Source organism: Amaranthus tricolor, chromosome 7, assembly GCF_026212465.1.
Source record: "Amaranthus tricolor cultivar Red isolate AtriRed21 chromosome 7, ASM2621246v1, whole genome shotgun sequence".
In the NCBI taxonomy this organism is placed as follows: domain Eukaryota; kingdom Viridiplantae; phylum Streptophyta; class Magnoliopsida; order Caryophyllales; family Amaranthaceae; genus Amaranthus; species Amaranthus tricolor.
Window position 1 is genome coordinate 19,361,401 of NC_080053.1, and position 72,089 is coordinate 19,433,489.

Genomic DNA, 72,089 nt, shown 5'->3' on the forward strand with positions numbered 1-72,089 from the left:
GCGGTGACATCTTAAGTACAAACTCACTCTAGAACGCCCTTCTTTTTTTTTTATATGAAGCACGTGTAAATTGAAAACCAATTGTTAGTGCTATCTCATTAGCCCAAGCATGTAAATCAACTACAGAATCAAATTCTCTATCGGTAACAAATCTATCAGAATAATCTACATTATCTCTTAAATTTTCAAAATCGTGCAAATAATAATTATAATAACATTATCATAATATATCAAAATAATAATAACTTCAAAAATAATTATAATAAAATACCATTATTATAGCACAACAATACATTAAAATAAAATAATTTAATTAAACAAAATAAATTTTATAATTCGAAGTTAAAAAAAATAAAAAAAAAATTTTAATAGCAGTCGCACAAAACGTGCGATTCAGCCTAGGTAGAGTCGCACATTTTGTGCGACTGCTATTAATTTTTTTTTAAAAAAAATTTTTGAAATTCAAAAACAACAAAAAAAAAAATTGGAAGCAGTCGCACAAATCAGTCGCACAAAACGTGCGACTCAGCCTAGGTCCAGTCGCACGTTTTGTGCGACTGGTTTGTGCGACTTCATTCCGTTTTTTTTTTGTTGCAAAAATCGAACCGATTAATTACATACCGAATCGTTATCATGCTCGTCTTGGTTTGCCATTGATGCTCGATGTACAGTTCTAGCTTGTTTAACTTTACGTTGTGTTTTTAGAGAGTTTTTAGAGAGAAGGTATCGTGTTTGAATTCGAATATACTACAATAACGCCTCTAAAAATTCAATATATATATAGTCCGATAATAATGTTATTAAGCGATAACAGTGTTATTAAGTGCCATTTACATTTCTTAAACATTTTCTAAGTTAAGTGGCATTTTTGTAATTTTTTAAGTTCAGGGGTAATGTGGTAATTTCATTAGAGGGGGTTGGCGAAAAAATGAAAAAGGTGGCGAAAAATAATAATTCCCTTGTCAAAATTCTTAAAATTCAAAAATTGCACCAACTAGTCAAAAAAATAAAAATAAAAGTTGCTAAACACCCAAATATACAGAAATTGTGTCACATTTGCAACAGAAGCAGCAATTGCAAAAATTCCCTAAAATTCAAATCTTATGCCACTGTTGTGATTGATGTAACAACACAAATTAAATGCATTGAAATATGGATTTTCTATCCTTTTTAATGGTATCACATTTGTTCCCTCTTATCATCTTGTGCTATATATATGTGCAAGTTATTGTAATACTGAGACACAATAATGAAATAGAAGATAAACTGATATAAGTTTATCTCTTATACTACTTTTCTCCTTATATTCTCTTTACCTTTTAACACGTTATCAAAACCATTTTTTCGCTCTCAAAAACCCAAGAAGGTAATATTTTTTTCAAAATATTATAACATTTTTTTTAGCCACAATATGGACCAACAATCAAACGTATCAATATTACTATTCAAGGTGTTACTCACACCGTTTTGTACTTTATCCTTGAAAAAAATTGTATATCTGTTACTACTAACCCAGCTAATAGTGATGCAAACCAACTGCGAAGACATAATCCAAATAATACACATATAAATGAAAACTCAATGCCAAGTCCCAATAATGCATCTAATCCACCAGCACGACCACCTACTAATCAGCCACCACAATCTACTGATAACTCACCAGTCCAACCTACTAATGATCCTACAGTCCCACAAGAAAGTAATAAAGAAAAAATGACGAAGGCGAAGAAACTAGTAGTAAACGTTTTCAAACTTTTAACCTATAAATAATTTACTTTAATAATGTCGTTTAATCTTTGTGTTCTTTTTTACTTTTTCAGCCGCCTATATGGACTGGCTAATATTATTTTGTAATGACCGCCTTTATGGACTGGCTAATTTAGCATTGTTATCGCCTTTATGGACGGTTTTATCTCTATTTATCTGATCATGTCATCATATTATGTGCATATGCATTTGGTTACTTTAGTCTATAAAATTATATAATCACTTAATAAACTCATAAAATTTAATTTCACCTTCAAATAATAATAAACAACGATTTTATTTGATTCCATTTTGTTTAACATTATAATAATAAATTGTCTTAATTTACCTATAACACAGATTTTTAGCACACATGACTACATTATTTCTACACAACATAAAATTCTTTTCTAATTGTAAAAATATCACTCTGGGATGAATGCCAGAGTGGTCCGAAAATTATAATTTAAGAAAATTGTCAAGGGTTCGATTCTGAAAAAAATAAATAATAATAACAATAAAAATAAAATTTTTTGGAGATCATGGTCTTTTTACCTCCTATAAATAGGGACTTCTACCCATCACAAACACACACACACCAGTCACATCTTATCCCAAACACAATAAATAAATAAATAAATTTTTTTTTCTTCATCTTCTTCTTCCTTCAACCATCCATGGCAAACAATACATCTACAAACACCCACATCAATCCAATTGCCGACAATATAAGTAAAATACTAGAAACATTCCTTATCATTATGGGTTTAATTGTATTACTCGTAGCGCTAATGCTCTACCTGATTATCCAAAAATAAATTATAAATCTTGCATTTGTTTCGAAATTTGTACTTTTGTTTTATCATCTATTAATACTATCTACTTTATTTTTATTTATGATTATATTGTGCTTATTATATTTGAGATATTAAATCAGGGGGAGATAATACTAATATGCTTTAATATCTCTAATGATACACAAAATCATTAAATAACCTTGTCATTTTCTCAATTGCAGAAAATAATGTCTGATCTCAAAAAGAGAGAGTTCAGATGTCAAATTATATCTAAAAGGAAAAAGTTTATTATACACAATAATTAAACTTAATCCCGCCGATAAAAGAAAGGGTATTGAAAGAGATCCCATAAAAATTGAGGAAGATAAGGCAAAAGCTTCATCAATTTTGAGACATCATTTAACCGACAGTCTCAAACACGAATACACCAATTATGAGGACCCAAAATTACTTTGGAAAGAGCTAAATGAAAGATTTGGCCATAACAAAAGTGTACTCCCAAAGGCCATCGATGAATGGCGAGAGTTAAGAATTCAAGATTTCAAATCAATTAGTGATTATAATTCAGCCCTTCATCTGATAAAATCAAAATTAGTCTATTGTGGACAAATAATAACAGATGAACAAATGATAGAAAAAACATTATCAACCTTTCACGTAAATAACATTTTGTTACAGCAACAATATCGTGAAAGGCATTTCAAGAAATATCATGAATTGCTGAAAACACTTCTTATTACGAAATAAAATAATAAACTATTATTGAAAAATCACAACAGCCACAATTTAAACAGAAAAATGAAATAACCAACACACATCCTTTTATAAGGGAACATTTCATTGCATTTATTTATCAACCAACTAAATTCATTTATTACTCAAAACATGGTAAAAACAAAATAATTAGACAACTACTCCAGAAAACAAATCATTCATGAGCTGTTAATTATTGTCTTTGTTTTAAAAAGCGTGCCTAGGTACAGAGCACACCAAGATGCAAGCCAAAATGCTTCATAGACTCTGGGTGCAGCGCATACAAGGAGGCGAGGCAAAAGATGCGCCTTATCTACACCTCGAGCGCCTTGCGCCTCAGGCGCCTTTTGACCCTAAAGCTCTGTAGTTGACTCATGTTGCTTTTTCAAATAAACCTTTAATAGATATAAAAAAACCCATGCCGTCTTGTACGAGACCGTTTTACAGTGAAACAATCTCAAAATAAGAAACCTATAAACTAGAAGTGTCTATTTTTGGGCTATTTAAAAGGGAGTTACTAAATTTCGTCACCCCTTTTCATTTTATCGCCACCCCCTCCCCTTCGAAATTACGTATTTGCCCCTGAAGTTTAAAAAATTATAAAATTGCCACTGGACTTAAAACTTAATTAATAATGTAAATCACACTTAATAACACTATTAACACTTTAATCCGAAAGATTTGTCTATATATATCGAACTCTCAGACGCGTATGAAGTACGAATTCAAATATGGTACTATCTCTCTAAAAACTCTTAAAAAAGTTGTTACCTGTAATCGGTTAACTATGGCTAACGAAAGCGACTATGAATCAGATGCGGTACGTAAATTTTTCGATTTGAATCGTTGGAAATTTAAAAAAAAAAAATTAAATCGCACAAAATTGAGCGACTGAACCATGGTTCAGTCGCCCAGTTTTGTGCGATTTAATTTTATTATTATTATTGTTGTTGTTGTTGTTGTTGTTGTCGTCGTCGTCGTCATCTTATATTTTTTTTTTCGTAATTTTTTTATTATTATTCTTCTTCTTCTTCTTCTTCTTATTATTATTATTATTATTATTATTATTGTTGTTGTTGTTGTTGTTGTCGTCATTATTATTATTATTATTATTATTGTTGTTGTCATTATTATTATTATTATTATTATTATTATTATTATTATTATTATTATTATTATTATTATTATTAATTCTTTTTTTAGTATTAGTATTTTTATTAATTTTTTTTATAATTATTATTTAAATTTTCGTCATTAATGTAATTAATTTATATTATTTTTATTTCAAATTTGTAGGAGTTTGAAAACTTTGGAGACAACGTAGACTACTCTGGTAGCTTTGTTACGGATAGGGAATTTATTTCCGTAGATGAGTTACATAGTTGGGCCGATGCGATAGCAATAACAATTAGTTTTCAATTTACACTTGTTTCTTATAAAAAGAAAAAAGGACGTTCTAGAGTTAGAGTCTATTTAAGATGTCACCGCTATGGTATTAGGGGTGATGCACATAATCTAGATAATACTGTTCGACTTGGTTCTAAAAGTAGAAGTTGCGGGTGTAAATTTTTGATTGTAGGAAGTAGTCGTAAACCAGGAGAAAGACCTTGGACGGTAAGGGTGTGTCCTGGTGAAAAAGGAAAACATAACCACCCGTTCTTAGTGTACAGAGATGGTCATGTAAGGGCGAATAGGATCTATGTAGATATTCGGGAGCACATACGACAGCTTAGTGCAACCAGAATGCAATCGGCCTTTATTATGAATTCGATTAGAGATAATTTTCCTGGTTTTTATGCTAGTATGAACCAGATATATAATATTAGGCAATCAATAAGAAGGGAAGAGATAGAGGGTAGGACTCCCCTTCAACACTGTCTTCATATGGCCACAGAACTTAATTACGTGGTCTGGACAGACTTGGATAGCGAAGGGCAATTGAACAGACTATTAATTGCAAATCCAACCTCTATCCAAATGACACGTATGTGGCCGTATGTTGTGCTGATAGATACAACGTACAAAACGAACAAACAAAAGTGGCCACTATGTGAAGTGATCGGAATGACGCCAACCAATCACAACTTCTTGGTTGCGTTTTGTTTGATGCGAGATGAGGCGGCTGTGTCATATTCGTGGGTGTTGCAGGGATTGAGAGATATTTTCGGCACTGCTCAGACTCCTAGCGTCATTGTAACCGATCGAGACAAAGGTTTATCTGCAGCTATTCGTGACGTCTTCCCATGTAAATAAGGTTTTGTTGATTAATTAATGTCGTTCTATCTATTGAATATGTATTAATTACGTTCAATATTTTGTTTAATGTAGATGTGCGACATTTGTTATGCATCTGGCATATTGCCAACGACGTTGAAAACATGGTGGACAAGTTGTGTGGCGGGAAAAAAAATCAACAAGGCTAAATATTCAGACAGGGCAGATGGAACCCCTTGGTTGAAAGTTCTACAATCGGGGAATTTGAACAGAGATGGCAAGCGAGTTAGGAACAAAAAGGTCGTTCGGTATCTGGCTGGAACATGGATTCCACTTAGAGAGAAATTTGTGCGTGCGTGGACGAATGATTGTTCCACTTGCGTAACCAGACTACCAGCAGAGTTGAAAGTCAACACTCGTCTTTCAAGTATTACCTTGGTAGCGGTAATAGCTCATTCGATATCCTTTTTAAAAGAGCACACGCACAGATCATAAATCAGCAAGCTAGGATCCGACAAGCGCTACAGGAATCCATGAATTTTGTAGCAAGGTCGTTGCGACAGCATTTCTTTAGACCTTTATATCGCCACGTATCTATCTGAACGAATGAATTTTGTAGCAAGGTCTCATGCCAATTCTGGTCTTATCCGCCAGCAAGGTAGAGCCGACGATAGCCATGTAGTACGCTGTCGTCTGGGTATCCATGGCCTGGGACCTATGACACAGCTGCATCAGTTCAGCAACGTTCACGTAGCTGCAGGTGAATGCACCTCTACGCCGAAGCTCAGACATAGGCTCGCTGAACAGATTGGTGATACCGACTTGCCACTCCGCCTCAAAATGCTCAGCCGGCAGAGAACCTTCAATAGAAATGCCCAGTATGCATTGCACGTCGTGCAACATAATCGTCATTTCCCCCATGGCATGTGGAAGGTGTTCGTATCCGGCTGCCACCTCTCCACGAACGCCGATATCAAAGCACAGTTGATGTGCTGGTGCATAATGTCCGGTAGTCGGCCGAGGGAAGTGGCAGGTAGAACATCGTTTAGCGCATCAGACATATCCCTCAGTCGGATGATGGACTCCACCGGCCTCTTCCTAATACGGTAATCCAGAATCAGAGGCGTACGCTCGGAGCCGTCGAAAACAAGTTTAGCTATGTGCCCGCCATAGCTAGGGATCAGTCGCGTATCTGTCGGCCCCCCCGGGTTCGGGTGATGTGACTAACCAGTCCGTGTTAGCGGACTGTGAGGGCCTGCTCTCTCGTGGCGGCTCATTATCGACAAAACTACGTCCAGCGCGCTCAGATGCGGCAGAAGAAATAGGGCCGTTATGTGCGAATCTCCCGTCGGGCCCCGAAACAACAGTCCAGTCTAATGGGCGAGAATCAGGAGCTTCGTATTGAACATCATCAGCATCATTATCATCATCACTAGAAACACCCCAACTACTCTGGATGCTGCTAGACTGGTCGTCAAGAGGGGTTCGGACTAGGTCTAGCGCACTCGACCTTTGGGCAATACTGTGTCTGGCAGCCTCTTCCTGCCTAGCCCTCCTAGCAGAACCCGTTACCCCCCTCTCATGCGGGTCTCCTCTGAGTAAGGTAGGCCTAGAACTATTACCTCTCAACAATTGTCTAAAAAAACCTTTTCCTTTTCCTTGATTACTAGCCATTTACTACAATTTTTGACAATTTCATTAAATATTAATAATAAATGAACATAATCAAACATTACATTATATTAACCACATGAACAAAAAACAATATTAATTTTCTAAATTGACAATAATCATAAAAATAATAACATTAACAAAAATAATAACATTAATAATAATCATAACAATAATAACACAAATAATAACAACAATCATAACACTAATAACAAAAAAAATAATTATAAATAAAATTAAAGGATAATATAATAACTATAATAATAATAACAACCACTATAATAATAATATAATAGTAATAATAATAATAATAATAATAATAATAATAATAATAATAATAATAATAATAATAATAATAATAATAAAAATAATAAAAATAATAATTATTATTCTAAAAAACAAAAATTGGAAAAAAAAAGAAAAAAAAACCAAACAACACCAATAATAAAAATAATTTTCAAGACAACATAAAAAGTTTATTACTAATAATAGTATTAATTATAATAAACATATTTAAAATAATAAATTAATAATTAAAAGAAAAATAATAATTTAATAACAAAAATAATAACAATCACAAAAATAATAAAAAAATTAATAATAATAACAGTAATAATAATAATAATACCAAAAATAATAAAATTAAAAATAATAATAATAATAATTATAAAAAAGAAACGAAAGAAAATAAATAAAATGAATAGCCCAGATCTGGGCGATTGGACCCCGGTTCAATCGCCACTTTTTTGGCGATTGAATCGGGGTCTAATTGCCCAGATCTGAGCGATTCATTTTAATTTTTTTTATATTTAAATAATTTACATTCGAAAAAACCAACAATAATAACAATAATAATAAAAATAATATAAAAAATTATTAAAAATAAAAGTATTAATAATAATTATAACAAACATATTTACATTAATAAATTAAAAATCAAAACATAAATATATATTTAATAATAAAAATAATAACAATCACAATAATAATAAAAATATTAATAAAATTATTAATAATAACAATAATAAAAAAAATAATAATAAGAATAATATAATTAAAATTATAATAATTATTCAAAAACAAACGAAAAAAAAAATTCAAATTGAATCGCCTAGATCTGGGCGGTTCAATTTAATATATTTTTTTTTACGTTTGTAAATTTAAATTAATTACATTCGAAAAAAATTATTTCGATTAATTGTTTGCGGATTGAACTTAGTTTTTTCTCCAACAATTTGTTTTTGTAAGTTGGTTTTTAAGTGTGGTAAGAAAAATTTTAGTGAGATTGTGATATATGTAGGAAATTTTAAGTTTAATGGCAAAATCGTAATTTTTTAAAAATTCAGGGGCAAATACGTAATTTTTCAGGGGTGGCGATAAAATGAAAAGGGTGATAAAATTTAAGGATTGAGATTTAAAATATGAGATATGTGTTATAGTCTCATACAAGAATTTGTGTAATTAAAAATGATACGGAAGAAAAAACCCTAAATTTTGCCCTAGAAAGATTTCAGAATTCAGGGAAAAGTTTTCAGAAGAAAAAAGCCCTACACTTTGCTGCTTCATCTTCTCTCTGATCGACATTCGACTCCATTGCTGCTTTAAGCCGATTCGCCAGCTGCTCGGCTGCTCCAGGTATATTCTTCTTTCTCTTTTCTTTCTTCTCCTTTTTCCATCTTCGCCTGCTTCTCTTTTCTCCTTTGGATTTTTTTCTTTCTTCTTTTTTCTCCATCTTCGTTTGCTGCAGGCCCTGCTGCTCGATTATTTATTTGCTGATTTTTATCTCAATTTTATTTTATCAGTTTATTTATAATCTAAGGCAGGGTTGTTCATCATTTTAGTATTATTTTTTTTAAATGTTATCTTTTAATGTTATTTTTATAAGTTTATTTCTTGAAGTTCGAATGCTAGTTGTTAAAAATTGTTTGTTGATTCATGATTGATGATTATACCATACCCCAAACCACATTTGTTAAGCAATCTAGGTTTTTGGCTTAATTGGTGGTAAATTTATAAATTTAGGGTTTCATATTTAATTTTACAATTGATTTAGGTAATTTGTTTGAATTTCTTGAAATAAGTGTTCAGATAATTGATTCAGTGTTTTTGGCAAGAGAAGATTTTGCTGATCTAAGTTTCTGAATTTTTGACAGAACTTAGGGTTTGAAATTTGAAGGAAATTCCTAGAGAGATACAGTTTCGTCTGCCATTGCCATATCCATGAAATCCATCAGACACTGAGGTATGGTTGTGGATACTTTTGATTGTTTATGCGTTTAATTTGATTTTGGTACTGCTATTGTGTTGATCTTGTATTGTTTTGGGCTTTTGGCTTTGATGATTTGTTGAAACAGGTTCTTGATCTAGCTGGGTAGTTTTGAGATAATGCATTTTTCTCCAAGGATTGATTTTGATATTGATTTTGGAGTCTGCCGAATTCCACTGCTTACCAAGTTTTTTTTGTTCTTCCTTCCCAAAATAAAACTATTTCTGTTCAATTGTTCTAAATTTGTTTGATTGCTTTGGCTTATGTTAAACATTGTTTGTTGTTTCTACAATTGTCCATCAAACCTTTTTTAATTAAGTTAGGGTTTTTGCCTGGTACAATTTCATATTGTTCATCCCCAACACCTATATTGACTACTCCGAGAGTAACATGCCACTATCTACGCCTGATGTGGGGGGCTATGGCAAAGCCTGTGTCATCCTTAAGGCTTGGGGGCCGGGCAACCCTTGGCCATGAGTCCCGTTAAAATGGAAATTTTTTGTCCATTCATTCTCCCCATCATAGTCATCTAGGAAAAAGTATGTGACACCTTTCGATAAGGAAACCACTATAGTTACACATTGACAAAGTTGCTCTCTATGTTTATCCATTGCAAATTATCATCCCCTTGTTCATTGCAAAAGGTGTATGTGGTAGAGTTGAATGTTTGAATTACTGGGTGCAATTGTATTTGGTTGCAATCGAAAATAGGAAGCATTCAACTTTATCATAAATGATAATTATATATTTGCTTAAGTTTGGAATAAAAGAGTCCTATTACAAATCGAAACAAATATAAGGATTCTAATTTTTATCGATTAAAGCTTATTTTTACCGATGAAAGATTGATATATACTTTAATTAGTACTAAACTTCATTGATTAAAACTGGTTTTTTATTAGATGAACTAACATTTTTGTGATATGTTGATCGGAAATTTGTACTCACTCAGTCTCATTGAGAATGCAACATTTGAATTTCCAATGCGTGAATTTTAAAAAATTTGTTGCAATCAGTGGGACAATGGAATTATCTTAGAGTTGGGATTAAAAATATTGGGTTTAAATAAAATTTGGGCCACGCGGGGACCTATTGACATTTGACATCCTTATTACTTATCTTTTTAGCCCCCTTTTCTTTAATCGAAGCTCCCTAGCTCTTCACCTTTCGCCATAAAAAGCTTCTTTTTCTTTCTACTCATCTCAATCTCAAATTTCATCATTAACAATTTTTATTATCTGATGAGAAGAGAATAACAAGATTACCTAGTAATTTATTGTTAAATTTACTTTTTATTTGTTGTAATTATGTGTTAGCGGCAATTTGTTTTTTTCCAAAAACAAGATCAAATTCTTGAAGTTGAGAATCATTCATCTGCTTTTTTGTATTACAGTGATTTTAGGGCGGAATAGTTTACATTGGTAACCAATCAAAGATGAAAATGGGTGGAAAGAAAGGAGGTGGGAAAGGAGGAGGCGGAGGATATAGTTCTTCCAAGAGTGGTTTGGAATTAAATGGCATTCCTTTGGATTACCGCTCAATCATGAAAGAAGTTGAACATCTTGGTAATTTTCCGATTTTTGTATTTGTTGATTTTTGATAATTTCTCTGTCCTTTTCGCTTATATGGTAAATTTGCATTGAATTAGATTACTTTTTGATGAACTGTTATGCTTGATTTGTAATCAAGTTATTAGAGTTGATATCCTCAACTGAGTATTTCAATTGGTTGATGATATTTGCAAACTTTCAATGCTAACATTGATTTGTAGGAGTATGGTAGTTTATGTTTTGAGTTTTTTCTTGGTGATGTTTATTTTTTGGGGTGGAAACTTGAAAGTGAGTTTAAGGGTAGATTGTGAAATTGTGTATGGTATAGGTGTTCTATTCATTGCGCATTGAAGGAGCTACCTTTGTTTAGAAAATGGATAGTTGTTTTATTGACCTTTTGTTGGTAGATGGATAACTCAAAAATGAGGCTTTTTTGGGATAGCATCACTTGGGAGTTTCGGCTTTGTAATAATATAGCGTGACTTGTACTATTGGGATGTGGGGTGAGAAGGCTTTTAATTGACATTGATTCATTAGGTGGAAAGAGATCCGGAAAGAAGCAAAATATTCCAATTGCGCTATAGTGATATCATGGCGAATCTGAGTAAGAAGTTTTGTGAGTTGTGAGTGTAACATTGTGCACCCGAGTGGAGAGAGGAAAACCTGAATACGTGAGTAGTTTTAGAGAAAAACATGACAAGTGTTTTATCACTTACATGAAAATATGAGTTTCAAGCTTTTATTATGACGCTTATAATCTTTCTAGATTTGAATGGGTGAGGCAGTCATGTTTAACAATGTTTGTGTTTTGATATAGTATAATGTGATGAATTAACTTAGGATGCTATTAATTCCAAAATACGATTTTGTTTTGGTGGAAATGGCTACCGCAATATGTAATGTAGCTTAGATATACTGTCTGGAGCAAGTAGCTATTTCAGCATTTATGATAGATCAAGGGTAAATCAAAACAACCTCTTTATTTTAGATGATATAGAATGTTGTTAATTTAAAATTTTTATTTCTTGGTGACACTGATGGTTAACACCCTTTTTTGGGTTTTGTATACAAAAATGTGCGTCCTTTCAGTTTATACCTGAAATGCTCTTATCTTGACTTGTGTGAATTTATTTGAACTTTTTGTTAACTTCCCTGAACTTATCCAAAATGTTGAAACTCACTGCTGTTTGGAATTCTTTTTAAGTAGCCTAGCTAGTGTACATCTCAGTTACTTTTCTCTTTTTTTAACCATGTAGTTCTTTCAAGTCTTTTATCATTTTGCAATTCTGGGATTAAAAGGAAAAGGAAGGATGATTAACTATCGACCAAGGTTTTCTGCTTTCACTTTTTGAATTCTATCTTCTTCTCTCATTCTTTCCCACCCTTGTGTAATTGTGGATGCTGTCTTCTAGTTCAACTTTCATTTAGATTTTGATTGTAACCTACAGGAAATTTTATTTTTCTAGCTAGCATTAAAAGGGTGTTGGTAATCCGGGATGCATCAGCAATGAGCATCATATATTCATTGCTGCAACTTGCGTCATGTTTGTTGCTGCCAATTTTAATGGCTGTTTTTTTTATTTACTGTTATATACATTCGCAATACCATTGCTAGTATCTTCCAATTTTCATTGCATTGCTGGTAATTAAACATGGTGTCACTGCAGGCTCCACAAGTATGACATGGAAAGAAAAAAAGGATTTGCAGAATAAGAAGGTTGTTTCTTTGGGCGGAAAGGTAGTGGTATAACTTATGCATTGGGTTTGAATTTGAATCGGTGCATTTTGATGTACGTCCGCTGACTAATCTGTTTTGTTGCTTATTTTTTGTTGAAGGCTCCTAAGCAGCAGAGACGACCTCTAAGTGTAGCACGGCTAATGATGAAGAATCAAAAGAAAAGAGAAGAGAAGATGTTACAACATGTTAGTTCAGAGAAAACTTTTGTCAGTCAATTGCTAGATTCAGCTTGTGCTAAAGGTTAAACTGACTGGAATATATTTGCAGGAGCTGCTAATTGGACAATGTGGGGAAAATTTACTTAAGAGGGCAAAAAAACCTGAAGAGAAGCGCAAGCCTGCAGGCTCGATACTGAAATCAAGTGAAGGACGTTTTCGAAATGGAGTTCTTGATGTCAAACATTTACTAAAAGCTGCTCCTCTGCCCAGGGATGATGATCGTGGTCCTCCTATGGCTAGGGCTATTGGCAGCAGAGGGAAGAAAAAGAAGGGTGGTAAAAAGAAGGGTGGCAAGAGGAAAGGTGGTGGAAAGCGCCACTAAGCAGATTGCAGGTTATTGACGAGGGAGAAAAACATTGTGCATTGTAAAGGACATACATCCTGAGAAGAAACCAACAAGATTTGGGTGAGAAAACTACGTTATAACATGCTCGGAAATCTTCATGCCTGTTTTATGCTAAGATGCAAAAATATTACTACATGTTCAATGCTTTGCTCCAAATTTTATTTATGGCTTAGGTTGTGAACTTGAGCCATTGATGAATGAATAACAGTTTCAGCTGCTGTGTTTATTGTTGAGTCGATGGTTACTTTCTGCCAGTTATTAGCATTGTAAAACTCGTAAAAATCAGTACAAAGTAGTGGTGTTCTCTACTCTTGTCCTTTTTATGCATCTCAAAACTTTTATTTCACATTGATTCATAATATTGTATCGTATAGCTCACCATTTTATCCGACTATGTAATTCATGTTCTGCTATTATCGGAAAACTGATCAATACTATTACTGCCCTGCTTGCCCCTGTGTATATATTCTAGCTTCTCTTCCCATCCTCCCAGCCCTACCGGGGTTGAATTTTTCATAAATGTGTAGTCATTATTTCTTTCTTATTACCTTCTTTTGTTGAAATGATTGAAAAATTAAAGAGATTGTAGCATTTTTGTTTGGAAAATTACCATGTATAATATATCTTTTAATTTTTTTTCTATAATAATAATTATAATTCATTAACCATGAATAATTTCAACTTTAAAAATAATTTTTTATGAAAATTATTTCTTAATGGAAATGCAAATTTCCACTGAAAAATATAAATGATTATTATTTTTTTTTATTATGATTAACAAAAAATTCATTGGAGAAATAAAAGTGTTGAAAAGTTTTGACAAAGTGATAAAAACCATTTATCTAAATTTACATTTACAAATTTTTTTTGCACCAAAAAAAAATACACATTTTCAATATATTTTTCCCAATCAAACAACCTTGATTAACATCATCAACAACTCTTACATGAGTTTATCTCACAGTAAGACATGTGTAAATCTACTCTTTTAAACAATTAAAACTAATACTATATATGTTTTATTATTCGAAGTGTCAATTTTAACATTTAAGTTAACATTAGATAATTAAAAATGAGTATTTTACATATGAAAATAGTTGTTTTATATTTGTCTCACCGTTTAATATGAGAATTTGTTTAGCATTTTTGCTCCCAAATAGTGAGAAGAATAAAAAAGCCTAAGAATCACCCTATTAGCCCATAATGCATAGGCGAAAGGTATTGGAAGTGAGCTACTCTTGTGATAGATCGTCTCTCGATGAAACAACCTAAAACATGATGTCTACATGCTAATAGTTTATATTATTGAACTACTTTACTCATATATGAGTACATATCACGATTAGATCATCTCATGTAAGAATATGTGATTAGTAGTTGTCATCTCAAAACGAAATGGAAGTAATAAGGTAGTAATATTTACAGCCTTTAGAGCTCTACATAAAATTAAAGAATTTTCTTTATTATTAATAAGTTTAAATTTCCAAGAGAATCTAATTTAAAAATTGACAAACAATTAATATTTTATATAATTATTTTAACTTTTCAAAAATGATAAACTAATAAATTATAATTGAATTCTTATACTTCCATAGCAAAAATAATAATAAATTAAATAAAAAAATATAAAACTTTTTCTTAAATACAACCCTTAGGCTGTATATATCATTTTCCAAAGGGCATTATTATAGTTTGCAACCCTTTTCATTTTGTCGCCACCACTTATATATTGAACTTCCAAGATTACCCCTGGTTGCTTTTCAAACCTTCAATATATAACATCTCTCTAAGAACTATCTTCGAATACTCATTGAACTAAAACAAGCTAAAACTTAAATCGAATTACAATGGCCAACGAAAATGAGCATCAATATGATTCGGTAAGCTTCGAAATCGGATCAAATTTAAAAAAAAAATAGGAAAGAGGTAGTCGCAGTAAGATTCCAATATTGCCCTTTATAAAATTTCATAACTTTATCACGTTCAATATTGAAATACTATACAAAGGAAAATAAACACCAAAATGATTCGGTAAGCATCGATAACGATCGTTAATTTCAAAAAAATGCTTGTGTTGAAATTTGATAGTTCACTCTTTTGGCTATAACTTTCAATAGAAAAATCACATAATTTCAATGTTTGTGACATTAGAACCTAGACTTCAAGATCTTTCCAATGAATATTATATGCCTAATTCCGATAACCGAGTGAGAAATAACGATCGTTTAAAGATTGTTTGTGCTAAAATTTGATACATGTTCAATCTTTTGGACATAACTTTTTATAGAAAAATCGTATTAATGCAAGGTTTGTGTCATTAGAAACTAGACTTCAATAACTTTCCAGTGACAAAGTATATGCTCAATTCCGACAACCGAACAAGAAATGACGACCATTTAAAGTTGTAGGGATTTTCAACATCCATTCGCGCTTCCACACAGCGGTATGATCGCGTAAAATGCGCGATTGAATCGAAGTATGGTTGTGTAAAATGCGCGACCGGACCGCGGTGGAGCCGCGTATTTTACGCGACCATACCACGGTCCGGTCGCGCGCAACTGGATGTTAGAAATCACTGCAGACATACATACATAGATATATATATATATATACATACATACATACATACATACATACATACATACATACATACATACATACATACATACATACATATATATATATATATATATATATATATATATATATATATATATATATATTTAAATGATCGTCATTTTTCGTTTGATTGTCGGAAGTGGGCACATAATATGTCGTTGGAAAGCTTTTGAAGTCTAATTTCCAATGCCACAAACTTTAGAATAATACAATTTTTCTATAAAAATTTATGCTCAAAACATATATCAAATTTCAGCACAAGCAAACTTTAAACGATCCTCATTTCTCGCTCGGTTATGGAATTGAGCATATAATATATAATTGGAAAGATCTTGAAGTCTAGGTTCTAATGCTGTAAACATTGCAATAATGTACTATCAAAAGATTTGGCCAAAAGAGTGATCATGTATTAAATTTCAACACAAAACGTGTGATTATATTTATTTTTTGATTAAATTTTTTTTCTTAAAATTAATATTTTTTATTTTATTTTAATTATTATTAATAAATTTAGTTCAGTAATAATGATGATTGATTTTATAATTAAAACTAAGTTTAAAGGCATTTTAGTAATATGATTGAAAAAGGTGGCAATAAAATGAAAAGAATGACGAACTTTAAGGATTGAGAATTAAACAGCTAAACCCTAAATTAAATCAGCCACTGGCTTTCAAGAAGGTTCTAGTTACTTTTACTCTGGTTGTAAGCTTATAGGATAGCCTTGTCCTAACTATTTAACCACAATTTCACCATTAGCAGTTTCCTTCTTCAACAATTGTGAACCCCAATTTCCTATCTCCTTCAATTCAGTTATTTTTGCAGTTTAAGAAATGGCAAAACGGTTGATTCCCACATTCAATCGTATTTTGATTGAGAAAATTACAGCCCCAGCTAAAACTACTACTGGAATCTTGCTTCCAGAATCTTCTAACAAGGTCCAACACTCCTCTTTTTCTCTTGTTAATTGAATTTAATTTAGAAGATATCTGATTTTTTGTTCATTTTTTTTTGTAAAGATTGCTGCTATTGACCTTTTAGTAAATGCCCATGTGTGGTATTGTAATTGATCTTTTCTGGGTTTATTTCCTTTCTTGATCTTATCTGGGTTTGATTCATTTATTGATCCATTGTTTATTTTTCATGAATTTTCGAAATTGGGGCCTTCATTGATTAAAGGGAAAGATTTTCTTAAATTAAAATATAAACCAACACAGTTTTGAATATAAGACCTATAGTTAATTAAAACTCACCACAATTTCTAACTACATTAAATACGATTTTATAAAAATATTAAAATTAAGTCGTTAAAAATTAATTTTTCATCCCTAATGTTAAGAAGTGCGTGAAAAAAATGGGTTAATGACTAATAATAGATAAGTGTAAACGGTTGAAGGATTGAAAAATTAAGAAATAAAAGTTCATATTTTAGAAGTTAAGATGGTGATTATTGACAGTTGCTTTGGAAAAGAGATTGAAATAAAGAGAAAAAAAAAATACAATCAATAGAATTTGATCGATCCTATGATCATTCATATCTTTGAGTAAAACCTCAGATCACCTACTCTACTTTCTAATTATGTTATTCTAATACTATAATTTACAACTTGTCTTGTATAAGATTGTCTCACAGTGAGACATATTCAATAATTAGTCTATTCTTCTAATTGATGACTTTAACATTATAATGATCACTTTAAGATAATTTAAGACTAAAAATAATCACTTTATAATTGTAAGTAATCACTTGGGGTCACTTTTAAGTTCATAAGTGATCACTTTGAGACAATGTACATTGGGTAACATAATAGAAATGGTTTTACCATAGACCGTCTCATTTGAGAATTTGTATATAATTTATCACGTATGAGCCCTTTAGTTTTGGGGGTCTATTAGGCACCCCATAGAATAAAAATGCGGTAATGGTCGCGATTGCGGTAACGAAACGGTGATGCGGTAATGGGAGTGATGCGGTTATCATAATGCCTAAATATCAGTTGAAACCACAAAATATCCCTTGATACGGCCTAAAATGCGTTCTTTTTACACCTTTACAACACGGAAAATATTAGTTTGTTTTTTTTGAAAACGGCCGACGCGATGCGACGTGTCTATGGACTTTTTGCGATGAATATGAATGTCATGTTTTCAAACTGTGTTTTACACCAAAATTAGTTGTTTTCAATTTAGTTTTTTTTTTAATAGTTTTTCATGATGTTTTCTGGTATCGAAATACCTGATTGTATATTTAACTTTTTATAAGCTGGGTCTTGCACTTTTAAATCAGTTGTGTAAAAATCTTTAGCTTCATTTTATTTTATTTTTTTTTTTGCATAAAATGTGTTGCTTTTGATCTAATTTGCAAATATCCAATCGTGAATTTACCATTATTTTGACATGGTACATCTGGTTTACTGCATAAAATTTCTTTTTGTCTATAATTTTGTTTCAAGTGTTCTCCTGTTAGATGATTGCAGATGTGCAGTCCTAATATTGGATTTGTGAAAGGAATGAATTTTGGGAATTACTCTTACTATACAATGCTATGTTCTACTAAATCAGTATTTTTCTTGGTTATTTGTTGCAGTTGAACTCTGGGAAAGTCATTGCTGTGGGACCGGGGTCTCGTTCCGATGATGGGAAACTGATCCCTGTGAGTCTTAAGGAGGGAGATACAGTTTTTTTGCCTGAATATGGTGGCTCTGAGATCAAGCTTAAAGACAAAACGTGAGTCTGTTTTCATCTCTTGCAATATCTGCTGCTCATGTAATCTTATATGTGTAGTTTTAGTGTTAAATTGAGTGTATTTTGTATTGTATGCTTTCATTCTTTCCAATCTTTTGAAATCACCCTTTTAAATTAAATCAAGAAATTCGTATAATTCTCGCAAAATTGATTTTGGTACTCAATTATGGCCTGTTGATCTCTTCGTTGCTGAATAAAATACAAATTAAGATCAATTGATGAAAATGCGAAGTTACAAAATGTTGCTTGTGTTTGTGTTGTTTTGGTCTTCCAGGTATCATCTTTACAGGGAAGATGACATTCTTGGTACGCTACACGACTGATTTGGATTCAGATGTATGTTGGAGATTCTCCATGCCCTCACCCCTTACCCCTTTCAAAAATTGGAGTTCTTTGGGTTGCAAAACCGAACTTGATAGTCTTTTTGGATAGAAATTATTTGTCTCTTTTTCATGCCATTTTACCTTTGAGGCTTTGACATTACATGTACTTCTATTATGTCTTGATAAAAGATGTTGCGTTATCAGTAAACTTCGTTGGCGTTCCATGCCTCAGGCTGTAAATAGTTTTCAGCTTCGGAACTGGACTTGTGATGCACGAATCCGACCTTGGAATTATTAAGCCTTTTGTTGAAGGTTTTGCGTTTTTAGCATTCAACCATGGATGCAAACGACTCAACAAGAGAATTAAACCATCGAAACATTCGTATTCATTTTACAGCTAACTTAAGTTATAGTTAACATCGTATCAAAAAAAATCAAGTTCTTGTTAGCATTGTGGAATGTCGACTACCACTTACATCTCATTTGGTTAATGTTATTAAATGGTAGTAATAAAGTAAAGTTTTACTCCAGTTATTTGAATTTGGTTGTTACACTTTGACTAAAAAACTCTTTGAGTTTTGAATAAAATACGACAAACAAACTGAAATAAAATGAGTATTATTTTTGATTAAATTTGTTCTTACTTCCAAGAAAATAAACTTCTAACTATTAAGTACGCTTTGCCATGTAATTTTTCACTACCACCTAAATTCTACCTTCACAAGTGATGAATTTGCCATGTAATTTTTCAAGATAATGAAGTTTGAATGAATTTATAAAGAAACAAAATGATCAAAGTAAAATAAACTGACTATAATTTTTTTAACTAAATTTCATAATATTTTTTTTTATCATTTCCACCATTAATGACCAACTACATAGGTCAATATTGCCTACAACTACTCAGAAGCCAAAGAACCACCAAATATCATATAAACACCTTTTTTAGAGATAATCTGTAGACTGTATGGAACTCCAAGAACACTTGCTTTTCACCAATATCATGAATTTTTTAGATGATTCCAAGGGGAATTCTCTTAACAATAAAGCATTGGATTACGAGGTCTGTTCTTCTGTCAACTGTATTCGTTGAATATATCTTTAATTAATCAACTACACTATAATCTTGAAGTTTTATGTCAATAAACATTTACACTGTAATCAAGTCTCTCAAAACCAACAATCTCTGTGAGCATGAAGCTGACCACCATATAACTTTCACAAGCGGCGAGCCATTGGGCATTCAAATGCAACAACGCAAAAAATTCTGACAATAAATCATGATTTGTTCAAGGCTTAAAGAGCCCACGTCAACAAAACATCAAATCATCGGAGATGTTCATAAGAATTACAACATCTAACTACCAACAGCCAATTTCTAATTCACTTCTGTCATCTTCGAATCAGACGAGGGACTGCATCTGCAGCAAAGTTCAGTACATACAAAACTTGAAAACGAACAGACATAGCTGTAGATTTGTGGATCATCTAGATTCTACGTAATATGTATGCTTCATGCAAATTTAGGAGATGGGAGGAGGTAGAAACCTTTTGAGCAAAGTAAGACGATCAAGATGAAGACGAGTATAAATAGCTTTGAATCACTTCTCTACTAAGCTCTTCATGCACCTACAACAAGACATCAGAAAGTTACACAATAAGCAGCTACAAGAACGATGTAAACTGACCAGCTACAGCGATATATGATACATACCAGTTTATGATATATTTTCTGGAAGGCATTACAAAATTTCTCTGCCTCAGCTGAGCCGACCTGTAGAGGTATTCAAATTACAGTCAACGTGGGAACACAATGGGATAAGTACAATTTTTTATGTGCGCTTGAATTTTTCCTTTTGGAGTAGGGTACAGGGAGTAACCCAAAGAAAAGTATGAGCTCCATAATCTTAATTCTTGACAATGATTAATTGTCATCTAACACAACACAGCTTATCGAGGACAATTCAGGAAGCATGGCATTTGAGAAAGACTTTTACAAAATAACAAATGTTAAAATATAGAATGGCGGCTCAAGAAAACTTTTACAATAACTAATTGTACCCAGCGAAAGGAATGTAGAATCGAACCTTAAACTAGCTCATCGTGAGTTTGCAGCGACATGACCACTAGACTAAGCAAACAGACACAAGAAAATATGTTTGGCATCTCTACATGACTGGAATTTGAGTATGCAAAAGAGTAGAGCAGTAGAGGTTTAACTTATGAGCAAACGAAGAAACGGCAACACAAAATAGAGTAGATCGGAAAAAAATTGATTGGCATAAGGGGCTTTTACTAGTCAACAATGATTGCCTTTAATAAAGCCAAAAATCAAGACAGATGGAAGGAAAATACATAGGCACCAATGAAGCTCCCTAAGAGTAAGGTCCTTATTCAACATTTGACACATCAAATACTTTATGAAGCACATATTAAATACCAACTGAAACAAGAGAAAGATATTCGGGTTCAAATGCAAGTAAGTCCCAACAGACAATTGTTGGTCTGTAGGTCGGCCATAAGCATAAAAATTAGCAGCGGTAACCAGATAGGCCATTTCAGAACACCAATGACAGTATCCAAAAAAATAGCGGTTGTGACGAAAATCCGGAAGAATTCATGTTGGTCAATTCATCCATATGTTTGGACAGACGTGAAAATGCTTCGTGGAGTTAATTTATATATTATCAATATTACCCACTAAAGCCTTCCAAAACTAGCAGTTCTCCATCAAAGAAAAAAAGTCACTAAGTCTTTCAAGCACTTAAAGTGCATTGGTGATGTTGGAGTCGAACCAATACTTTCTGGCTCTAGAAACAATCACAAATCAAACTATAAAAGGCCATTCAAAGGCAAAGCTGGAAAATTTCTTAGAATGTGGAAGGCAGGGTCTAAGGCGCCTAATGTCCATATTGATAAGATCCGTAGATCACATTCACACTGAGCCAAACCAGAGAAAATAAGAAAACATACACTGGGGGGGGGGGAGGAGGCCAAATTTAAGATTTTAACTCATGCCCACATACATAGAAACTGAAGAACTTTCATTGTTAGCATCCTGATTTTGAAAGCCATAAAAGGCAAAGTACCAGTGTACATCACTTCTAATATCAATATGTAACCTACAATCACCATAGGATAAGGCACCAGACCTGCATTCCAAACCAAACAACTGTACGTGACCGCAGTACCAAAGAGGGTACCATTATTGACTGAGTATAGCATCCAAGAAGAAAATAAAAAGAAATCATATCTTTATTGATGAACCTAAAGGTATCCCCTCTCACTTATAAATCCTCTACTCCATCCTATAGCTGAGATCATAATGTAAACTGAAGCCTCAATTATTGACATAGCTCACGGGAGTGCAAAGAGCTTAGAGATTAACAAATTGATTGTACGTCATTTTGAGGCAGCAGAGATGATGTCAATCTAGGTGCAACTAAAGAAGCAGAATCAATGGTGACTCCATCAAAGTTTAGCTCCTTATGGAAGTTTGACCAATTCAGATGTTTATCTAGGAAAAATTACATGGATACAAGGGGCACAAGAGACTTTTGAAGAACCTTCGGAAGAAACCAGAAGCTCATTATGAACAACTGATATTATTTTGTTATCAGTTTGCAATGGAGAGTTCATGCTATGTAAATCTAATGAAGGGAGAGTGGAAGAATACAATTATGCTTGTATTGACAAAATTGTGTAAAAACATTATGGGCCTTAAGAAGCTACAATAGCTCACCTATCCTTTTAGGTAATACAAAATCCCTCTATATTCTACTGTACATTTCTGTTTTACTATTACAATACCCAATGTTGTGCAATGTTAACATTTCAATGGTACACTATCCACTCACCATTCACAAACACCTATCCCCACCCAATACTTCACTGCACTTACAATTGCACCCTTGCAGACATTAATATTGTGGAAGTCTACCAATAAAAGCTTTTAGGTCACAAAGGTATACCAAAAATAGATATCAAGAACACACCAACTGACAAAGTGCAGAATAGTAAGTGTACCCAAATTGACATAGAATACATGGAATTGAAAATAAGACTAAGCCCCAAATATGTGAATATTTCAAGATTCAAATATATATGCAAATTGCTTTTAAGTGTCATGAGACAACCAATTTACTGATAATTAGAACATGCTTTGTGCTCACCTTTTCCTCTGCAGAAGATCTTAGTTTATCCCAGAAGTCATCTGTTAAAGCACATGGGAAAAATATGACAATTGACAAATATTCCGAAAACCAAGAAGGCAAAAGAACAAATAACCACCACATGTAAAATATAGTTTTCATGCATTTAAATAAACAAACCAACTTTTTATGAAATAAAAGAGGACCTAAACTAATCTGAATCCACAATCTCCACCATTATTACCAGGATCGAGGTACGATCCGGATCGCGGAACGGGATCAGGATCGCAATTCGTTAATTTAAAAATTTCAAGGTGGGATCAAAAAAAATTTGGTTCGAGATTTTAGGTGTCGAGGTACGATTTGGGATTGATTACTTTATATTAAAATAAATAGTTCTAGAAACAAGGGATAAAGATAAGAAAAGATAAAGAAATAGAAAAAGGAAAAAAAAAATAGAACGAGCAACTGACTTGTATTGTATTTGAAAATTTTTACAATCTGGTTAGAAATGTGTGGTTAGAATTGGGCTTAACATATCAGTATCCTAAAGCCAAAAACCTGATAGTAATACTTGTTAAAAATACAAGTATCATATAAAAACCCGCACCATCAAGAATAAAAACACTTAAACAGGGACTAAAGCAAGGAAACCGACTAAAGCAAGTACATGGTGGCTTCCATCTTCATCAAATACCCACGCATTGATGTAAAGCTCCCATCTACATCATAAATGATAAGTTTTCTTCTTTTCTTTTTTCTTCTTTCTCCTTTTCTCTTCTCCTTGTTTTCTTCTTTCTCTTCCATTTTTCTGAATTGTTTAGATCCCTTTCAAGGCTAAAAATGGATCGAGTGCTATCAAGTTCCAAATCGCATACCCAAGCGATCCAGATCGCAAATGACCCGCAATTCGGGTCGAACGATCAGGATCACGGGCTAAGGCATCGATCCTGGCTACACTACTCTCAACTCACAAGAATAATGTGATTATCAAATGTTGAGCTCTCTTTTAGTGTTATAATTATCAGTTTTAGGGCGCGAAAAGTAAAATACAAGATTCAAGGAATTAATACAAAAGTTCCTCAGGTTGTGTTGGCAACTCACTTAATTTCAAATTCTAGACTCCGATATTCGAATCTTAAATAGTGAATTTCAATTCTGAATATTATGTTTTGCAAAAATAGAAGTTCCATTTTGGAATAGTAAAAAATGGAGAAAATAGTATTTAGGTTTGAGTATGAAGTAAAGAAAAATATGATGCAAAAATGAAGAGAGAGAGAGGAAGGTGCTTTGTAATTGAGTCATGAAAAAAGAAGACGAATATAAAATCGACACTATAATGGGGGATTTGGAAATGACCGGGGTAGAGCAAGAATTCCATATTCTTAGCTTAGGGATGACGAATATGCTAATTAAATTGGGGTGAAATTGGATTCCAAATTTTAGAATTTTCCAAACAAATCAGTTTGGGTGAAATACATATTTCTAAATGAAATCATCAATTTCAAAGGCATTAGGGTTTTGAGTAGTTTGAATCACAAATTTCTAACTCTCAAAGAACAATTACAATTGATCATCCAAAACAGTAGCCACTAGTAACGTGTATAATAACACTCCCAAATTTTTGTCAAACTCACATAGCCATGAGCACATGTGTAGTATATATGGGTGTGATGAACAGAAATATAAAAGGGCAATGTAAGGGTTGATGGTTAAGGGTGTTCAAGATTATGTGTTTGGTAATGTATAGATGTATTTCAAAGAATTGAAGTGGAGAAGAGGAAAATTACGTGTGTGAATGAATGAAGTGTTTTGGGTTGAACTTATCTTCTAATTGGTAAAGGCACACTACAATTAGAAGACAAGAATGCGTGTGTAAGGATGGAAATGTAGAGATAGCGTTTGGCTAGGATTTAAGATCTAATTGAAATAGACACAACACCATCACAAGATAGAGGATCCTAAGATCACATATACATGCGCCAAAGATGTACAAAGCTAAGGAACTTTCTTTAATTCAATACTAATCCAAGTATAAGAGAAAGACAAAATAAGCAAAGTGCTCAATAATAATTTTCATTCAACGATCTTCTTTTTAGTGAAGACACATTTGGTGTCATCCTTAATTGTCAAATTTCCTTCAATCACTCATCCACGAAAAGTAAAACTTGGTCAATTTCTTTTCAATCATTTGTCCATCAAAGCTAATGCTATGTTTTATTAATGTAATGTTTTATAATCCTTTCAGTTTGTCTTCAAAGATTGTAATAGTTAAACTCTTAATTAGTTAAGTATATTAGCTCTATAGCTACACTAGGGTTTGTGTTGGTTGTTTAATTGATGTAATAGTCGTTTATTATTTTTAGACCATAATTTGCTGAAAACTTTTTTTTTCATGCATTTATTCGCTCAAAATCTTTTAATTTAGGACATTTACTTGCTGAATGAATCTTTGACTATTTCAGACAACTATATTTCCAAGGTGGCAATCTTCCATATAAGGATACATATAACTTTTTTAGAGCTAAGGCCATGAACCCAGGTGTAATCATCTTTCGATCAAATGGCAATGGCGGATCTTAGCAGTAGGGACTGGGCCCCCTTAATATTTTAAAAAATGTAAAAAAATAGTTTACCTGGGACCCGTAATTTTGTTCATCATTTGATTTTATACACTGAAACATAATTCGCTAGTTAGTTTACCTTTTGAATTTGCGATTCGCTAAAAATGGTTCAAAAATAGTCTAAAACCGACCATAATTCGCCTTTTCTAATTCGCGATTTGCGAGGTGATTAGCGAATCATGTGACACTGATTTTATATCAAGTTGGTCACACACTGGAAAATGTTCAAGATCCACCATTGATCAAAGGGTTTTCAAAAAGCAGCTTTGGTTGCTTGCATTTGCATCCTTAGATCTATACAGCCTCGAAAACAACAAGGTCCTAATTTTTTATGCAAACCAATTAATGGACATGAAAAGACTGACATTCTTGAAAAAAACATAGCTTTACCTCCTCCTATTAGGGAAAGCAAATGACACATAAGTTCTCAAAGCAATCAAAAGGGAAGTGATGGTAAGAAACTATACGCATGAAAGCAAAGACACACATGACATTGGCTAGATAATGTTGGAATTTTTTTTAAACTTTCACTTGATGACAACAAGGGTCTTCCTATTTACCCAACCTTTTTTACCTACACTTAACTAAGCATGTCTGACCTTGAAACTCCAACATCAGTATGACAATTCATTTTGACCAAAATAATGAAATCTATTCACTTAGACACATTTACAACCCAAATTTCTATAAAATCAATATAACCAATCCAACAAAACATGGTATTACCTTGCTTCTTGGTTTCTTGGTCACCCCAAGCATCTTGCCATTCTTTTACCTAAACAATGCAAAAATCCATATAAGGGGAAGGAAGTGAACAATCAATCTCATGAAGCAAAATCATTCAAATCATGAACGTAAAACCACCTCATCCCTTCCTGCTTGTGAAGTTGATTGACTTGATGGTTCCGAGTTGGCTTCCTATGTATTTTACAGACAACAAACCATTAACAAAATAGAAAGAAGAGTAGACAGTCAAAGCTAAGATCTCAATTCTACACCTATGATCAACATCTTCGTAAGCAAAAATTCCATAGCAGTCTTCCTATGTCCAATATTGTAACTCAATTAAACCGGAAATCATCAAAACAAAAGCAAACACATCATTCTATGTTCCATCCATCAAGAAACAAGCCACATTTTCCCAAACCATTTTATGATTAATACAATAAAATTCCTTAAAAATCCTTTAAACTGATTATATCATACAAAGTCTGCCTATCACTATTCCTAAGTAGACCCAATTTGGAATCTCCAATCATAAACCATTTCCAGGTTAAGGAGATTACAGATTATTCAGATATACCAACATGAATGTATCATGGGAGTAATTTGATCAGCATTTTTTGGGATGACAGATAAAAGTCTACTTCTAAAAATACCCAAATGGAAATCATTTGGAAAAGAGATAAGATCTTTGAAAACCTAGTAAAGTCCGTCATAAATGCAATAACCCAAATTATATTCAAGCAAAAAAGCAAGTAGCTTTCTTACAATTACCATCAAATTAATACTAAAACCACCAGAAAATATTGCAGAAGCAAAACTTCAAATTAATCCCATCTATCATAATTTAAAGAGAAGAAAACCCAACAAAGAAGAATCAATTTTGATAAACAAAATTAAGCAAGAAACGAGCTTGGGAACATAAATAAAATCTAGGGTTTTAAAGTAATGGAGAGATTGAAAGAAAAATTACAATGTAATCGGGAGTTCGGACGACTGGAAAAAGGGCAAGGAGGCGTTGGAATTCACGTTCATCCATGACTTTCTCACTTGATAAATTGTGTAGATCGCCTGATCAGCGCAGAGGGCAGAAGTAGCTAAGTATGATGTACTCAAAACTCCCAAGATAGCCAATTTGCGAAGAGGCCTACACTTGATAAAAGGCGAGGGACTCATGTATGATGTACCCAACTGCCCATCATAGATCGATAGATTGAGTCGGTTATAGGGTTGGGTCATGTCAAATTTTGGCATGACTAGTCACGTCATAAGGATGTCATTAAGTACCATCTCATGAATAGGATGTGCTCAAATTTGACTCGATTGATTGATCGATCCGAACTGAACTGCGTTCGAGTCATAATTGAAGTTAGAAAATATATTTGAAAATTGAATTTGAAATGAAAGCTTATAAGAGGTTTACCAATAAAAAAACAAATGAGAAATATAATGCAAAGATGAACACAAGTGTTTATGAAGTATCTTAGATACCTCCTCCCAAATATACTTTTATTATATTGAAATTCAACTATTACAATGTAATAAATCACCCCTTATCTTGAGATCAACATCTCAAGATCACAAATACTAAAGCAAAGTAAGAACACTCTTAAGTTTCTAACAATGCAATAGCCATCTCAACAACATGTGTGTTTGTGGTGGTCTTTATTCTATGAATAATACTCCCTTTTATAGTGGAAGGTGAGTATCATTCTTAGAACCTCTCAATTACTCACCATAAAGTACCTTTAACAACCCAATTAACTATGACAATAAACAATAGAGTAATGCACCACATTATAGCATAATCACTACAAATTTTGACCAAAAACAAGAGCCAATGTAGTCTGTTCGACTACCGCTCGATCGAGCCACTCCCTCGCTCGGTCGAGCGAGGTTCCAGTAAAGCTACTGACTTGTTCTGGACATTCTACTCGACCGAGCCAACACCGCTTGACTGGTCGAGCTAAGCACTGCTCGATCGAGCGACTGGTTGAGCCACTTAAAGTTTGCTTCTTTTCTTGTTGCTTTGATCAAGCAACTCTCATCAATCGTTCCAAACTTCAAGCCATTCATATACAACACATCTTTATCGACCCTCTCTAAAGTACAAGACAAAGCATGTTTGATTATATGTTTAAAGTTAACGTCATCATTAAGATTATTGGCACTTGCTTTAACAGAATTCATGTCGAATCAAAGGCTAACCAAAACTGAAAACAATCCTATTTTATTTTCAAAATATCTAAACTCCAATCGAATCGACTTAATCCAACAACCGAAATATACCCGCCTAAAAGTGACCCATAATTATAGTTAACCTAAACTGAATATGAATCGAGGTAATCAATTGGTTGAAAATAAATGAAACACAAAGGGGATATGATTTTAATTTTGTTTTTTTTTTCCATAGAATTTCGAGGTTAAAAGATGAAGATGGAAGATTCATCAAGTTTGTGATTGCAGATAATTCTTAACAAGATTCAATAAAAATTAAATTCAATATCAAACCATTAAATTTAATTGAACTCCAAAAGTTTATTTTCATCTATAAGAAAAGGTTTGAGATATGAAATTTCAAAGGTTATTTATCTAACCCATCTTGCCATCAGTATCAATTGCAATGAACAATTGTAGAACAAGGGATCCAATTGAGAGCTTCAATTTGAAGAACATGGCACTTGACCTGACCTTAGATTTTAAGAACCACATTGTAAGAAAAATAAAGTTATCATGAAAATGCACAGCAAGCTTGTCAAGAGGAACAACAGCCATTACGGTTTCGAGCATGGAAATAACAGTTACTTGGTATATACTTGCAGCGTTTAACAATAGGGTATGTTATATATTGTCTAAGTGATCTTCTCAACTAAAAGTTTAATCATTTTACAGTTGTAGCATTTAGCCATAGTATATGTTATATACTTCTTACGAACCTAACTGTTACTTGCTACCATTTGACACTATACTCTAACAGGGTCCAGGTTAACAGGGATGTTCCTCAGAGACATTATTACTTTTTGAATGTGTGCCCTTCTTAGGTATGCCATAAGTCTTATGTAATTTTTTGCAAATATTCTGAAATATTACCCAAAATATTACCTTTAACTTACACAACATTCTGGAACTTTTTGATCATAAGAGCGACCGATCAATTCAGACAAATCGATAGATCCATCTCCTTCTCCTTTGCCATGTTAAGAAATGATCTATCTCCTTCGTTATAACTCTGAATTTGACGTGTGACAAATCGATTCGAAACTAACAAACTCAACTTCTGCTTGCTATAAGATATCCATCAAAACCCGAGTATGTAGACCTCCATTGGCAGTTAAGTTGACTATACATGAATGATGTTTTTTGCTTTGCTTTGCTCGGGTTGGACTCCTTTTTGCTTTTTATTCTCCAAGTGTTGTCTAGATCTTACTTCCTATCCTCGGTTTTTCTCAATTCTTCCTCAAAACCTCCGGGAGATTAGGGAGCATCGTCTTTAACACTCCCTCGGATTAAGGTGATCGAAAATCCTAAAACGAACAAACACATGTTTCCCTTAAAAAGGGGTGTAAACGCAAGAAAAAAGGAATGAGATGTAACAAAAACCGAATAGATACATGTATCTTGCACGGATATTAAAAATATAATTTTAATTTAATTATATCATTTTATAAAAAAAATTTATAAGATTATTTGGTTTTTTTAATATGTGAAGGTTATTGGGTAATGTTTTATATATATATATATATATATATATATATATATATATATATATATATATATATATATATATATATATATATATATATATATATATATATATATATATATATATATATATATATATATATATATATATATATATATAATTTTTATTTAGTTTCTCCCGTAATTACTCTAATTATATAACTTTGAGTCATAGTGACAGTTAGTGTAAAGATTTTGGTTCTCAATCAATGTAATCATACGGTTAAAGTGTTAAAAGGATGAATGGCTATTGTCTATAAAGCTTAAAGTATTTATTCTATGATTATAAAGTTACACTAAACCCTAAATTATGCAGTAAGTTTGCAGTGAAAATAAGCTTAATTATTGAGATTGTTATATGCGAAAACTTTGAGTGTGATATGCTATCAAAATATTGAGATTTATATGTGAAAATAAATATCAGTAAATTAGTATAAAAACTCGTACAATAGATGAAGTTCTAATTATGAAGATATATATAAATATATTGTTTAATTAATTTTTAGAAGGACTAAAAATGATACGTTGGTTAATTTTATTTGTCATGTAAGCCACAATCAACCAATAAAATCTTTTCATCTAATGGAGCTCTATAAAAATGAAACGTAGAATTTTACCATCTTTTTAATATATTGTACGATATGATATTTCTAGCATTATTATGCAACGTAAGTGTGTAGATTGGACTGAAATATTTTTTTACAATTCAACACGTGTCTTGTCTATTTGATCATTAATAGTTTCTATAAATTATAGATATATTGTTTTATTAGTATCTTTGTTTTAGTGACACTCACTCCTATAAGTATGTCTTTCCCTACTCTCCAATTTAGAACACCACTTTACAAGAAGGAAGTCCAAGTTAGGAATTGTGACAAGAAAGACAAGTCAAAGAAGTTGGATAAGTATCCCCTAGAAAAAATGAAATAATATGATCTTTCCTAGCACCAGGTCCAGCCATCATTTAATGTCTCCATTCATGCAATGGTTGACTCTTAGAGGCAACTTGGATTTTAATAACTTAGTAGTATTAAACTATATTAGCTCCTTAATGCACACATGGCCATTTATTTTTACTCATGTGGGCCTTTTTGATTTACTATATTTACTTTCACATACATTTTTTTATTTTGGTTGATGATGATTGAATGACGATACAAAAATTAAGAAAAAATAATTAGATTAGAGAATATAGATTCATGTTCATAATTAGAAATCTAGCAAATTGCAAGCCACTAAATTAGATTAGAGAATACATGTTTATAGATATGATTGTAACAAAATTAATAAATAATCGTACAACAAATTATATACTTTTTTTTTCGTTTTTTATGTTCTTCTCGTTTAAAATATTTCAGTTTGGAGAAAGAAATTTGATTAAAATTTTTAAAATATATATAGATGATAAAATATATGCATGTGAGATCTCGTTAGATTCGTCTTAATGTATATTTTCTTATAATTTTTATGATGTTTATTTAGAGATATTATGACTTAAAATTTACTTTAAAAACTGTACAAAAAATAAACGAGAAGAACATTAAAAAATGAAGAGAGTAAGACTTAATATCTATCATCTTTTTTTGGTGTTGCTACATTTTTATATTGGATTGGTTTTTTAATTTGGTGCAATTGTTGTTTTTAGGTAGCTACATCTTTTTTTTTAAATCTTATCTACAAATTCATTGTATTTTCGTCTCAGCTAATATCTTTTTATTTACTATTATTGTCTTAAAAAATTCATAAATTCTCATTTTATTTGGTCTCATTATAATATAAATTTAATTTGACTAATTAGTCTAACTAAATCATTTAAACATTAATTTTTATATCCAAAATACTCATATGCTACATAATTATTTAATTTTAACGCATTATTTAAAATGTAAATTAACACTATCATTAACTCAAAAGGAATTAACAAGATTAGTAGTTACTTTCATACCTAAAAAAAACTAACCCCACCAACTAACAACCCTCACTAATCACTATAATCAATCATTAAATCAAAAACACTCACCAAAAACAATGGATTTTGGATACCCAAAACATGTCTCATCTTCTCTTCCAACTCTTATCTCTCATCTTTTTCCTCCTACTTTTTCCATCTCACGCCCGCCAAATTCCTTACAGAATTCTTGCTCAGAACAACTCTTCACAATCTTCATCATGTCTTCTCAACTTTGCAGATGCAAAATCCCTCTTAAAATCAGTAGATATCAGTCCTTCAAACGATGTCAATACAAACTGTCCCAAAATTCTGGGTGTTTTAAGGATTGTTCTTTCTGAATACCTTAAATCAACTGGGTCATTTTACCCACCTCTTAACTCGTCCGATTCTTGCTGGAATAAGTATGACTCGGTTGTTGACTCGTTCATACCGGGTTTTAAGATCCGGTCTTCTTGTGGGTTTCAGAGTTCTTGGATATCTAAAGGGTGTATGAACATCTCAACTCAATCCCAGTTCGAAAAGCTTGTTCAACCTGATTTAAAAGACGTCGTTTCGAGCTGTAATCAGTCTTTATATGATAATTCAGGGTACTGTGCTTCTTGTCTTACCAGTATTTCTACTATGAGACTAGCTTATCTGACGGCAAATAGTGATGAAAATGGTAATATTTCTGATTGTACTAATATGCCATTTATTTATGTTTCTGGTGTGATTAATCATTATGGACCAACTGATCCTGGAACTGCTAAGTGTTTACTTTCAGTTGATTTATTTTCTGATGAAAATGGTAATAATCTGAAGAAAAGATTGTTGATTTCTCTTATATCAGTTGTGGGTTTTATTGGGTTGTGCTTGATTATTGGTGGGTATTTGTATTATGCAAGATTGAAGAAGAAAAAAGAGAAAAAAGCTAAGAGAAAGAGGATGATGGGCAGAACCGGGTCAGGAACCGGGCCTAATCTACAATCAATTAATGGAAGTACCCATTTGATAAAATATAGTTTTGATGAAATCAAACAAGCTACAAATAAGTTTCATAGGGATAATTTGATTGGTAAAGGTGGGTATGGTAATGTGTATAAGGGTGTTTTGCCTAATGGTTGTGAGATTGCTATTAAGAGGTTTAAGAATTGTTCAGCTGCAGGAGATGCTAGTTTTACTCATGAAGTTGAGGTTATTGCTAGTATTAGGCATGTTAATCTGGTGGAATTGAGAGGGTATTGTGTTGCTACTACCAATTTAGAAGGTCATCAAAGGTTAATTGTGTGTGATTTGATGCATAATGGGAGTTTACATGATCATCTCTTTGGGGATTTTGCTTCGGAAAAGAAGCTAAGTTGGCCAATTCGACAGAAAATCGCGCTAGGAATGGCTAGAGGGTTGGCATACTTGCATTATGGAGCTCAGCCCTCTGTTATTCATCGCGATATCAAAGCTAGCAATATACTTTTAGATGATGATTTTGAAGCTAAAGTCGCGGATTTTGGGCTAGCTAAGTTTAACCCTGAAGGGTTCACACATTTGAGTACTAGGGTAGCTGGGACTATGGGGTATGTTGCTCCCGAGTATGCCCTTTATGGACAGTTAACCGAGAGGAGCGATGTTTTTAGCTTCGGTGTTGTGTTGTTAGAACTATTGAGTGGTAAGAAGGCGATTTTATCGGGGAATGATGGGCAAGGACAGCCATTGTTGGTGACTGATTGGGCATGGTCATTAGTTAGGAAAGGGCATGTTTTGGATGTCATAGAAGAAGGAATGCTGGAGTTAGGACCCGATCAAGTAATGGAAAAATATGTATTGACAGCGGTTTTATGTTCGCATCCTCAGTTGTATGCTAGGCCTACGATGGATCAAGTTGTGAAGATTTTGGAGACGGATTTGCCGGTTCCTTGTATTCCAGAACGACCAATTTCGTTCATTGCAGAGCTCGAGGATATAGAGAGGTCTGTTAGTAGTAATGGTTCGGGTCAATTGTCGACTTCCGGAGGGTATCAGACATATTCAATGGGAAGTGTTGAGTTCCCTACTCATAGTAGGGAAGACAAAGAAGATGATCTTGCTAGACCTTTGAGCTAATTAAATTTGATAATTTCTATTATTAGTTTGTTAAAATTTTTGACCCCTTTATATAGTTTTTGATTAGACATGATTTTTCATGAGAAGGGATGAATAGGAAAGGATTGTACATTAAGTATAGTGGCAATTCTTCATTTTGTTTATACATGGTTGCTCATACTTCTACTTTGCTATTCCTTTTTTTATTCTTCTTATTTACTTTTTGCACAGTTTTCATAGCAAATTTTAAACTTTAATATTTCTTAATACACATAATAAAAAATAATAAAAATTACATAATAAAAAAGTATACATTAAGACGAATCTAATGAGATCACACGCGGATATATTTTATTTTCTAAATGTGTAAAAACAATAATCAAGTTTCTTTCTTCTTAAGGTGGGATATTCCAAATGGAAAGAACATTAGAAAACGGAGGAAGTATAATTTTAATTTGAAAATGTCTTTTTGACTGTATTTTATTCTCATTCATATATTTCAACTCTATTATTAACATCCATTTAATTTAAATGATCTCACTATTTCTTAATCTTTGTGGAATATAGAATTGTAGGAAATTTAAAAAAAACGGAGAGAGTATGACATAAATCTATGAAATTAAGTGCTTTTTTCTCATATAAAACACATCTCTAATTCAAATGAAAGAGTTTTGGTATATTTGAGGAAGAATAAGAGGCAAAAACACAATGAAAAATAGAGCAACAAACAATAGAGATAACAAACACACATAAAATATGATTAATGAGGTATCTTAGATATCTCTGCCTCAAAAAAAGTTGTATATCAATTATCAATCTCTCATTACATTGATGATTTAACCCCCTCATACCTTGAAAACAATCTCTCAAATATAAAGTTTTTATCTTTAGTAGAAACTTTCTCTAATACAATGAAGAAACTCTAATAGCTATCTATATCCTATTTTCCTCCTATGTATTCGCCTCCATCAATGCCCTCTAATCTTGTTTGTGCTTTCTTATATAGCCCACAATATATTAGAGTAACCCTAGAGCAAGTACAAAATGCCCTCCAAGTATAGATCAAAAACTCGCAAATCCACCTGCACCGCTGCTCAAACAAGGGCTGATGAACACGCGCTTGTTCAGTAGCATTCTCTGATCTTTGGATTAGTTGTACCTCGTTCAAGGCACCTTCCTTCACCATTCTTGCCTCATTCAAGGCATGAACCAAAGCCGTCTTTGAGCATCTTCTTGCCTTGTGTAAGGCACTCTAATTCCTCTCCCTTGATTACTTCATGGATTGATCCAAACCTTAACCCCTCATGTCCCATTGCACACTCAACATCATTCGCTAGTGTGCAAGATCCAAACCTCACCCCTCATGACCCATTGCACACCCAACATCATTCTCTAGTGTACATGCGACAGACAATAAAATGATCAAAGTTATCTCCTACCCTAAAAGATTTGAGACTTGACACAGGACTAACAACTAACAAGATACAAAACTATGGTTTTGCGAGAGTAACACCAGGGCTTTCATGTTTCAACAACGAAGATCACATGAAGCAAGTGTTGTAAAATAAATTTAATAACATTCGCATATCATCGGTTGCTACATTAGTTTAGACGTCTTAGAAATTCAATATTTGATAGTGTAGGAAAATAAACTATATTGGAATATTCATTCTAATATTTAGAATTATTAAGGTTATTTTGTTTCCTATTGTTCAGGTTTAGAGTTAATATTTTGTTATTGTTATTTTCTTATTTAATTCTTAATTACTTGTATAAATATAGGTAGTAGCTCTCGTTAATATTTAATACAAACCTTTAAAATTCAAAACCCTAACTTTTACTTTATTTTTTTCGCATTATTAATTTTCTTCATGGTATCAGAACCGATGGTGTAACAGGCTCAAATTTCTTAATCTTAATCTTCCGATTTATTATTCCGAAATTTTTTTTCGAATTCCTAATCCTTTGGTTATCTAATTCAAATCACCTTTAATTCCTAAACCTTATTCCGATTTTTGTAATTTCTTCCAAATATTAAACTTAAAAATATATATATATTCTTAAATTTCTTTATAAGCACTAAAATATTATTTTATTATTTTATACTACGAAAAGTAAAATTTTAATATTATATTTACGGTTTTATTAAAACGTTACGTTTCAATTTCGTTTCCTTAAACTAACTTTACTACTTATCATTTTAACTTTACAACTTTGATTTAATTATTTTATACCTAAAAATTAACTATATTTTTCTTATTAACTTTAAGTATAGTTTTAACTAAAATTTTCTAAGTAAACTATCATATTTTCATAATCAAACCTTAATCATACTTTCCCATTAATCTAAAACATTTCACTAGCATAAACTAGAACAAAAATTTGATGAATCAATATCCTTTCTACATCAATCCATAATGTTCATCACTTACACAAGCTATCACCGTTTTCTTACACAAGTTAACCTTCTTCTACACTCCAAACTCTTACACATCCACTTACACACTCCAACTCTTACACATTCACTTACACACTCTAAATCACTTACACAAATTAACCTTCTTTTTCATACAATCTTATGAACTAAAAAGTTGCTCAAAACCCATTATAAATACCCCTCCATAGCCATGAGATCACTTGCACCCCCATCATCAAATCTTTCTACCATTCTTTCTTATATCTTCACTTCATTAACATCTTACTAACTTTATACCCTTTTTATTTGTTAAAGAATCAAATGAAGATGGAGCTTGATCTTATCACTTCTTAAGCCAATAATCATCAACTTTTGAAAAGTCAAGTATTATCTTTTGGAGCTTGGATATCATTTTCTTTTGGGTAATTGAAGATCTTCTTCTTTGAAGCTTGGAGCCTTAAAGACTTTCTTTTTTGGAGCTTATTTCTTTAAAGTTCTTATTTTCCTATTATTATTCTCTTACTTGGTTTAGCACCACCTTCGGAGGAAAATGGTACACATTTTCTTAACTATTTTCTTAACTCTCTCGTTATGTGATATTTATTTATGGTTACTTGATAATATAAAAGCATGATCAACATGATTTTATTTTATTCATTTAAATTTTACATGGTAATATTAAAATCATATCCAGTTTAGTGATATTTTTGTCAAAACAATAATACTTTTGGGACACTCGAAAAAAAAGTCATGTATATGGAAATTTTTGATTAATATGATAATGTAGATATATATGAATTTTACTAGTTAAATAAACTTATGTCTTTAAAATGATTCCATATCATCTTGGTGTTTTGATAAATTTTTAATCGGTTTATTGGTAAAATAGTCAAACAAATTTGTTAAAATGCTTAGCGTTGTTTTTCTCGAAAACTCATTTCATTTAGATTTTGGACCTTTAATAACTTGTCGGATTATGTTTTTTTTTTAGTTATGATAGATCCGTTTTACTATTTTACTGATTATTTGATAAAATACGTTATTAATATTACTCTTGACTTTTATGATTATTAATTTTACTGATTATTAATTTATTAGATACTAGTAATTTGTTTCTATTAAAAGGGTAGAATTGTCAAAATTTTGACTAGTGCCAGTTTGACTTATAAGAATGTAAACTATTTCGGTTTAGAGTCTTGTTTGATATTGCACGATATTGATTGTATGACTCTGATAGTAAGGTAACGTCGAACCATGGACCGGCATGTAAAATCCCGGCGTCCGTGTTAGCCGGCACGTAAAATGCGGTGTCAAACAGGGGGTCCGAGAAAAACCCATCCTGTAAAGTCTCGAGCATAACAGTATTGAGAGGAGTGACGACTCCCACCACAGTTAGGGTTTAGGACTACGGTCCTCACCTAACCAGACCCTTACATATATCAGTTGTCATTATTGTTGTGATCTTATGATGTGCTATGATGGTAAAGCTATGAGGCTTAATTGAACTTGATTAAATAAGCATTAAGGTTACCAAGTATTTAGTAGCAGTAATGAACTTCTGCAAGTATTGAGAATGTAACTTAATGGCTTAGTAAAGGTCAATAATGAGTAATAACCTTCTATATTGTGCTTGATGATTATTCTGTAAGCATGATTTAACTATCGCATCATAAGCTTGTTGAGAAAATTGTACTCGGCTTTATCGCTGACCGATTTAATCGGCTGTCATCCATATTATGGATGACAGTATTTTGCAAGAAAATTTAGCTCAGGTTTCGATTCAGGCCGCAACTTTAATTATTCTATCGAGGACTTAGCTTCAATGATTTTACTTGATGACTATATTGTACTTATGTTTTTTTTATCGTATTTAAGTAAATCTTATTTTATATTTTCTCAATTGTTAGATATTTTTTTTACTTATGTTTTGAACAATTTTAGTTTAAATGGTTTTTAGCAGTTCGGCGTTTTACATTTTCGCATTATTTATCTTAAGTATAATTATTAATGTTAATTATGTATCGAGAGTGCCGCTCCTGCTACAGATGGTGTTTTTCGGTGACTCATTACCGGTCCCTAATTGGTTGTATTAAAAACACATAAAAAAAAAAATCAAGTTCAAGTATTCTAAACTCATATTTTTGTTTTAACATCTCATATTACATGTTCATATTATTTTCTTATTTCTTAATCTTTTTACCTTTTTTTATCATCTAATCGGATCTAACTATTTACAAAATTGTCATATAATTATTAGTTTTTTCCTTACTTTTTTTTTCCTTCACTCTTCTCATGTGGTCTCAATGAGGGGTATTCAAAACATAATACAGGATTGATCGGGATTCAATAATTCAGATCTTTTGCGTGAAATTCATTGACTTTTTCGTTCTTTTGCCTCGTTCAAGCAACCTTCCCCTTCTACCTATTGCGTCGTTCAAAGCATGACCCAAAGCCTTCCTTGAGCACACTCTATTGTCTTGTTTAAGACATCTCTTGCCTTGCCTAAGGAACTCCAAAACATTACCCTTGATCACTTCATGGAGTGATTCAAACCTTAGCATCTCATGCCCCATTGCACACCCATTATTGCTTTTAAGTTTGCAAGCCACGGGGTATGCTATAAGATGATCAAAGTCATCTCCTTCACCATGAGAGTTGGCACTTGCTCCTAACATGAATTCTTTTGCATTTTCATTTCACTAGATAGTATAACAATTTTCCCATTAGTACAAATTATTATTATTATTATTATTATTATTATTATTATTATTATTATTATTATTATTTGTAACACCCCGATATTTTTCCGATATATTTAATGATTTACTAGTAATATTATTTTATATAAATAAAGTTTTTAATATAATTAAAGTTGTTATTGATTTATTTTGGGCTCGAGCTAATATATTTCAGCCTTTTTAACAATCTAGCTTTTCGGGCCCAACCCTTTAACCCATTTCTTATTTCAATTTTTTTTAAAAAAATAAATAAATAAATAAATAAATTATAGGGAAGTGTATAGGTTGGCCGGCTCTATTGGAGGGATTATGGAGTTTGTAACTCCCATGTGGGAATATTGAAGGATCACACTAATTGCCTTAATCCTTATTTCCTTAAATTCCTTAATCTTCCTAATTACCTTAACCTTATTGCATTCTATCTTCCAATTTCCTAGAAAACTCAAGAAAACTCCCACAAACCCTAGCAATCCCACACGCCTAGTACTTCTCTTGCAATTTTGATTTTAGTATTCTTTTCATATAAATTGTAAGTATAATTCTCCATTTATTTTTTTTATTTATATTAAGTTAAATTAAATTATGTGATTTGTGGCTTGTGCGAATTTTTGATCCATAGACATTTCTTTCATGATTTAAAGTGAAGTTATGAATTATATATATATGCCTTGTCAAATTATTTATAAGAAAAGAATTATTTTGGAACTATGAAAATGATTTTTAATATGTGGACATGAGTTATGATTTTGATGGTAGGGATTTAATAAGAAATGTTAACATTGGAATTTGTATGTATTTGAAAAAAATGACAAAATCCCGTAGGTTTTGAAAATGATGAAAAAAGGGTGTTTCTGGAGTATTTTTTTTGGCTTGAAATTAGGTTAAAAATACTTATACTATGTTATAATTTATGGAAATTGGTACCCGGGGGTTTTGATGCCTTCCGGACGCAACGGTGAAGTCAGATTTTCAGTTTGACAGTTTTAAATCGCATTTCTGGACAGATTATGTATGTTGTCCTATTTTGTGCGTTTACCATGTTATAGTATGTGATGGATGTTCATGATGTGTGTGGTATTCTAGGTGTGGTAGTAGTTGTAATGTTGTATGTATGTGTTATGGTTGATTTGAGGAAAGTGTGCATGTGTGCTTATTTCCCGAATACGATTGAACCTTGTAGGAAGTCGATTCGTGACGGAGAATTGAATAGGACGCTTGAGAGTTGGTTATCTTGTTTAAGGTACGTACACGCAGCAAAGTTTGCATTTTGTCCGATGTACCATATATTAATGGTAAACAAAAATAAAGTATGGATATATAGTACGAATAATGTTATCTTTCCGAATAAATAATTTCGACACATTTGTTTTGATAAGCAGAGGTAGTATGACCTCACTAACCTTAAAGTGGACGTAGTATGACGTCAATTGGTGGAAAAGAATTACTCGCGGTATATGGGGGCATTATGAGCCACCGCGGGGGTATGCATACTTAACCATAGGCACCGAAGTAAGGCGATGAGTGTCTATACTAGAGACGTGCTAAGGGGTTAGCTTCCCCTAATGTATTGTCTCACTTATGGAGATTGGGGTTGTACCGGCAGTATGGCCGGAAAAGTACAGCAGTATGGCTAACTAACATTTACATGAAATTGATTATACTTTATTAGCGTGATCGAAGCGTATTTCGAAAAACGATAGTTATTAAATCTTTCTTTTGTTGTACTTAATTAAATGATAAGCGACGTATGCTGACGTGTACTTTTGGTCTTAACGATCATGCGATGATGTTGTTTCCTTTCTGGGAAATGACTAGCAGTAAGTTAAGTTGCAGGTCTGGGGAGTGAGGATTGTCCCTTGGAGAAATAAATCGTTAGGGTACAGAAGTCATGATAAGAACTAATAAAGTTTAAAGAATATTTGGTTTATGAGGCGATTACGTTCTCAAGTTGTAATAAGTAGATTTATCTTTACAATCTTATCCGCTGCTAAGATTTCCTTATATCTAGTAGTTTATAATAACTCTAATAGAACTCGATCCGCAAGCTTTGTTGATTTCAAATCCGTTTTATAATTGTCTTCTAACATCCTGATTTGACTCAGACTATATTTAGTTCTTTAAAAGGTTGTCTTTCCTTTTTAAACGATCCGAGTTTTTTCTGGATGTTACATTATTATTATTATTATTATTATTATTATTATTATTATTATTATTATTATTATTATTATTATTTTATTATAATAATAATAATAATAATAATAATTATTATTATTATTATTATTAGGGAAACTATCAATGGTATCCTTAAGTTTTTGCACTTTATCAATGATACTCCAAAGTTTTCTCGATTATCAATGGTAACCACGTGTTATTAAGCGTTTTTACAACTGTAACCTTTTCTAATTTTTTCAGTCCAAAACCTATAAGTTTTTTTTCTTTTTCTTTTATTTTTCAATTTAAAACATTAAAAAAATAAAAGAAAAAGAAAAAAGTTAACGATTTTAGATGATTTTGGACGGAAAAATTAGAAAAGATTACAGCTGTAAGACGCTCAATAACACGAGGGTACCATTGATAATCGAAAAAACTTAGGAGTACCATTGATAAAGTGCAAAAATTTAGGGATACCATTAATAGTTTCCCTTATTATTATTATTATTATTGAAAATAATTTAACCTTTCACTCATCCGCTGTAAATAATCTCACCATTAAATTACTTTTTAATAACCCTCCCAAAAATTGGGCATACCTAATTTCCTAAACCACGATAACCCCACCCCCTAAACCACCACAACCCCACCCCCTAAACCACCACAACCCCAACCCTCTCCTCACCCGCAGGGTATGTTGATAACAAATATATATTAAAGAAAAAATTATTAAAAAATAATCAATAGGTGGGATTATTTATAGAGGATGAGTGAAAGGTTAAATTATTTTCGACAATTTTTCATAATAATAATTGTTATGAATGGTATGTGTGACTTGAGTGCACAAGTGTGTAATCATGTGGATGTGACTCTTGGTTTGTGGAATGCAAATGGATGTAATTATGTGGTGAGTATTCATGATGAATTATGGGTATTAATGAAGATTAATGAAGAAGAAGAGACTTGATTTATGGTAGCTCGATCATAATTCTGACAGAAGGATCAGAAAGGTCGCTCGACCTACCCGCTCGACCGAGCGAGTCATTTTGGTAGGTCGAGCGGTCAGACAGAATGCTCCAGAATGCTGCTGTTTCTCGCTCGACCAAGCGAGCTCCCTGTTTCGGTTGAGCGGATCTTCTGATATGCATGGGATGCTAGTTTTCGACCTTTCAAGTTCTTGGAGTTATTTCATATTATTCATTACTCAATATTAACTATGTATTCAAGTGAGCTATTGATATTCTAGTATCTAGTACTATATATAGGGCTTTCATATTCACACATCAAATACATCAAACACAACCCCTAAACCAAACACATAGCCTTTTGTTTTTATCTCTTACTCAATTGTAATTCTTCATTTAGAAGTGTTGTTTATACTCATTCTTGATATAATATAAACAGAAACTACACACCACGGAGGACGTAGCCATCATTGGGTAAACCTCCTTAAATCCTTGTGTCCTTTTGATTAGCTTACATTGTCAAACGTTGTTTTGCTCATTGTTATTTGTATTGTTCTTAGCATCGTATCGGTTTTGGCAAACGTTTTCAATAATAATAATAATAATAATTATTATTATTATTATTATTATTATTATTTTTAAATTCAAAACGCTAAAAATTGTACCCCAGTACCGTCCCCGACATTTGTGATGATTAAGCTTAGGAACTAGGAAGTAAATTGAGGTCATACATTCTTTCATTCAGGTGAAGAGGCTTACGCCTTATCAATCTCAATCATGATTATCATTTATTTAATCTTAATTTCTACTAATGCGTAATTAATTACCCTCAATAATAATAATTTGATGGGCTAAAATAAATTTGATTTCTTTGGCATGGTTGACTTTTTATATTCAATCAAACTTTTCAAGCTTAACGGCATTTTAAAAGTCATTAATTTTAGGCTAACCATAACTATGAAATTAAATTACGGGTCTCTGCTGTGACATTTGACCTGACCTTAAATTTAGAACACAAAAGGTTGTAGGACTACGGTCAAGATTAGTTGAGTGCTTAAATTGGCAATTCTTAGCAATACGCCCACAATTTTTTCTTCAATAAATAATTAGTCAAAGAGAATTCGGTATTGTGCAATTGAAAAGTAAATATCACCTTTTTAAGTTCGATTCTCACTTAAATTTCACCTTTCAATCAGCTTACTCTAATAAAAAAAATAAATAATAGTTTTTCTGTTCTTTAAAAAAGTTCTCATTTACTATTTTGGATACTCAATTTGTTATTCTCACAAAGAATCTTTCTATTTATATCACAAATTTAAAACAAAATTAACCTTGTTCATCCTTATTTTAATATTTTAATATTGCTTATTATCCCGACATATCTTACACTAAATTCATTTTAACATTTTTATATTATTTATAATTCCCACATGTTTCGCAAAACTTATAAAAATATTTGTTATTAGTTGTGGACTCTATATTTTTTCCACTAGTTTTCTTTTAATATTTTTTTATATTTATGGTCTCTACTTTTTCTCTATCAAATTCTTTATTCAATAGAATAATATATCCATCATCTAAAAGATTCTATTTTCGTAAATCCCGTGAATGTTTTTGTGGGAATTTTTTTAAGTAACAGAGAGTAATAATTAGTAGAACAATTTTTAAATATGTCCGTTATAATTAATTTATCCGTATAATTTAGAGCATCAATAATAAATGGACATGAAATGATCCAAGAGTGATAAACGAACCTAAAATCCAAAAATGAACTGACACTAAATGGATTTAAACTTGAAAATTTGAACTAATTAAGCAAATTTATTTTTAAAAAGTTCTTAAATTAGGTTTGAGTAAACTTAATTTCCAAAATAAGCACCAAATTCTCAGAATTGAAATTTGGATTTGTTCGCTGTTAGTGACACTAAACAAAACTCTATGGTCATAAAAGGAAAGATTTTTGTTCGTTGTTATTAACAGCGAACAAAGATTTGACCTATATTTAACCTTGAGGGAAATGAATTAAAATAATTCTAGAACAATTTATAAAACACTTCAATTCGCAATTAATAACTGCAAACAAAGATATGGTCAATAAAAGTCAAACAACTTTGTTCACTCTTACTAAGTGGGAATAAAGATGTTGACTTTTATTGATCAACATCTTTGTTCGCTGTTATTAACAGTGAACAAAGTTTTTGAATTTTATTGACCTTGCTCTTTGTTCACTGTTAGTAACAGCGAATAAAACAAAACCACAACTTTAGAAATTTCATACTTATTTTGAGAAATAAGTTTTTCCTTGCCTAGTTTAAGAATTTTTTTATTATAATTTTGCTTATTTGATTCAAATTTTCATTGTACATTAAACCTAATTATTAGGCCCAAACTAAAATTAAATGAACAAACACATTGCTAAAAAATCAAGAAAATGAAATGAAAAAATATATGTGTCTTATTCCCTCCGTTTTCATACATTTTTCTCAAATAAAAATTATGAATACAGTGTCAAACTTTGACTATAATTTTTCTTCGTTTGATATGAAAAAACATATTCATGTGGGATTTTAGTAGATTCGTCTCAATATATACTTTCTAAAATCAACTTTTTTTAATTTTTTGAAATTTGCAATTAAAATTATTTGATTAAATTTACATTGGAGTCAATGAAAAAAGTGAATGGAGAGAACAAATATAAACATAATGAGCATATGCGAAAAAGATTTCTATGTGGACATTTTTTTTTTGAATAAAGATTTTTATGTGGACATAGTAATATCATTAGTTTCATTAGAGTCACTCAAAAAAAAAAAAAATTGGCTTCCTCATTATTCTGGAAATATATCTATTTTTATTGACACTGCACATTTTATTTCATTTCTTATTCATATTGGATAATTCTTTCGAAAATCCAGTCGGAACAAGTACTTATTCGCTTATTTTCTGATATGTAAACCAAAAGAGTTATACCATAAGGGTAATTGCTACATTCGTTTTTTGAAAAATCATCGTTATGATGGGTAAAAATGACGTTAAATATCTTTTTCGATTTACTTGTCGGAAAATAGGCAAATAAGTACTTGTTTCGACCGGATTTCCGAAAAGGTTATCCCATTAGGATAATTGCCACGTCCGTTTTTTGAAAAAAAATCATTATAATAGGTTAAAATGACGTTAAATATCTTTTATTTTTATTTTGTTAATTTATGTGTTTTAATTTTTAATTATTTTAACATACGAGGACCAATGAGATAGTGCTACATAGACAACTTAACCTTCAAATTGGTTAAACCCCTCAAACTTAATGGTCAATTAACGTTTTCCGTTAAATGGTAGTCATTTGCAGAGAAATATTTCACATTAGGTAGTTTTTTGCAAAAAAAAAAATACATAAGGTAGTTTTTTGCAAAAAAAAAAAATACATTAGGTAGTTTTTAGATTAGGTAGTTTCTTATAATTTTTCTTAAAATTTATATTAAAATGAAAATTACAAAAATTCTAACAACTGTTGTTTTCATGTTCTCAATTTTGAAAATATTTTCAATATTTCCTAACTCACACCTATTATAAATACATCATTACTATATAGGCTGAAATAGGCATTATATGGTCTTAAGCAATCTCCTAGAGCATGATTTCAAAGGTTTACCAGAGTGATGAAGCGGAATGGATATCACCAGAGCAACTCAGACCATACATTATTTCTCAAGAAGCGAGTTAAACTAATAACTTGCCTCATAATATATGTTGATGACATGATAATCACTGGCAGTGATATTGAGGAGATAATGGATCTAGAAAGGAAGTTTTTCAAGGAATTTGAAATGAAGGATTTAGGTAGATTGAAATAGTTTTTAGGAATTGAAGTTCCAAGGTCTAAAATTGGGATATTTTTATCTCAGAGGAAATATGTTCTTGATCTACTAGCAGAGACGGGGATGATCGATTGCAAGCTAGCTGACACTCCTATTGTGGTAAACCATAGACTTCAGATAATTGAAGGAGCAAAACCAACAAAGAACAATATCAGAGACTAGTTGGAAAGCTGGTTTACCTATCTATATGAGACTTGATATTGCTTATGTAGTTTGGGTGCTAAGTCAATTCATGCATAAACCTCATGAAGATCATATGAATGTTGTGTTCCGTATCATCAGGTACTTAAAAGGAACTACTAGAAGATGAGTTCTTTTTAGAAAAGGTACAAATTTGGAAATAGAAGCCTATACTGATGCAAATTGGGCAAGAAATCTAAATGATAGAAAATCGACTTTTGGTTACTTCACTCGAGTGGGAGGAAATCTTGTTACATGGAGAAGTAAAAAACAAAAGGTTGTAGCACTTTCAAGTGCTGAAGCAGAAGTTCGAGGCATTGTTCGAGGAATATGTGAAGTGCTATGGATTAGAAAATTGCTAACTGAGGTAGGTTTTCCTCCTAAGCAAACATGTAGGCTCATTTGTGATAACGAAGCAGCTATCAATATCTCAAGAAATCCCGTGCAACATGATCGAACAAAACATGTAGAGATCGCTAGACATTTCATCAAAGAAAAACTAGAAGCATGAATAATTTGTCTACCCTTTATTCGATCTGAAGAGCAACTTGCAGATATCTTGATAAAGGCAGTAGCAAACAAACCATTTGCAGAAGTATTGAGCAAGTTGAGCGTAGAAGATCCTACAACTCAACTTGAGGGGGAGTGTAGGAAATATTAGGATAATATTTAGAGATTCTTGAAATAATTATAATTAGGGAAACAAATAAATAGAATTATTTATTCTTAGAATACAACAATGTAAATATAGTAATATCACTACTACATAATCTCTTAATGTACATTGAGTTTATTATTTAGAAAAATTAAAGAATACAATAAACCTTAACCTTAATTCTCTACCAATCACAATATTTTTCACAATATATAGAAAAGCTAAAAAATCAGTGTCACCAAATTTCCCAAAATAAATTAAGTATCAAGTTTAAAGAAAAAGAGGCATTGTAACAACCCGACTTACTTTTAAACCAAGTAAGAGAAGTCGTCATGTATTCATAAACCCAAAAAAATGAAGTCAAATTCAACATAATGTCCTATAAAATCGGATCACAAATATCCAAATCCTCATCTGTGACAGCTAGCCTCAATCTCAACAGCTACACAAAATCCAAACCAACAAAACATCAAAGTATATAGGTACTCAAAACTACAAAGTCAATTCTATTACACAATTCTATAGCCAACTAATCTAACTCACACAAACGATCAAATCCTCAATCAAAGAGATCTGCTAGCGCTCTCTCATTACCACTGATATCCCTTCGTTCCCGACTGCTACCGATCTATAATCAATCTAAAAGATGGAAACAACAGGGAGTTCGTCAAAACTAAATGAGAACAATCCAAAACAACAAGACACAGTATTTCAAAACATAGGTTTAAACGCAACATCAGTTTCCTAAATCTATGTGCGCACAGGGAATCTAGTTGAGAGGAACATCCATAGCTCTATTGCTATGTCACTCTCAGGTTAGGCTAGTCAATATTTGAATGATAATTCACCTTAAAATAGGGAGTAAGGGAAGGTTTTCCCTCTACTACGTCAATGACCAACTCGTGAGCCCGATATATTGACCATATCAATATCAACATAATCATTCGTAACCAATTCAACATCAATAATCTTCAATTCAAAACAATTTGATAAAGAAAACATTTTCAAAACAGTAGTCTGGCCAGAACCTTTAAGGGACTGCTACTACTCACCAAAGATGCTTCAAGGAGCTAAGTCCGTTTTTCCGCGATCTCCAGAAAGGTTCCTCGATGACGTCATCTCCTGGAGCATAAAAACATAACATCACAACAAACCGTTTGATACTACAATCTAGATTTATTTAACTCATTGCATCTCCTCCTAGTCACTGCACCTTAACTAAGACTTTATTCTTAATATTCTAACAACTCATGCCATGAGGTCAAAACTAAGCAATTAAAAGAATCTAAGGTTTGTTTACATTCTCCTAGAGGATTCTCAATACTCATTATCTTCTTTATACATCTAACTAACAAATATAACCATTTTAATCCATCAAAATATTCGGAATGACTACTACACATCCAAGATCACTAAGCTACTCAAATTTAATTCTTAGAATTAGCTCTTACTACAGTTACAATTCCACAAGTAGGTTCATATCACCACTTTAACCCATATTTATCAATAACATTCAAATCCCAATCCTCACCACTACGTATAAACCATCAAGATTCTACGAATTCATTCCAAAAATCATTATCTTTCCATTATATCCTATATTGTCCAATTTTACATATTATAGACACAAGAATAAGTATTATCTCTACATAGTCTACAATCCTCAAGTTCACAAGTATCTAGTATTTCATCTAAGAGAATCAATTTATTCGATTATTTGCCATTATCATTACTTGCCATAAACTCCTAATTTCTAACATTAATTCAACAACTCAATATCACGTATTCAGCTACTAATCTCAATCAACAAGACTCATCTAATTAATTTATATCAATTTCAAGATTCATTAAAAATTTAGGGTTTAACACATGATATTAAGAATATTTTTATAGAGAATCATACCAAGCAAATAACCTTATATGAATGAGAATGAAATAATAAGGATTAGTAATCGAAAATCAGAGAGGATATACCCCTGTGGACAGCAGCAGGTACATGGAAAAAGAACAGATTTCGAAATTTGGTTTTTTAACTTGAATCTTGATGCTTAAACAACAGGACCAAACCTCACTCACTTCCTCCCCATTTCGGCAGAATTCAGAGGCAAAGGGAGGAAGATTTCGGCTGCTACAACACTCCTTATGGTTCAAATTCAGAGGTGAGTGAGAAAGAAAGATCAATTAGCCATAATTTATACAAACAACCAAGAATGTAGAAGAATTGATCATTTACCTTAAAAAATCACGAAAGAAAGGAAAATCAACTGATTTTTCGCAGCCCAAATCCTTCGAAGATCAGAGGAAGAAGAGGATTGAGGAGCAACGCGCGATGTCTTCGATTATGCCGTTGACAATGAGGAAAAAAGGAATGTCGGGTTTAGAGCTTTAAAACAAGGGAGAAGGAAAGGGGGTTTGGGTTTACTGGGTAATCAAAATGAGTGAGAGGAGGAAGAAGAAATATTGGGGTATTGGGGTTACTGGGTTCGAAGGGGGTTTGGGTATTTTAATTTCTTTTATATATTATTATTATTATTATTATTATTATTATTATTATTATAAAACTTACTTAACTTACTTGATTCATAGTAGGCTTTCTAATTGGTTGAAAGTCTAATATTATTTTATTTATTTTAAATTTCCAAATATTACAGGCACTAAGTCAATTAAACACTAAAAATAAGATCAAAATTAACAAATCACTGCTATTCAACTTAAATACTCCCTACATAATGCTTGTCGAATTCAAATCTTTTTGTTGTTTTGACTATGATCATTATTAGCCATTAGGGTTCCAAATATGAGCCGATTAGTTTGAAGCTTGGCTCGTCAAAATTTTATAAGTTAATATATAGTTAAGTGTGATCTTAATTTATAAGTTTTAAATATAGTTAAGTAGGATGTGTTTAATTCGTCTTAGGGATGGATGCAGTCTTGTTTAATGATGTCAACTTTAACTAGTTATATATCTAAATATGCTAATAAGTGTGGTTGTTAAGTTTGTTAAACTATATGTGACAACAATGCAAGAATTATTAATATTAACTTTTTATAATTTTTTATTATGCACACTTTAAGATGTTAATGGTTGAAATGTTGTGCCCGCAAGTAAAAAAAAAGATAAATAGGATAGTAGTCTGAATATGAGGGAGTATAAATTTGTTTGAGCTTTGCTCATAATTAAGCTGACTCGAATTATGTATTATAGCCTAATGATTGAAAATTTCCTCTTTCATCTCTGTGATGCGAATCTCACTTGTTATAGGTTAGATTAACTTTGTTTCCCTATTAACTGTATTAGGTTCTTCAACTAAACCTCAAATAAAAAAAATCTTGTTTAGTTTAACTTTGAGGAAGTTGAATTTAAAAATACTCCTTTCAATTCACAATATTATTTAGGTATTTCGTTTTGGGTGTTTTCTTTTTTTGATAACATTTAAACTAGCCTTTTCTTTTATGAAATGTTTTTCTAAGTAGTTGAGATTATGAATAAAACAATTTACTTGTCCATTAATTTAAAGGGCGATTTAAGGCTTATTCAAATTTGAAAATCGAAATTAAATAAATCTCATACTATACTCGATTTTTAATTTCATTCAAATTTCATTATATATAAATATAAAGTAATGCATGTCATAATTATTTCTATGAACCAACCTTGTAAAACGGGATCTAGAGTAGCTTTTACTAACAAAATGATGATAAAAACAAGACAACATATTTTTAAGTCATTCTAAAAACAAAGTTACCTATAGATTTCTATAAACATAAACTAGGTTCAATTAATGAAATAAAGAATAAGCTTGTTATATATACAATTTTTTTTATAAGTTAAATTATTTCAATAAAATTGAAGATAACATGGTCTTAAAGATTACATGCTACTAATTGTTGCTAATAGGGTCATTTTACTAAAAGAAGTCATCATGGTCATTATCATCAAAAGAAGAAAAACTTTGTGCGTCGTCTTTATCATCACCATCAATTCTTTGCCTTTTTGCACTTATACATTGTTGTTCTTGATTAGTTCGTTTAATATTTGTTATTGACCGACCTCCAATTTCATGAGGGAAGTTAAGTCTTGCTTTATGACCACGTATCTCAAAAGCTGCTCGATCATAAGCTCGAGCAGCTTCAATAGCCGTGGTATACGTCCCAAGCCAAAGTCTATATCCTTTACGTTTAGGATCTCTAATTTCAGCTGCGAATCTACCCCATGGTCTTCTCCTCACGCCTATATAATTCCCACCATAATAATTTTTCGTACTTTCTATTCTAGTATTAACTTTCTGTGATTGACAAGTTTCATCATAATCAATACCTTCTTGAAATGATGACTGCATACACTGTAAGAATGAGTCGGTGTCAGATTGGCAACAACTTCGATTTTGAATTTGACCCTTACCCTGATTGCTAAAACAAATGTTGAAGGTGGTAACCTTTGAGTAAGTTTGAAAATTTTGTTGACTACACAAGGAAGAAGATGAGGATAAGGATAAGGATGAGGATGAAGATGATGATGATGTTGCGCTAACTGTTGTTAATTTGGAGGTCGGGGATTGGATATGATCGTCGAAGAGGTGTTCTTCGATGAGTTGTAGTGCAATGGCCGTATTAAGAGCTAATGAATTATCCATTATTGATAGCATTGAACAACAATCTAAAAAAGGCAAGTCTTGGAAGAATAAATTGGAGTGCAAGGGTTATATATAAGGCTAAATATATTGTTATTAAATTATTAAAATAAATTATTTTAAGGTCATATTCAAATTGGGTATTGCTAATGTATTCTCTTATTCAACGTTGTTTAACCAATAGTGAATGATCTTATACAAAGTCCAACTTGCCAATAGCAGAATTTTGAATTTCATGATGCGTTTATTTATTAATATTTGTCGTATCACCTTTGTATATTTTGACAAGTTAACATGTACGGGCGTGTGCCCATGGGCCATGAACATGAAACTTCATTTTTTTTTTTTTAAAATATCAAGTAATTAAATTTTTTTTTTGTCACAATATATAATCGAACTCAAATTAAGAATGATTAAGCATTAAAATATTAATATATACCAAATAAGATCGGTTGATGAATAATATTTAGTACAGTGATTTTAGCAATGATTAAAAATCAAAGGAAGGATATATGGGTCCTGCTAAATACTTATATCTACATTATATAGATATTTTAATTAATAATTGTATTGTTTTATATTTTAGAGATTTTAGATATTTTAACTAATTTATCATAAAATCGACTTTCACAAAAATAGTTTGAACATACTTCCTTACGTATTAATTTTTTAATTGTCTAAAATTAATTACTACATTTTGTATTAAGAAAAATTATTCTATCCAAATTATTTTAAAGTAAAAGAAAATGGTAACAATACATTTTTTGTATAATTAATATGTATGGTAAGAGTTATGGGAATATCTCATATGCTAATATGTGAATACTAGTTATCTAATCAAAAGTGTACAAGAAAATTGTTTGGTTTGTCATTCAATCTGTCAAATTAATATCGAACCTACTCCAACAAAATTAAGAAAAATAGAGATAATAGTGAATAGTGAATAAAATAGAGAGAAAAAATTAATAGAAAAACATTGCATTAAATATGTCCAGTAAATTTTGTATTTTAGGTGTACATTCATATATTTTTATATGGCAATTTCGTTTTTATTTTTTAAAAAGAAAAATCAATTAAATACTTACTAAAATCAGAAAATTATCACTAATCTCTCAATGAATTTTGACAAAATTGACATGTATAAGATGATAGCTAATTTTCCACTCGTAAGGTTTTGTGGTGATGGTTTTCAAGTATAAAATCAACTTTGCATGACATGTTTTCTAGTAGAAATTTAATATTTATACCGATAAAATATTATTTTAGTTCTAATAGTATTAAAAATTCGTATTAATAAATAAGATATTTTATTTATTGTAGTTCATAATTGCAACGACAGAAAGTTAACATTCAGATTGAATTTGCAATTAAAAATCACTTATCGAGGCAGTTTTTTAACAAAACCATCAACATATTTAAAATGTGATGTCATATGTGAAACACCTATTTTAACAATTGCAACATTTTTTTGGCAAACAAAATGATCATTGAGTTCAACGATGGAGACTATATAATTAGAAAAATCAACAACTCTCCCCTTGCATGATGAATTTTTGTTGAACTTGATGAAGATCAAAGTTTGTGTTGATATGATGTATTCTTGTTAATATTCTCTCAACTGTATTCTTTAATTCATTAGTTAATTGGGTATTCTTTAATGCATATAGAGAATACTTTGTACAGCTGTGTTAGTTACATAGCACAAAATAAATCAGAGAATCTTTTCTCTCTAAGACTTTTCTCTCCTCTAAAAGCTAGGTTGCGCTTTAATGGAGTTTCTTCATCAATGTCTACATTGTAAGTTCTAACATGCATGGTACAAGTTAGGGATGTTTAAAAATACTCGATCCAGAATGTTCCATTTTAAAATCTCGATAATTTATCCAGTTTTTGAATTAGATTTGATTTCGAATCGAAATATTGGCGAAATCAAATAATTATTTAGTTTTCTACCTCTCTTGTATTTTTTTTTTATTTTAACACTTTTTATTATTGTGTAATTATTTAGTTTTCTACCTCTTTTGTATTTTTCTATATATTCAAGACAATACAGTGAATCACTCCAAGAACAATTATTATTCAAGACAATACAGTGAATCACTCCAAGAACAATTATTGAATATTTGTGTACTGAAGATACAATCATAACACCAACACTTTTTCAAGGTTAACGCATTCACTATCACAACATTATTTACTTAGAAGTGAATGTTTGAAATAAGAAAGTATAATGTTAAAAAGTTCTAAAGTGAAGATTGGTTTAAATTAGTCTAAATTTTCTTAGATAGATTAACATTTTTACAGGTCTTTCCCAAAAATTTAAAATTTTAACTAAACACCCCTCATAAATGTCTCAATTAAAACAAGATTTAAAGGTCATCATCTTTAAATACTCACCTAAACCAGTTACTTTAGTCACACATAATATAATATATTCTGATCGATAAAATCTCTTATTTATGAGTTAACTAGGAAGTAAAATAAAGCAATAATGATAAAATTAAAACGGAGCTAACACCAAATTAAATTAAAAGAAGTTGCTTGGACAAATCCCTCAAAAAGCTAAGGGCACTAGAACGAGCGTACTCTCTGCTTGAACGAGCAATTGCACTTTGCAACCTTCTAGCTACTTTCTGTCATCTCTGACCAAGTTAACCTTAGGCGACGAACAACAACTCAGATTTGAGCATACCAGCTAAGCAATTATCTTTTTTCGTATGAAATATTATCAATAGATATTTAATCAAACTATCATTTTGTTTATATTAAATCCAACATACAATATCGTCTTGTGATGGGAAGGGACAAATAAAAAATGTATAATTATTTTTTAACTTCTTTAATTTGTAGTTTGTCGTAATCTATTAATTGGTAACTAATTCATCCTAAAATCAGTTGGCAACTAATCTTTTAATATATGATCGTCTGCTTATGCTTCTTAATGGTGTTAGCTATTTTTTTTACCTTAAACTTAGTATCATTTAGTAATTAACACAATATTACTATGAATCAAAACATATTTTTAATTATGCAAAAACTAAATACTAACTTATTACGTTGTAACAAACTATATAAGAAAGTGACAACATAGATCTAGTCCTAATAATTCCAATTTCAGGTTCAATTTTGTATAAATCATTTCAAAGCTTGGATTTTCGAGTTTCATGTTTTTAAAATTAGATGAAGTTTTGAATTTCACATCATTAATTTTGAGTCAAAATCTCTTATTTTCCCATTAATTTAGAATTTGAGTCAATATAAAGAGCTGTAAAACAACACTATTCGTCTGTTTATATTTCTAAAATTAAATGTTTTGAATTCAATGTTATTGATTTCGAATTAAAACTTCTTATTTCTCCATTAATTATAGAATTTGAGTAAATATTCTACAAATATAACATAAGAAGCTCCTTCTTAGCCTATAATTATAACATTTAAAATTTTTAATCTTAAAAAATTACATATTTTGATACATTAAGTTAAACTTAACTAATTCAAATCAGCTGATAGACCATTTTAATAAATCTACTTAAAATCGATACATTAAAAGTTGTGTTAGGCATTTTCAAATTCAATTAGTTTGAGTACCTACCTAGTGTAGTGCTAAACTGCTTAGTTAAGATTAATTGACTTTTATTTCGACCATTTACTTGTTACGACAGTTGACTTCAACTTTCATATATTCAACCTATCGTTGACAAAATCAGCTGCTTCCGCTAACTTGACCTTTTCAGGCCCAAACGTTTACTTGCAACTATGCAATGACTTGTTCCATTGTAAACACAATTGACAATAACAGTACACGTGCCACTTTTTCCTGCATTCAGATGCAATGACTGAGCATTGAGCACAACACTAATCAAGGAATAGTGAATTTTCATATACACCCAATAATTTGAAATTTATTCAAACTTATAATCTTTTTATAAATTTAACATGATTTTAAAAATATATCCACAATATTTATGTAAAACCAATATAAACACTATACCTGACTTCGAATAAATTACATCTCAAAATTGACCAGATGATTAAAATTAATATCCGTAAAAAGTCAACCTTTTTGAATGAGTTGTGTATTTCTATAGAGTCCAAAATGACCAAGTCATAAATTATTTACACACAAAGTATAATCAGAAAATTTAGAGAAAATAACAGTGCTCCATTTCGGAAAAGGTGAGCACCGTAGGTGTAGAAACGGCTGGAGACGGTTAGAGACAATAAGAGGGGGTGAATTGTTGTTTGATAAGTTTAAATATTTTTGCGGAATTAGATTGCAGAATTAAAACTTAAACTTAATGTGCAAAATTAGAAAGAGACAACACAATTTTTACGTGGAAACTTTCTAGGCCAAAATAGAAGGAAAAACCACGACCCCCGGGATTTTAAATTCTCTACTATGTTTTAGGCAATTAGTTACAATTACATAAAACAAATAAACAAAACTAGACCAACTTCTCTTTCTCTTTCTTTTTCTTCTTCTTCTTCTTCTCGTTCTCTTGCTTCACATGAAGCTTCTCTCTTCTCCCCTAGACTTCCCTAAATCTAGTTACAACAATTCTCCACTAGTGGAAAAACTCTTATTTGCCGCGTCACATATGCTACGGTTTTTCAATTATGCAGCATAAAATAGGATGAAAAAAAAATGGTTATATGCTGCGGTTCACCAAAAACTGCAGCATATAGTCTCATTTTTGTTTAAAAAAAATGAAAATTACATTATATGCTGCGGTTTTTGAAGAGCCGCAACATATGATGCAAATTATATGTTTCTTTTTTAAAAAACAAGCGTCTTATATTCTTCTTGTTCAATAAGCTAAACTACTATTTCATTATAACGTTAAAAAAAGCTAGCTAAACCATTCTAAAACCCACAAAAAACTACTGCTCTTCATCTTCTTCAATCTTCAACCCACTGCTGTTGTACTGTTCATCTTCCATTTTCGATTGTTGTTCATCTTCAAACTGTTGTATTGTTCTTCAAACAAGCTACTGTACTGTTCTTCAAAACCCACGAAGTAAAACCCACGAATTTTTCATCTTCTTGTTCAAAGCATTGTTCTTGTTCATCTTCAAAACCCACGAAATTGAGGTATAATTTCTCTTTTCAATATATTAAACCCTTAAGTTTTGCTAGCTATTCGAAAACCACAAAATTTAGGGCTAATTTTTTTTTGTTTTTCATTGTAGATTACTTAACCCAAGAAATCAAGGTAATTTTATTTATTTTTTAATTTGCAAGTTCATATTTTTATTGTTTTACTCGTAATTTAGTGCTAAAGATATCAATTATTTGTGAGTTTGACATTTTCAAGTTTATGTTATTAATTTGGATTTTATTTGTGTATTTTGTTAAAAATGTGGTTTCTTGATGTACATATGTTTTAATTATTAGAATTAGATAGAATATACATATTTTTAGGGTTAAATGATTTATTTGTATACTTAATATCGATGTATGAAGTATAGAATTAGAATATGTTTGGTTATATAGAATTAGAATATGAAGTATGAAGTATACAATGTTAATTATTTTAAATGATTTTATTTTAGAATACAATGTGGTGCTTATATAGAATTAAAATATAAAGTATATATTTAGGGTTAAATATATTTAGTATAAATACGTATATATTTTTAAGGTTAAATATATTTGGTATAAAATAAGTATATATGTTAAAAAGTGATTATTAATTTTGTTTTGAATTAATTAATCACACTTAGGATGACAAAAGATCGTTCTTAGATGTTTGGAAGCATTGAATCGTCGGAATTTATTGATGACGTTTTAAGAATTTTGTAGTATTGCCGTTGCACATCAAGTTAGGACGAGGGGAGTTGGTTTTTATTGCCCATGTGTCAAATGTGGCAATGTATCAAAGGTAGATAGTGTTGATGTCCTTAGGGAGCACATACTTCGACGTGGGTTTAGGCCTCAATATCATGTTTGGATTTAGCATGATGAGGAGGGAGTTTACAAAGGAAAAAGTGTTGTTGAGGATGTCAATAATGTGGATGTCAATGAGGATGTAGTAGATCGTGTTGATGGGTATAAGACAGATGAAGAGAATGTCGATGAGGATGTAGATCGTGTTGATGAGATGATAGAGGGAGTCGAGGATGAGTTAGGAAAATGTCCTCGTGTTTTTGACTTGTAACAGAGGCTTCTCAAAAGCCTTTGTACCCTGGATGTACAAAGTTCATCAAAATAAAAGTTGTGTTGACAATTTTCAACATTAAGTCAAAGTTCAATTGGAGTGACACTAGTTTCACAATGTTATTAGAAGTGTTAGGTGAGATGCTTCGTGAGGGAAATGAACTTCCAAAGTCGACATATTATGCGAAAAAGCTCATGTGTCCTTTTGGCTTAGATTACCAGAAGATTCATACGTGTCCGAATGATTGTGTATTGTATCTGAATGAAAATGAAAACTTAGAAGAGTGTCCTAGGTGTGGGTTATCGCGTTACAAGCGTAAAGGGGTTGGGGATGCTAAAGGGCCCCTGGCTAAGGTATTGTGGTATCTTCTAATAATACATAGATTCAAGCACTTGTTTTCTATAAAGAAAGATGCGTTAAATTTGAGGTGGCATGCAGATAGGGTGAAGAAAGGTCACTTGCTCACACATCTATCTGATTCTCCGGAGTGAAGGAGTATTGATAGGTTGCATATGACATTTAGGGATGAAGTTCGTAATTTAAGGCTCGAATTGTGTACGGATGGAATGAACTCATTCGACAATCTTAGTTCTCAACATAGTTCTCAACATAGTACTTGCTCACACATCTATCTATATATATATGTCTTGATTTAAAAGGGTGAATTGGTTTTGTAATTCTCTACGAAATTTAATTTGTTAAGAGAATTAAGTATTTAATTTAGTTATCATAATTTATGAAATTGTAAGTCTCTTGAAGGATTTTGTGAATGTGACCTTGCTAGAGTTATTTTGGTCATGAGATTTAAAGGGTTGATAATGTATATATAAAATAATAATAATAATAAAATTAACATATACATAAATATATATATATATATATATATATATATATATATATATATATATATATATATATATATATATATATATGTATATACATATATATATATGTATATACATATATATATATATGTATATATATATACATATATATATATATATATATATATATATATATATATATATACATATATATATATATATACATATATATATATATATATATACATATATATATATATATATATATATATACATATATATATATATATACATATATATATATATATATATATATATATATATATATATATATATATATATATATATATATATATACATATATATATATACATATATATATATATATATATATATATATATATATATACATATATACATATATATACATATATACATATATACATATATATATATATATATATATATATATATATATATATATATATATATATATATATATATATATATATATATATATATATATACATATATATATATATATATATATATATATATATATATATATATATATATATATATATATATACATATATATATATATATACATATATATATATATATACATATATATATACATATATATATATATATATGTATATTCTGGGCAGCAGCAGTTTCTGCCTCGGTGATGGTGCCGACTCAGAAACGTTAGTCGTGTTCCGTTGTTGTTTATTGTACCGATGTGTTAAAAACTCGTTAAACGCTTAAAATAATTAAAAATAGTAATTGGATGTTAGAAATTATGAAATTTGGTACCTAAGGTTATTGACGCGTTCCGAACGCAACGGCGAAGTCGGATTTTTCATTTGAATTTTCTAAACTGCCCAAATCGATCATTTAAGTTTCTGGTTAAAATTTAAAATTAGGAACTTTTGGGAATTTGATGAAAACATTTAAAATTATCAAATCCTAGTAATATTTTAGTAGTATGGAGTGGATTAAAGGTATGAACACGTTCTAATACGTGATTGTTTTGTGTGTGTGTGTTATTTAGGACCTCGATTCATAAGAGGGCGAAATTTCTATCGTGATTAAACATCTTTTGGTTGCAGCGCTTAAAGGTACACGCTTAGACTATACTGTTTATGTGGTTTTGCAAGTGGTGTTGTTTCATTTCTAATCGAGATATTGTAAATCACATAAGGATTAGACACTTCAAATAATTTGAAAGAAATTAATTGGAAATTGAGAATTTATGTGTTTGTCACCCAAAGGGGTTGACGTTTGGTTGTATTATGTTACCCAAAGGGGTTAACTTATTGGTTTGGATTATTACAATTATTGTTCCCATGGCAGTTTTGGATCATTACGGTCACCATAGGGGTATGCATACTTTTGCCTTTGACGACCCCAACAGGACGAGCAACGTCTTACGTCGGTGGTTGCCTTGGGATTAGCTCTCCCAAGTGTATTCCTTCAAAAGATTTGGATTTATACTTGAACGACCCGAATAGGACGGGCAACGTTACAAGTTGGGATTAACTAATAACGAATGTATTAGAGCCTATGCATGCTAGGATAAACACATTGCTTGTATTCAACCTGATTGATATTTGTATGAAGTCTCTGACGTGTATTGGTTTGTTTCTTTAAAACCTACTGTGTGTTGTCACACGACGACTAGTAGGTTGATTGCAGGTGGGGACTGGAGTGAGGTCTCGACTTAGAAACTGTAATCATCAAGACTATGCTTTTACCTTTTTGTATTTGGATTATGATTAGAAAGAAACTCCAAACTTATGTAACATGTGATAGTGTAGTTTTCTTTTCGCTTCCGCTTATTTCAATTAGTTTGTCTAGAGGTCTTTAGGCTCTCGAGTTGTACGTAAGAGCTTCCGCTGACTTATTTTTCTCTCACGCAGGTGCTGTTTTCCGTTTTAGTTATATTTCTTTATCGAAGGAACGTTGACGATCCTAGAGGAGATCTTTTCTCTAGAGCCCAAGGAGTGGACCGGAATTTGTATTTTCATATGAATTTCCGAGTCACTTAAACCGGGCCGTTACATATATTATTTACGCTGGTTTGGGAATGGTACTGTTTCAATGTTTTACCCTAGAATGATGCACGGGATCTTTAGATATGCATATGACACTAGTATTATCACAATAAATAGGAACACGATCAAACTTAATACCAAAGTCTCTTAGCTGTTGTTTGATCCAAAGCATTTGAGAACAGCAAGTTGTTGCTGCTATATATTTTGCTTCAGCGGTGGATAATGCAACACTGTTTTGTTTCTTAGAACACCAAGACACTAAACAAGAGCCAAAGAATTGTACCATACTTGAGGTGCTTTCTCTGTTTACAAGATCTCATGCACATAGTCTGCATCACTATAAAACCCTTTACAACGATTCTTGTTACTACAATTCTCTCTAAAATCCCTTATAAAGGCCAAATTCCTAAGGATAAAATTAATGAGTTGCATAAGAAAATATTTTAAGTTAATTGGCAATTTTGGAGCAAAAATATTTCTTGTTAATATTTCAATCTCACGTATGGACACACACAAAAACAACCAGTTAAAAAATCACTCCTTTTATATAGGAGCTTTACGTAGCTATGTGAAAGAAAAAACTACTCACTAAATCCTTAATCCTAAAATCAAGGAGAAGTAAGTGGAACTTGATATGCAAGAAATAAAGCCACTGTTTCTCTTTCTAAAATTAGGAGAAAAATTAGGAGAAGTTTTCTCCACCTTTAAAGAAAAAGTATTTGTTATCTTTTAAAAGTAGTTATAAAAGATTTTGCCAACTAACTTAGTAAATTAATGATGCAACAAATTAATTTCACCCATACATCAACTAAAAAATCAGAAAAATATTTTCTACAGAATTTTCAGCTGACGTTGATTCTTTTAGACTTGAGTCTTGGGAACAGGGCACTGTCTCTACTCATCGATAAGTATCGTCAGATTATCAACTTAGATTATCAACTTAGGAACAGTAGATCTCCTGTCTACATTTGACATCCTAAGCGATCTTCCTTATCTAACTTCCTTGGATATTTTTGACATGTACAATGCTCATAGACCAAGTCGTAGGCACTATCAACAATACCGAATATCGACCTGCACACAATCTCTAACATACAGTTGTTTGTATTAAGTGTAGTCATCATCAAAACCTAAAAGGGCCAACAATAGGGATTCAGTTTTAATTGGCCCTTGTTCCGACTCGATATGAGGTATTTAATTCGATCTGAAGTCCGATTCAGAGATATATCGAATTTAGATCGAAGTGAAAAATCTGATACTCCGACCCGACTTTGACAGACTCGAATCGACCCAACTCCGAATTCGAATTTAAGTCAATTTTTAATTTGAACAAATTTGATCTTGTTAATAATAAAATGGTAATAAGTTTATTCAAAACAAATTTGCAAACTTGAAATATGAGTCGTAGATTGAATGTCAAATTCAACTAAAAAGTCTAAGTTCGATATGCGTTTCATATTAAGTCGAGTTCACAACACTAATGTTTTAATAACTATTAATAATATAATATATACTTAAAGTTTTAAATGCAGTATTTTTTTTTCTAAATTGAATATTAAAAGAGAGATCAAGCGAATTATAGCCAAGGTTGCTAAAAGCGTAAATTTAACTTAAATCGAAAGTAACTCTCAGAATTGGAACGTAGAATTAAATCGAAGAATTGAATGATTCAAGAATTTTCCAAAAATAAGTTATAATTGCTTAAATATATTGTTTGGTCATTTTTATTGTAAAGGAAAACTTAAAATCCATTTAATATTTTGAAAACTTTGTTATTATTCAAAAAAAAAACATTTATACTTCTTATTTATTTTCTTTTTTCTCTTATTTTTATAAATTGATAAACATAAAAAGATATACACCGATAACAATGATCCTTAGTAAAGAAAATACAACTGACATAAGCAACTCAAAAAAATGATGAGTTGTCAGATAATGTCATTGAATAAGAATGATTATAGAAATTTTAAATGTTAATAATGATTATAAGATCATTAATTTAACCATCATAAAAAACTTTAGTTGGGACTATAACATATACTATTAAAATTTGAAAAACAATGTAATAAATAGTAGTATGTAATAAAGATGCACAATTTATTATCTTTCATATTTGATTTACAAAGCACCATTGATCTATATTGATTTAAGATAACATTCATTCATGTACAAATTAATTATATTATTTTTAAATATACTTTTAAAAAAAAGTTCACCAAATTGCTAATTATATTATAGACATAATTTTAAACGGCTCACTGCTTTATCATTATTATAATGATAACTATAAAAAAATAGTTTACATTTTAATTTTCGTGAATGTGATAAAATGTGTATTAAGAAATAATTAGAATTAATGTAATATTATGCTGGGACTTATTAAATTTATTTGTTTTTTACATTAAAATAAAAGAAAATCGTGTATTGCACAGAGATTATCTAGTTGCTATAATATTTTGTTAAATTAGGCTGGACTTATTGTGAATGCCAGCATATTAACGGGGGGACACAAGTACACACACTTCATAAGCCAAGGAGATATATACCATCCCAAAACCATATGGCAAAGGGAAGAAGGTCTCTAATAGCTTATAAAGCGTGCACACCATTTTCAATTTATCGATGTGGGATAACTCATTAATAACTTTCCTCAAACTATTTCAATTTGATCACTTTGTAATCAACTTGCTAATCTTTCATGTTTTGTCTTAAACTTGAATAACGTAGTTAGAAACTTGAGATGCCTAGGGGTTGTATATTATATACGAGTGACTATCGTAAACATCAACTACATCTTGTATTGTAAATGTACATGGCCATATACGATGGTAGTTTAATCATACATTAACATGTGAATAGTATGATCCTCTTAATAGGGAAGTGCTAGATATTTGACTTCAATAATGTCTTCTAACATTCCATAAAAGTCTATTTCATCTTGACTGTTATGTCAAATTCATGCACATACCATTGTTGTCAATAGATTTTTTTAGGGGAATGAGATAGTGTAGAATCTATAACCATTCGTGTAACAAATACCATATGGACGCGTGTGCTTCATTGGTCTTTCTACAACTTGTTTTAATATTTCACTTCGTATTATTTAGAAATCCGTCTATAGCCTGCACAAATATGATCTTAGTATAGATTTTTATATATATAATTAAAAATAATAATTAATGTACTTACAATCTTTTGAAATCATTGTGCATATTGGTCTTATATATACCCCCATGATAATTTGATCTTGTGTTCAAATGTGGTTCATACTTTTTGACTAGGAACAAAAATTGGTCATAAAAATGATTGACCTTTGAACAATTCCGCAAAATATATGTATGAGAATTATGAGGTCACTTTCATCTATTATATTTTTTTTTTCCTTTCTGTAAAATCTGATTGAATATGTGAATATGGACAAAATACTTAACCTATCGTTTTAAAAGCACCTGTCATCATTTCTAGGAAGATCCTTAACTCTAGATTGAACGTTTGGTTCAAGAAATGCAAAATAGATTGTTATGTTTTCTTTAAAAGATATGCATTACAGAATGACGCGTTAACTTACACCTTATTCATTAAGTTTTAAATGTCAAAGATACCTACAAAGTAGATTGATATACATACAAATGAATACTTATGGACTACAAAACAAAATAATAAATAATTTATTTTAAAATTCACTTCTCAAATGTTTACATCGAATTATATTGTACGGTACTAGCTATTCTAGCCTCATAGATAAAGATGAACATTAAGACTTTCTATGACATCAAAGAATGCTGGAGGAAATATAATCTCTAATTAATATAGAATAATTGGTATGTTTCCATCCAACCTCCACATATCAGTTGCACTTAGTTTTGAGGATGCCAAACTTCTAAAGAACAAACAAATTTCTGTTAGAGCTTCTCACACTTTGGTCCAACTTTAGAATTGTAATAAACATACCTATCGGATTAGTTTTCAACAAACCCCATTTTTAATAAATAATCTCTTACGACTTTCTGAAGCCTCACTCTGCGATTATCACATTGTTTACACGAACATCTTATCTTAAATTTCGAATTATTTTTCTTCAAAAATTATATAATGTCTTCAACCTCTTCCAAATATCTAACATTATAAACTCCTCTTGAATTTTACTTGTACATTTAGCTTTTATCATTAACTAAATTCACTCTACAAACATATTTAACTATTCAAAAATACAAGATAATAAAAATAAATTGATCCAGTCGAAAAGTTATTGACTGAAAAACAATCTGTAAACAGTCGGTGGACAATTTACTTAATTTAGTAAAAATTAGAAATCTTGAATAAAAAATTAAACGATTAAACACATAATACACTAACTGACATAAATTAATATATGCATTATCATACATAAATAACATAAATAAATAATTAAACAAATAAATTAAACATTATTACTTAATTAATATAACATAAATGATGATCTGGTTTGGTTAACGGTTTTGACCAAACTTCGTTCAACCCTATCTATAAACAAAATAGCAACTCTAGTATAAGACTGTATTTCAACAAAATGGATGTAAAGAGTCTTTTCAAAGAAGTAATATGAGTGTTTTAATATTTATAGAGACAATTCAAATATTCAAAATGACGTATTAAACATTTAACAATTAAAGTGTCTTGTATAAGACCGTTTTAAATTTGAATGTTGTGTAAACTAATCAGCAAGGTCTTGCGAGCGACTGTCTCATATCGAGAACAATAGCGCAATCGGCTTAATTATAGTTTTTTCCAATACGAGATCAGTAATTGATTAAGGTCATAATTCATACCTTTACGGCCCATTTAGTTAGTGGTACTAAATGGCAGTAATGGGAATGATTTATAGTGTAAAATTTCATTTAAAGTTCTATATCATTCCCATGGTAAAGAAACTTTGATCACAAAAAAGTTTTTTTGTTTACAAATTTCCATTATCACTTAATACCATCTCTTCCAATGGTAATGTATTGGAATGAGTTTTATGAAGAAAATGAGATGATTGAAGTTGGACAAGCATGGCCATCAAGGTAACCAAGAGATTTTTCAACCAAAATTACACTTATTTATCATTTTCATTACCACCGTTTATCACCACCTACCAAACGGGCCGTTAAAGTCAAAATCGATTTCCTTATAAGTTACAACTAATTATTTGGTTGATCATTTTATATATATAATTGATCCAGGTCTGAATTGATCACTTTAATGTCAAAATTAAATACTTTTAAAAATTTAATTCATTTAAGGTTATAAGCTTGTAAGTAAAAATTGATCACTTTAGTGTCAAAATTGATCACTTTTATATCAAAATTGAAATTTTTTATTGATTGCTTTTAAAAGTTATAACTTATCATTTAATTAATTGATCACTATATATATATATATATATATATATATATATATATATATATATATATATATATATATATATATATATATATATATATATATATATATATATATATATATAATTGATCACTTTAAAGATTGAATTAATCATTTTAAAGTCGAAATGGAAGACTTTAAAATAATTGATCCATTTATGATTATAAACTTGTAAGTAGAAATTTATCACTTTAATGTCAAAATTGAACATTTTAGGTCAAAATTAAACTTTTTTGTTTTAATTGATCTATTTAAGGATTACTTTAAGTTAAATTTGATTATTTTAATGCCAGAATTGATACTTTTAAGGTCACAATTTTATTTTTTATTTTTTTTTTGTAAATTTTGAAATAATTTTTATTTTTCAATTTTTGGCTTTTGGGTCCACCCATATAAACGGTTTCAATATAAGCCTGTGCTCGCAAGTTTTTGAGTAAATTTAGAGGTGTTTATTCTGGTGATCGGGTCGGTTTCGGACGGGTGTCATTCGATTCGGTTGTATTTCGGATCGGTTATATTTCGGAATGGTGTTGCGACGGGTCATACTCGGGTCGGGTCGGTTAGTCACGGTTCGGTTGAAGATCGGTTATTCGAACTATCGGGTTAGCATCAGGTCGGTGTCGGTTAAAGTTTGTGTCGAGTTTCAATCGGTCTCGGGTTGTCATCGGTTAATAATTGCTTCGGTTTTACAAGGTACAGATCGGGTTCGGGTATTTTCAAGTAGAATTCGGCTACGAATTGCGAATTACTAATTACTATTGATCGAGTCAGTATCAAATTAAGTTGTTAGTCATTTTTTAATTGATGATAAGGTTCTTTTACTTAAAGCAAAATAGTGAAAATGCAAATCAATTAGTGATCATTATTACATTGTTACTTTTACTTGTTTGACCGGAAATTAAAAGTAGTTAAATAAACATTGACCATTGATTATTAACTCTAAATATATGAAACCATGTATTTATAAAATTTATTTTATTAACATATTTATGACTTTATTAGAATAACTAATAAGAGGATTGAATATGAGTCGATCATACTTCTATATAAAAAAATTGGTTCAGGTTTACAGCAGTTCGATCTAAACTTCGTTCGGTTTTTAAGTCGGTTTTAGCCGGATCAAGATCGGTTTTGAGCATGATTCGGGTCGGATATGACTCGGGTCGGTCATTATTAGGTTCGGCTAATCTCGGTTAACGGTCATGTATCGGTTAGAAAAATCGGTTACAGCTTGGATTCAGTTTTCCCATTTTCGGTTGTCAACCGGTTCGAGTATAGCTTCGAGTCGGGTAATGTCAGTTCGATAAACCTAAAAAAGGAACAGTTACTTTCGGTTTCGGATCGGATTTTCGGGTCTGGTCACTTTTGAACAGCTCTAAGTAAACTAATACACAAATTCTTGTTAGAGACAGTCTCTTTGAGAGACAATCTCTAATTTGGCTAACCCATTATATATTTTTTAAAATATTGTAAGTAGGCATAAAGAATGATGTAAGTAAACATTTAAGATATTAAAAGTAGGCATTAAGGATACGGTAAGTAAGCATTAAAGATAATGCAAGCAGGCGTTAAGAATACCGTAAACTAGCATTAATCTTTAATGGGTTGAGCTTGAGATACATCTCTCAGAAAGACGATCTCTCAAGAGACTAGCTGAAACTAATATATAGAGGATGATATTATAGGCTGGAATGAGAAGAAGGCCTTTCACCATTTTGGAAGGGCCAATGGGTCAGTAGGATAAATACTCTCATACAAAATCTATAAAGACTACTAATGAAGAAACGAGACTGACACATGTCAGACTCTCATTCAATATTTTCCCGCTCAATTATGTTGACGTGCAGCTTATTATTTTTTTCTAATATGATTCCTATATTATTTCGAAACTTAAATGTGACTCAAATGTTAATCAATAACATTTTTCAATATGATTTCCAATATTTTTTTCAAAATAAAAGAAAATAATATTTTAATGTAACAAAATTATTTTCCAAATTTGTTTAATAGGTGTAGAATAATATTGTTTCTAAATTTATTGACCAGTGTAAATTTTTGAATAATATTGTGAAATTTATAAATACTAAACTTAGCCTTTTCACACCTTTATACATACTAACTCAACTTTACTCCTATAAAAATTTAAAAAACACTATACTTTTTTACTTCACATGTGGTCCCATTTGACCACCTAAAAAATAGTGAAAAGACAAATTTAAAAAACACTATACTTTAGTGCATAATTTTATGATTATGTTTTATATATTAATATATTAATAATATGAATCTCAATTTAATAGTAATACTTCTACACTTTTTAAAACAAATCGATTTGTAGTTTAAATATACTTAAGAAATTAAAAGTCATATAATAACTTAATTACACATATAAGATTACTAATTTTGTATTCAAATGATTCATAAACCGTGCTTGGCACGGGAATCTATCTAGTAAAATACTATCTCCGAAACTTTAAGTGACTACTTTAAATTATAATTTAGCTCATTAAGATTGTAAGTATACATTAAATCATTTTAATAAAGAGATAATCTTACGGTTTCACCATTTCATTTGAAAATTTGTAAAAATATAATGTTGGTTATATTTTCTATTAATTCGCCAACGGTTTTTGTATTAAAGTCTTAACAAAAATGAGCTAGAGTTTTAGTATTAACCCTTTCGTATTAAATGTATGGTAATGAACAGGAAAATAAAATTTTGTTTGATTTGCTTTAAATGCTACTCTTGTACTTGTCTCTAACATTTACCATAGTTGCTTTTTTATTGTTTCTCAATTGGTCTTAACTTTTATTTTACTCTTAATCTATAAATCAAAACATATTAAGTAGGATTTTATTTAATTCACCACTCATGTTATGTGTTAGGATGTTTTGAGATCTAACCAAACGTTTAGCATAAATTACTGTATGAAAAAGTCTCACCGAGCAACACACTTTATATATGTATTAAATAATTAATCTCATACATATTATAAAAATATAAACTTTTTATTTAAAGTCATAAAAATATAAACTTTTTATTTAAAGTCATCTTCTCGAAGGACGGTCTCTCACTCGAAATTTTGAATACTCTAAAATAGCTTTAAAAACATTGTTGCTACATGTATTGTTAGTGTAAGATACTTCAATCTCTACTTAGGTATCGATTCGTGTTGAATCCTTCGATTCCTACGTACTTTCGACAACATATACTTCTTTCATTCTGAAATACTCGCTACATAGTGATTGATGCTATTCATCGCACAAGCTTAATTTACATATCACGTCTAATGTGTAAAAAAAATATAGTCAATTAGAATCTTATTTGAATTGTCTAATCGTATACTTTCATAATATCAACTTTTTATAATTTTTTAATGTGTATAGTTCAATACATTAAAATAACATATTGAATTGCATAAAAAGTTAAATGTAACAAATATAGTAAAATCGGAGAAAGTAAAAGGGTTAGTAACTTAGCTGAATCATTCATTCTTATGTTAAAGGCTCTATTAAAAGCTTTCAATTTGTATCACTGGAAAAAAATCTATAGTTCATTCACCTCTGTAAAATGTTATATATCATACATCCAATTTGCATTTGGTACAAGTCTAAAATGAATTTAGTCTACAATTTAATGTGAACCCTTCCTTAATCATCCATTCACAAGTCTACACTTTTCAATCTCCGATTCACTTAATTATATTCTCTAACTCACCCTCCTTAAATTCAAAGTTAGTGCACACTATTTAGTGCACAAAAACCATACAGGACCAATTCAAAAATGCAATGTTGCACGGAATAAGCTTCAAAAGGGTGTTCACTCGCAACTCCCGGTCATTCATCCATGAAAAATTTTGGCGTAAAGAGGAAGAAAAAAAGCTAAAAACATAAAATGTATCTCAGTCAAAATGTGTTGTTTGTAAATGGTATTGAAAGAGATATAGAAAGTGATAGCGAGAAATGGTGAAGGAGGATTGGGTGATATCGGAAAATGAAAAAATAGAAAATTTAGCAGAATGACCTGAAATGAAAAATGCCGCAAAATAGATGAAGCCAATAGAGTATATGGTTAGAATAGTTGGTGTGAGCAGGATCAATGATCTACCTATAGGGATACACAATGTGTTCAAATAACTTGTAATATTCACTCCAAGATTTCCTTTGGCCACAAACTCTTCCAAGTAGCAATCTCATCACTCTTATAAAGCTTTCTAATACCTCCATAAAATCCATCACTCTCATTTCCTTCCTCTCTGTGATCCTTCCTATTAATGATTGTCCTCCGCCACCGCGAACCAGTTTTGTACTGATTAAACTCGAGCACAACACTGTCTGATATTGATCAAAGAAAATTGTTAGTTAACTAAATCAAGTATGATAGACCTGAACTTTACACAAGTATTGTTGGAAAGCATGGAGAAGCAAAATCACCAGATAGGATTAAGGTTTTGATATTATTGTTACGTGAAAATGTGTTCTAGACTATAGTCAACACACGCATATGTTATAGAACGGCTCCAAATCAAGGATGGTAAGGGCAAGGTTTCAAAGACTTGGCTATACTACTTAGTCATAGTCATAGTCAACAACTCAGTATTCCGCACAAGACAGGATCTGAAAGGAAGAAGATAGCGAACATATCATATCCGTGCCCCTCCAAAAAAAAATCACGGAAAAAGGCACCCACTACTAAATATATCCAAAAAATCATGCTCATAGGGCCTCTTGGAGTATAGACCATATATATATTATGAAAGAAATTCAGGTGAAATTTTAAAATTAAGGTGTGATTGAAATGGTCCAAATACTCCCAAGTCTACAACTAAGGGTCCAATGAAAATGAATGGTTGTGGAAAGAAGTGCAAGGAGATAAAAAACAAAACAATACAAAACAAAATAAAAGGAGGCAAATGAGTCATAAGTATTAATCAACATGCAACAAACCCACGTCAAAGGATTATTGTTGTGAAATCAACTTAACTAAAAGTTTAAGCTAATGATCGTAAATCCAGATTATATTATATATCAATTACGAGTTGGATATTATTATGTCATTAAAATTTTCTATCAATAATACTTAATGTCGGACCTATGTTATACTTTAGAGTTGTGCAACAGGATGAGATTATGCTAGAGCTAATGAATCACACTCCTAAAGCCATTAATTCGTCATTTGCTGATAATGACCTTAAAATAGCTCAAAATCGAGAACAGCTTCGCTTTTTTATGATTCGTGATTCGCATGAAAATTAGTAAATAATGTGACAGATGTCTAGACTATAAAAATAACTCCATAAAAGAAGTTCAAGCAAAGTTTTGAAGTTGAGATGTGATAGAATGGTCCAAACACACCAACCATGAAAACTTGAAAGAAATTGTGGTAAAAGAATAGCAAAGGAAATAAAAACAAAGGAGACAAATGGGTCATATTGCAAGTTGATTAGAAATCATTATACAGCCACTGCTGTCAAAGTTAAAGAAAAATGAGATTAGCCATAATTACCCAAAGTGGGGATTTGAAGCACAACCAAACAGAACCTTAAGGAAGAGGACAGAAGTTACTTTCAGTCTGTCTGTCCTTAAATAATCTATTTGCAACAAGAGGTGAACCAATGTTGGAGAAAATTAGGACACTTGGACAAGGATATGTCATTGGGACCAATGACTTACATAGCAAAATGACCCATTTACTTGATGATCCATTTGAAAATTAACTAATGTTTTGATGGTGCAACTCATTGCATTTAACACCACTACTCCTTAAATATAGCATCTCCTACTATTCACCACACGCACTCCAAC

General features: G+C 31.1%; 6 protein-coding genes and 1 long non-coding RNA gene across 9 annotated transcripts in view; 3 read left to right on the forward strand and 4 right to left on the reverse strand.

Moving 5' to 3' along the window:
* The first annotated feature begins 8,619 nt into the window (after positions 1-8,619).
* On the forward strand, positions 8,620-13,761 carry LOC130817943 (uncharacterized). Of its 2 annotated transcripts, none has more exons than XM_057683930.1 (6): positions 8,620-8,816; positions 9,335-9,423; positions 9,536-11,012; positions 12,665-12,735; positions 12,834-12,920; positions 13,003-13,761. In XM_057683930.1, the coding sequence occupies exons 3-6, from the start codon at positions 10,883-10,885 to the stop codon at positions 13,273-13,275; spliced, it is 561 nt and encodes a 186-aa protein (XP_057539913.1). In that variant the 5' UTR covers positions 8,620-8,816; positions 9,335-9,423; positions 9,536-10,882; the 3' UTR covers positions 13,276-13,761. The 2 variants fall into 2 exon arrangements, with proteins under 2 accessions (XP_057539913.1, XP_057539912.1); XM_057683929.1 differs by having other exon boundaries at positions 10,841-11,012.
* Positions 13,762-16,561: 2,800 nt separating this feature from the next.
* LOC130817945 (10 kDa chaperonin, mitochondrial-like) lies at positions 16,562-19,294 on the forward strand. Its single transcript, XM_057683934.1, has 3 exons — positions 16,562-16,853; positions 18,503-18,642; positions 18,935-19,294. The coding sequence occupies exons 1-3, from the start codon at positions 16,749-16,751 to the stop codon at positions 18,981-18,983; spliced, it is 294 nt and encodes a 97-aa protein (XP_057539917.1). The 5' UTR covers positions 16,562-16,748; the 3' UTR covers positions 18,984-19,294.
* A 798-nt stretch (positions 19,295-20,092) lies between these two features.
* On the reverse strand, positions 20,093-27,727 carry LOC130817944 (uncharacterized). 2 transcript variants are annotated; one of them, XM_057683932.1, is made up of 7 exons: positions 27,455-27,727; positions 26,623-26,676; positions 26,485-26,533; positions 23,156-23,196; positions 20,698-20,757; positions 20,532-20,612; positions 20,093-20,404 (listed from the first exon to the last, which is right to left on the reverse strand). In XM_057683932.1, the coding sequence occupies exons 1-6, from the start codon at positions 27,518-27,520 to the stop codon at positions 20,553-20,555; spliced, it is 330 nt and encodes a 109-aa protein (XP_057539915.1). In that variant the 5' UTR covers positions 27,521-27,727; the 3' UTR covers positions 20,093-20,404; positions 20,532-20,552. The 2 variants fall into 2 exon arrangements, with proteins under 2 accessions (XP_057539915.1, XP_057539914.1); XM_057683931.1 differs by having other exon boundaries at positions 20,093-20,612.
* A 4,506-nt stretch (positions 27,728-32,233) lies between these two features.
* On the forward strand, positions 32,234-34,442 carry LOC130817946 (probable LRR receptor-like serine/threonine-protein kinase RKF3). The gene has a single exon (XM_057683935.1). It carries the CDS (start codon positions 32,273-32,275, stop codon positions 34,247-34,249), a length of 1,977 nt encoding a protein of 658 aa, XP_057539918.1. The 5' UTR covers positions 32,234-32,272; the 3' UTR covers positions 34,250-34,442.
* A 13,072-nt stretch (positions 34,443-47,514) lies between these two features.
* On the reverse strand, positions 47,515-49,690 carry LOC130817947 (uncharacterized). Its single transcript, XR_009043899.1, has 4 exons — positions 49,442-49,690; positions 49,183-49,347; positions 48,261-48,330; positions 47,515-47,847 (listed from the first exon to the last, which is right to left on the reverse strand). It is a non-coding gene; the product is annotated as an uncharacterized LOC130817947 (long non-coding RNA).
* Positions 49,691-51,012: 1,322 nt separating this feature from the next.
* On the reverse strand, positions 51,013-51,868 carry LOC130817948 (ethylene-responsive transcription factor 5-like). Its single transcript, XM_057683936.1, has one exon. The coding sequence runs from the start codon at positions 51,852-51,854 to the stop codon at positions 51,117-51,119; it is 738 nt and encodes a 245-aa protein (XP_057539919.1). The 5' UTR covers positions 51,855-51,868; the 3' UTR covers positions 51,013-51,116.
* Positions 51,869-69,810: 17,942 nt separating this feature from the next.
* Positions 69,811-72,089, reverse strand: part of LOC130817950 (F-box protein At2g32560-like) — a 6,280-nt gene continuing 4,001 nt past the window's right edge. The window contains exon 5 of the mRNA XM_057683937.1: positions 69,811-70,619. Coding sequence (XP_057539920.1) covers positions 70,432-70,619 — 188 coding nt within the window. The 3' untranslated portion in view covers positions 69,811-70,431. The remainder of the gene's footprint in view (positions 70,620-72,089) is intronic.

What these genes read in the sequence shown, in the direction of transcription:
- LOC130817943 (XM_057683930.1), top strand. Translation starts at nt 10,883, where the DNA reads ATGAAAATGGGTGGAAAGAAAGGAGGTGGGAAAGGAGGAGGCGGAGGA. An exon ending in GAAAGAAGTTGAACATCTTG is followed by an intron (nt 11,013 to 12,664) that starts GTAATTTTCCGA and finishes GTGTCACTGCAG; the next exon opens with GCTCCACAAGTATGACATGG. An exon ending in TTGTTTCTTTGGGCGGAAAG is followed by an intron (nt 12,736 to 12,833) that starts GTAGTGGTATAA and finishes TTTTTGTTGAAG; the next exon opens with GCTCCTAAGCAGCAGAGACG.
- LOC130817945 (XM_057683934.1), top strand. Translation starts at nt 16,749, where the DNA reads ATGGCAAAACGGTTGATTCCCACATTCAATCGTATTTTGATTGAGAAA. An exon ending in TTCCAGAATCTTCTAACAAG is followed by an intron (nt 16,854 to 18,502) that starts GTCCAACACTCC and finishes TATTTGTTGCAG; the next exon opens with TTGAACTCTGGGAAAGTCAT. An exon ending in ATCAAGCTTAAAGACAAAAC is followed by an intron (nt 18,643 to 18,934) that starts GTGAGTCTGTTT and finishes TTGGTCTTCCAG; the next exon opens with GTATCATCTTTACAGGGAAG.
- LOC130817944 (XM_057683932.1), bottom strand. Translation starts at nt 27,520, where the DNA reads ATGGATGAACGTGAATTCCAACGCCTCCTTGCCCTTTTTCCAGTCGTC. An exon ending in CCAAGAAACCAAGAAGCAAG is followed by an intron (nt 23,197 to 26,484) that starts GTAATACCATGT and finishes GTGCTTTAACAG; the next exon opens with ATGACTTCTGGGATAAACTA. An exon ending in AGAAAATATATCATAAACTG is followed by an intron (nt 20,613 to 20,697) that starts GTATGTATCATA and finishes GTCTTGTTGTAG; the next exon opens with GTGCATGAAGAGCTTAGTAG.
- LOC130817946 (XM_057683935.1), top strand. Translation starts at nt 32,273, where the DNA reads ATGTCTCATCTTCTCTTCCAACTCTTATCTCTCATCTTTTTCCTCCTA.
- LOC130817948 (XM_057683936.1), bottom strand. Translation starts at nt 51,854, where the DNA reads ATGCTATCAATAATGGATAATTCATTAGCTCTTAATACGGCCATTGCA.